The sequence below is a fragment of the Topomyia yanbarensis genome, chromosome 2 (genome assembly GCF_030247195.1).
Source record: "Topomyia yanbarensis strain Yona2022 chromosome 2, ASM3024719v1, whole genome shotgun sequence".
In the NCBI taxonomy this organism is placed as follows: Eukaryota; Metazoa; Arthropoda; class Insecta; order Diptera; family Culicidae; genus Topomyia; species Topomyia yanbarensis.
Genome location: NC_080671.1, coordinates 7470386 through 7541274, shown reverse-complemented (window position 1 = coordinate 7541274; position 70889 = coordinate 7470386). Strand labels below are relative to the sequence as shown.

Below are 70889 nucleotides of genomic sequence, written 5' to 3'. Positions count from 1 at the left end.
CAGTGCCAGTGAGTGTGGAGAAGGTTGTCATCCACTAAAAACTGTAGGTTGGAATGTTATTAACTAATAATCGTTGAATGTGATCAAATGTAAATAAACATACAAATTTCGCAAAATATGCTAATTATTTGTCTTACTGATTGAATTAATCGTCTTTGATAAAAAAAAAACTCAAACATTTTTAAATTCAAATAATTTTTGAACTTCTTGATTAAAAAAACAGCCAAGCTTGATGCTAATTCAAAACTAGTGCAGAATAGTTCAACTGCCACTGGTACCACCACGATGTCCAAATGATGAAGTACATATTAAAATGTATTCAACATTACTTGTAATTGCGGATCTAGATTTTTCTCTCTGATTATTTGACACGGCTTAAAGCGTTAGCATATCTGAGTTTTTAACACTTCTAATTTTAAACAATATGTAAAAATTAAGAATTTAATATAATTTTTATTTGTAGCATCTTGTTGACGCAACTTACTGCTGCGCGTTGAGATCCTTTTCCTTGGCGGTGATGCGTTAGCTGTATTGTTCGTTGGTTGTGTGCTAATTATAGTCGGATTGGTTGAATCTTTCTTAACAGTTTCTGCACAGGGTTTTCAGTGGTCTAGCGTATTAACGCAAAATTGGCACTTAGAAGTTTGTCCTGGGTACGTGATCAGTGATGTCTGATGAACTGTGACGGTTATGTATGAGGGAATTGGCTTCGTCACACGCATTCTCACCACACGAACACCGTTAGGAATGCCCGGGAAAAAGTTCATCCTTTTAGCATTGAAAATGCTTCACTCTACAATATGGGGCTGGGGCTAGGTGTAAAACTAAATTCTGATTACGAACAGCGTCACGAAAATGTGGCATAATTTTAAATTACTGTAGCGCTGTTAATTGTTGATGGATTTGCGTCCTGTATACACTAATCGATTCAGAGAAGTTCAACTAAAAATTTGTTGCAACTATAAATTGATATTTCAACTGTATTATAAAATCCGTATTATTGTAAAAACATTGGGAAAATGTAAGAAAATAGACAAAGTTTTCGCTTACGTTTTGTTAATTGTTGATGGATTTTCATAATTCGAACACCAATCGATTCTAAAAATTGCCTGTAAAAAATTGTTAACAAATTTATCTGTGTATATTATTAGCACATTAGTGAAAAGTCCTTAAATATGTAATAAATAGGGATAAACGTATACAATTTTCACAAATTTGCGTAAGACTTTCCCTAACACGGACCTCATTTCGACATTCATAAGCTTCCTACACATTCCATGGCTTGATAGAAAAGGAATGTTCTTGACCGAATTCCTTCATTCGGTTAGATTATCGCTTCTGTTGCTTGTAGGATAACTGTTAGATTTTTCATTTGACACGAGCTACAGAAGGAGAACGTTTATCTGTCCGCTGGAAGGATTTTGCTCGCAGTTCCAAATGACGATGGCGGAACGGAAGCGAGATGCCGAATTGCTGGTTCATACCGTTTATATTAGTCGTGCAGGCAATGCTCAAATCGCTCCATAGGATTTTGATCCGTAACCCAAAACACGGTTATTAGCAAACCGTCCTTATTATGAGTTGTGAAAGAGGCATGTTCGTCTGTGTGTATGCAGCAGAAACGAATCGCCGGTTAAGTTCGAATTGTTTTAAAGGCGTCCCAAAAATAGTCATTAGCAAACCCTCCTTAGTAGGACGAATATATAATGGAAAAAGAATTCAATTAGAAAATTTATTTAATTAATTTGTATTATTTTGTGCTTGGTAATTCTATTCCTTTACTAGAGAATCGTAGTATAAGCAAATATTCAAAATAATAATCCCCGATGATTTCTGCAAAACCTTTAAGAAAATTTGTTAATGTGGCAACCCTACCACTAAGCGAAAGTTACACCAAAAATAAGGATGAAAATATTTTTATTTATCGTACAAAAGGATAGTCTTCCATCTGCACCAAAAATTTGGTCAAAGAGATCGCCTGGTGTCACATAATGCTCATTTGATATGAGCTGCGAAAGTGGAATGTTCGTCTGTGTGTATGCAGTAGAAACGAATCGCCGGCAAAGTTCGATTTGTTTTAAAGCATTTTTGTCCCGCATCCCAAAAATCGTCCTTATTAGGACGAATATATAATGGAAAAAAAAATTATGCATGGTGTTCATTAAGAATGCTGCATTTTCAATGTGACTGCGGTCGTGTCTTGTACACAACACTTTAGCTTTTTTTCATAAAACATTTATTTGACACGGCATTTGTAAAAGCTTTTTTACGCCGGGGTTTCTTTTTTACATAACATCTTACAAAATTTCTTAAGACTATCACGTTACCCGATCAGAACGAAATAACAAAATTATAACAGATCACAATTTTTATAACATATTGTTTTATAAATTAGGTCTCGTTAGTAGTTAAAATAACAGAAATTTATAACAAGTAACAATGCGAAATATGGTTTAGAAATATTTCTGATATGTGTTTCTGATCGGGTATAATAAAATTCCACTTTCTAATGCTAACACTGAGGATAATCATCATTTTAAATATTTTTATTTCTATTTTATTTTCTTGAATTTCATTGTAAACCTATTGATAGTTTTTCTGTAGTCTTTTGTTTATTTTCTTTCCTTTATTTATATTGTTTGATCGAACTTAACTAACTGTGAAGATATCTAAATTGTTTGTGGGTTGCAAGGGAAAAAAACTAGGAACATAAATGTGATAATTATATTTGAATATTTATTGTTTTCAGGAAATGATAAATATGACTCATGTATGTAAGATCTCGTAAAGCGAGGATATCACGAACAGGAACATAGGGTGGTTTTCTTCTGGCTCGTAAGGAGTCTATTAATTGGGATCTGGCCACGATATTCAGTGCAAGACCAAACAACATGTTCAATGTCTTCGTAACCCTGTCCGCAAGCACATTTATTATCATCTGAGATCCCAATACGGCAGAGATGCGCATTAAAGTTCATCTTTGTATCGTGTGTAACAAAGTCTACTTCTTAGATTTTTTTGCAAATATCTTTTAATTGCGCTGTCAGGGGTACGTGGAACCAAATCATGGATGCGTACTTTCGATATATACAGGGACGCTATATTTAACATTGCCGCATTCAGCGGTATGCTGCATGTTGTTCCGCGAAACGAATGATACAGATTGGTTAGTGTTCTTGAACACAATCAGCACTCAATGTTTGATATTCACAAGGTTTTCACTAGTGCCTGATTGAGTTCCATCTGAAGTTTTAGCAACTTTACCACTTCCCGAATGACTGGTCTTACTGTACATTTTGAAAAATCTACAGCAACACAGTTCGATCGCCGCGGGCTGCTTTATGCTGGGCAACGACACTTATCACAATCACACGGTAGGTAAGCACGATATATTGTTATATTGTTTGTGCATCAGATATTGACCGATTTTTTGCTTTGCAAAGTAGACAAAGCGACACACGGGTAGGTAGTCTGTTTACCTTGACCAATTGAAGTGGCCTTGACTACATTGGCCGTCTATAACGTTTCTTGATGCCCCCGGAGAACTGCCAAGTTAATGTACACCTATTTCTCAGCGAATTCTTTACCGATTTTCACAAACTTGATTTCAAATGAAAGCATGATACTCCCATTGACTGCTATTGGATTTCATTCAATTATGACTTTTGGTTCCGGAGTAGCAGGTTGCCTATTGCGATCAGAAATCCCGGTATAGTCGTAATACCTGATAGGATAAAATCTATAGAAATAAACATCAAATAACTTCGATTTGCTTGCCTAGATCACTGATGGCGAATCATAGATTCTTGGATTACATTGTCCACTATTGATAATTCCGGAAGTCTCGGGTTCCGGGCATATTACAGAACTAAAGCCACTTCGGTGATAACTGAAGCAATTTTCACTAACCTGGACTCAATTGTAGGTATAATATGAAGATGGGTATTCCACCCCCACCCCATCCACCCCACTCCATCCTTTCACACACCTCCTCAACTCTCTCAACCCCCTGTCTCAGGCCAACCCCACGCCACAATTCCATTCATCCACCCGTATACTAAAATATGTTAACCATAGCCAGTTAATTAAGAAATGCACCATAAAATGGATTAAAAACAGATTTTTATCAAAGACTCTCGATTCAATCAGTAAAAATGGAGTTATCATATTTTGCGAAATTTGTGTGTTTTTTTACATTTTATCACATTCAACGACTATAAGTTAAAAGTATTCCAACCAACAGATCTGTATTCTAGTGGATAACAACCTTCTCCACACCCACTGGCACCGGTGCAACAAAAACCGATCCTGGAGTGGCAGCAATCTGCTTCGATACTGGAACGACCGTCTTAACCTGTCCCTGCTGGTATCCCCATCCATTAGCACCAGCACCGTAGTTTTCCCATGGAAGTCCCCAAGAGTTAATTTTGACTGGTGCTACCACTTTAGCCAGATTTTGATATCCCCATCCGGCTCCGTAGCTTTCCAACGGTAGACCCCACGAGTGGGCTTTATTTGCTTCGCCATAATATCCATTCCAGCCACCGTACAGAGATGCAGCTGGCCAAGCAGATGACCATGATTTTGCGTAAGGGTAGGAGGCAATTTGTGGAGTCACTTGCCAAGTTGATGGCCAGGATTTAGCGTATGGATAAGCAGCAAGGCTATGATCGTTCCAGCCATTCCAGGAGTTCCACCCAGTTGAGTGTGATGGCCAAGAACTGGATACGTAAGATCCTTGTGTGGCGGCAGCCATGATAGCGACGATGATTGCAATGAAACCCTAATTGATTCGAAAAAATAGTATTACATTAATTGAGCATAAAAGAATTCAATTAATCGTCACCTTCATCCTTGGGTTGAATCGACACACTGATCACTAGTAATACGATCGATTGGAGGACACAAAATGAACTGTGATTGTGACTGCCAAAATCTATTATATTTATACAATGCGGTTTAGATCGGTCAACTATCTACTTTTTGGCCAACGATCGCATTTCCTGATCGATTTCCGAAAGTGTGCTAGATACAACTGAACACCTTCGCGTCTTGAATTCAGGAAATTGTCAATTCATATTTTTTTTCAATTGCAATTTCCTGCGCAAAGCAGAAGTAAGAAAATTGGTTTTTCTTATTAAGAGACGTGACGATGAAACATTTGACATCAATTACATGAACTTTGGTGACTGAAAATAGTTTCCGGAAATCAACACGAGTATAAAACTAACGGTTTGCAGAAGCTACCGTTATAGTTCTTCTTCAAGCATTGAAACATCAACTAGATAACGCTTCAAACAATAGAAATGAAGGTACAAGTACCTACTAAATTAAATTAATGTCAATAAGTCAAAAAAGTCTATATTGTAATTTTATAGGTTTTCGTCGCTTTCCTGTTCGTAACCCTGGCCTTAGCTGCCCAAGGATCCTACATCCCAAATGCATGGCCATCGCAGTCTGTTGGATGGAACTCCTGGAATGGATGGAATAACCATGGTAATGTAGCTGCCTATCCATATGCTAAATCCTGGCCGACTGTTTTGCAAGCGGCTCCTCTGGCGCAAGGATGGAACGGATATTACGATGATGCCTCCAACTCGTGGGGTCTTCCATGGGGATCGTATGGAAATGGAGCTTCTTACGGCTGGGGACATCAACAGGAGCTCGTGAAAGCCGTTCTTCCGACTAAGGTAAACGCCTGGGGACTGCCATGGGAAACCTATGGATCAGGCGCATATGGATGGGGACATCAAAATCTCGTCAAGAACGTTGTTCCTGTGACGAAGCAAATTGCCGTTGTCCCGGAACCATCATATGTGGCTCCGCTAGCAGTGCAAAAGCCAATTCACTACTAAGTTCGATTACTTGTGAATAAACTATTTGTAAACTGAACCGAATTTTGCGTTTTGTTAAAATGTCTTTAGAATAGAAAACCTATCTCGATCTTTTAACTTTTTTAAATATTTAAAAAGCTTAAAACAAAATTTCGGCAGAAAAAAATCTTATGGGTCAATCAAAGGAGCGCCTTATTATCGTACACGTTCACGACTTGCCACAAAACCCCAAAAACCATTGTCTTATAATTTTTATGCAAATTTTTATTATATTTTTCATGAAGCTTGAATATTTTTAACATATTGTTTAAGCAAGTGATGTCAAGAATTTCTCTTCAGTTCACATTTTTCTTACACAGGAAAAATACGTTCTTAAATTATCAAAAAATTCGATTTTGTCAATTGAACAATTTACGAAAATCGTGACCAAGTTCCTGAAATTATGAATATTAAACTTCGTATTCATAGAACTATTTGTGATTTCAAAAAAACTAGTTCGCGCCAAAAACATAAATGGCATTACATTCCAATGTTTAGTTTGTTTACTCTGGTTGTTCCTTGGACATGTTTAGTTTTTGTTATGATTCTTGTTCTTAATTTATGGAAACACTGGTTTGTATAAAGTATTTCAACTAAAAGAACCAACATTTAAACGATGTGCGAGATTTCCATACTTTCGCATCACGTTACCGTGATATTTCATTCACTATCGGATTTTTCTGACGGTGTAGCACGTTTTATATTCACGATTTTTATAATTTATATTCACGTAATCATGATATTTAATTCACTAGTTTCGCATCGGATTTTCCTGGCAGAGCTGTGTGATTTATGTTCATGATTTCAGTGCCTTGGGTACGATTTCCGTAATTTCTATTCACGTTAGTCGTTTTAGTCACAAATAGCGTGATTTGTGTTCCTAATTTTAGGATCTTAGTCAGGATTTTTGCAATTTTTTTTTGAGTAGTGTGATTTTTGTTCATGATTTAAGAATTTTAGTCACGATTTTCACAATTTATATGCACGTTATCGCGATATTTCATTCACAAGATCACTTTGAAATTGTCCACGGGGAGTAATGTAACTCGTGTTCATGATACCAGCAGTTTTATCATGATATTCGTATTTTCTCTTCGTTTCATCGTGACATGCTATTTTCTAATTACTATCGGATTTGTTACTCGGTGTAACGTGATAATATGAACTGGAACATGACTGATTCGTGGTAACTTGTTTTGTGAACTATATCACAACCATGAATTGTGGCATGTATTTTGTATTTTGATGGAAAGGATTCATAAAACAAAATTCGAGTTTCTTCACGAGGAAAAAATATATTTTGATTTTGTGAACTAATTCACAACCATGAAAACCAGATCATGTTTAAGATGTACATAATAAATCATGACCCAATTCACGTCGTACAGTTGGACTCTAAATAATGTTCCTAAATGCATGAACAAAATCACGAGTCAACCTTTATGGTTTATGAATAGTGTTCATCAAGTTATCGATTTAGTAATGGCATGAGAGAAACCGTGTCTGACATTCACACAATAAAGTAATTATAACCCATGATTTTTGCTTATGGCCCTGTTTTCGAAATATAAAAACGTGATTGTTCCAAAACTCATGACATGATTCATAATTTTGGGAACAATTTTTTTCCGTGAGGAAAGAAGCTCTCCTCTAGATTGATGGGTTTGACGGTTTTCAAACATTATCAAGCATGTTTCGTGAATCAGTGTTAATGAATCTCTGACAGACAATTGCTTTAAGAAGGTTATTGCATTACACCGCGAGAGTGGCGCATCAAGAAAACCGAGGGGGTTTATGGGCTTTTTTTGAGTTTTTTCCCTTTCTCATATAGAAAGGACATGCAATAGACTGGTTCAATTTATGATTTTCAGCTTCACCAGGCTCTACTGATTCCTTTTATGGTCCTTAGTAATAGTGCAAATTTTGGCACGGATCGGTTGTGTCTACGGACCCTCCAAAAATTTCAATGTTTATATGGAAGTTTGTATGGAAAATCGGTTAACATTGAAAATAAATGCTTAAAAAATCACCTCATCAATCAATTAATCAGAACACTATTTTTCCTAAAGGTATTCATAGCATAACATGATTTTTATTCAACAGAATGCAATTGTCGTTAAAGGTAAATAAGTATCATTTACTGACATTTTGACGAGTTCAAGTAGTTTGATTGCAAGTTACATGCGATCTTTTATTCTAATCCATTAGTCTGTTTTTCTTGTACTTCTATTAGTGTGCTATTCCACTGTTCATGTATACCAAAAATAATATCGGTCAATTTATACAGTTCTAATTAATCTCTGTACCTTTTTTTCTTTATTCGGCATATCATGTTTCCTTTTAATATATCTTAAATTAGATTCATACTAACACTCACTAACACAACCAATTGCAAATTCTTTCATATACACTCACAATCTTTCCCATTCCAAACGTACAAATGCTTGTGGCCTTCGCGAAAACACAAACCTGGTCACAAACAGGAACATGCATTTGCCATTATCCACTCATACTTACGCCCACGATCTCGCCAACACTAAAACACACAATACTTTGCATAGAGCGTTCACAACACATTCATCGCAAAACATTCGTCTTGACGTACAAAAATGCAACCGTACACGACAACTTCGATCATAGTTAGTTAAGATCTCAAATCGAACCCAAAAGGATTTGTTCTCGCTTGATGTAGTCAAACTATTATGCAATCTTGCACCAAAAATTTTGGATCGCTCACTAAACAGAATATAAATCATACAATTAATTCAACAAAACAAAGAAACATACATTGTTGTCGAACCTTGGGCTCGATAACATTTTATTCTCTAAATTTGCGTTTAATTTAGTAAACGATAGTCTTCTGTACAGCGAGCGGAGCTTCCGGGATAACGGCAATTTGCTTCGTCACAGGTACAACGGTCTTAACGAGATTCTGATGTCCCCATCCATATGCGCCTGCTCCGTAGGTTTCCCATGGTAGTCCCCAGGCGTTCACCTTAGATGGAAGAATGGTTTTCACGAGTTCCTGTTGATGTCCCCAGCCGTAAGCTCCATTTCCATACGATCCCCATGGAAGACCCCACGAGCTGGCGGCATCATCGTAGTATCCATTCCATTCTTTCGCCAGAGGAGCCGCTTGTAAAATAGTAGGCCATGATTTAGTATATGGATAGGTAGCCACATTGCCGTGATTATTCCATCCGTTCCAGGAGTTCCATCCAACAGATTGCGATGGCCATGCGTTTGAGATGTAGGATCCTTGGGCAGCTAAGGCCAGGGTTACGATTAGGAAACCGACGAAAACCTATAAAATTGTAATGTAGACTTTTTGACACCAATTTAATTTAATATCTACTCGTACCTTCATTTCAGTGATTAGAAGCGTTAGCAAGTTGAAGTTTCAATGCTTGAAAAAGAACTATGACGATAGCTTCTGCAAAGCGTTAGTTTTATACTCGCATTGATTTCCGGAAAATATTTTTAGACACCACACCTCATGAAATTGTTGTCAATTGTTTCATCATGTCGTCTGTCAATATGAAACACCAACCGTCTTACTTCTCCTTTGTACAGGAAATTGTTATGAAAAATTCATCAATTGATGACTGCTTACGTTAACACAATCCATCCGGAAATGCGATTGTTCACTGTAGAAGTAAAAACAGAAAACCTCTCCAAATCGAATTGTATAAATATGTTCGATTTTGTCAGTAGCAATCACAGTTCATTTTAAGTCCCCTAATCTACAGTATAACTGGTTGCCAGCATATCAATTCAACCAAAGGATGAAGGTAATGATTAATTTAAAACTTTTGGTCTCGATTAGTGTAATACAATCTTCTCTTATCAATTAGGGTTTCGTCGCAATCATCGTCGCTATCCTGGCTGCCGCCACACAAGGATCTTACGTACCCAGTTCTTGGCCATCACACTCAGCTGGATGGAACTCCTGGAATGGCTGGAATGATCATAGCCTTGCTGCTTATCCATACGCTAAATCCTGGCAATCAAGTTGGCATGTGACTCCACAAATCGCCGCCTATCCTTACACCAAATCGTGGTCATCTGCTTGGCCAGCTGCATCTCTGTACAATGGCTGGAATGGATATTATGGCGTAGCGAATAAAGCCCACTCGTGGGGTCTACCGTTGGAAAGCTACGGAGCCGGATGGGGATATCAAAATCTGGCTAAAGTGGTAGCACCAGTCAAAATTAACTCTTGGGGACTTCCATGGGAAAACTACGGAGCTGGTGCTAATGGATGGGGATACCAGCATGGGCTGGTCAAGACGGTCGTACCAGTATCGAAGCAGATTGCTGCCACTCCAGGATCAGTTTATGTTGCACCAGTACCAGTGGGTGTGGAGAAAGTGGTAGTTCACTAGTAAGGTTAATTGAAGACAGAATTGAGGAGATAACTGCATAATAGAAACAGTTATGAATTGGTTGAATGATTCGAATTTTTATCATGTAGTTTTTATCATGTAGTGAATATCACATTGCCAGCAAAGATAGCCATGACATTATTTTCTTATTTTTTCCATTCATTTAGTTTAGTTTGCAAAACATTTTATTTAGTTTGTTTACCCATTTTATTTAATTAGTTTATTTTTTTCATTTTCATTTTAATAAATCTAATTTATTTTATTTTATTTACTCATTATATTAATTTTATTCATATAATCCATTCATTTCTCGTATAAAAGCATTAAATTGAGCTGACGAAATTTACCTTGAGGGTTAATTTTGAACGAAGTTGGATAAGTCAAAAGCAGATTGGGTTATTACATTTACGGGTTGGGTATTCGAATCATGAAAATGTTGGTAAAATCTAAGTCTGCGGGTTCGGGTTTTTAAGTTTCTAAATTTTCGAGTTAACGTTCATGGCAAATAAAACCCATAAATCTATTAGCCCCTCTCTCTCACTCCTGTCATCGTCGCTGGTGCTTTGATTTTCGCTGTTGAATGTTTGACGCTTTTTATGTTTTCGAATGACTCTGGTATAGCCGTCTACTTTCTTATTTCTTTATACTCTAGGCTAACTATTGCCGTGGGATACCGTGAAATATTGTTTGTCCGGTATTTATTCTTTGATCGGCTGTCACCAGATGTCGAAAGCTGTTTGATGGTATTAGTTGTACTAAATGAACATTCTTTGATTATTTTGGCGCATGGCTTACGGTGGTGTGCCGTCTGGCTATAGAACTGGCACATGGGCGTCTGCCCAGGGTATGTGTACTGAGTTCTTTGTATGTAATTAGCACCTTAAGGGGTTATATACTAAGTTGTGACGAAAAGTGAACTAAATACGTGATTTTTTCAAAAAGTTTTATGCAAATTTTATTAAAAAAGGAGAAAAACAGTTCATTGATATCATTATCGAAAACAAAACACAAGTTAAATGAATAAAAATATTCAAGGTTATCAGAGCTATGGCCCATCTCCGAAGCGTGTTTGGCAGAAGTTTGCGGTGAACGCTCTCCAAGCCGAACCGCTCAACTAAAATTCAAAATTTAAAAAGATTAATGAAGAAAAATGTTATGTGGTATACTTGAACGGATCGGTTTCCCAATAATTTTGTTTTTTTTTTCTTGCAAAAAACATGTTCATCAAAAAAATGAGTTTTGTTGTGTTCAAAATTTAAAACAAAAATTCATTGCAGAAAATCGAAAAATTTTTGATGAAAAAGGGACCGTTCAAGTACACGAGAATGCAAATACAAACAATTTAAAAAAAATTTGAAAATCGAATGAATAGTTTTTGAGATATCACGTTCACCGCAAGCTTCATTCCGAGATAATTGCGTTTAAAGTTTTGTGTTCACTTCATTCGTAGAAGTACCAGCGCGCTGCCAACGGTTATAATTTAAAATCTAATGCTCCGATCCGGATGAAATTTCGCACAGATATTTTCAAAAGTGTATACTTTCTGAATATTCACATATTTTTTTCGATTTTTTAGTTCTAACTTTGTATACAGGGTGTTTGGTTCATGGTAAAGAACCTCTCGAGGGATGATTGACTGTCATATTTAGAGAAAAAAATTGTTCTACACATGCCATGAAATCTCAACCGTTACTAAGTTATTGAACTTTTTGTGTTAAAAACTTAGTTGAATTAAAATAGCTCTAACTCAAAAAATATACTTTGTATTTCAAATCTTTTAGATCCATTGGATAGGTGGGAAAATTTTCCACTGACAAATGTCCTCAAATGTTTCAGCTAATGAGGTTAATCTTTTCACAGTAATTTATGTAAAATTTAACAATTTTGATCGATTTTTCGTTCACTTCACGAAAATCTTAATAGTTAACATCACTATTTTAATAATTTAAATTTTTAGTCTTGAAAAGTTGTATAATTTGTTCTTTGACATGATACACTTATCTTGTCTTATTTTCATGTGTTTGGGTTATTGAACTTGGATATTTTTATCTCATATTCACTAATACTAGCTCTTATTGAAAAAGTATGGCACTTATTGTACCTTTTCTTATTTTTATTCGAAAGCCAGGAAAATTTTGCAGAGAAAAATGAATTAATACCTTTCAGGTAAGTGAATTTAGTATTCTTTTAGAAGTTAATTAGTTTAAAGTTAGTGTTATTATTAGCATTTTCGTTATTTTCTTAAAATAGTAAATAATAAACTTCACCATCATTATCATGGAATTAATGCATCTCAGCAAGTTCTACAATTCTTCTTTTGACTCCATTCAATTGTCTCTTTTAATTTCGAAGCAAAATCATTTTTATCTTCTCGTTTCATATGCAAAAACAACGATTTAGAACCCACTGCATTTGTGATGAGGCCATCCTGTGTTAACTATAAAATTGCAGCGAAATGAAAAGCGATAGGGATCAAGTGTCAAATAACAAGTTGTAGAGAATATTAAGGGGCACCAAATGAACAATAGTGACGATAAATTTAGTTGATTAATAATTACAATAATTACAAAAATCACCAAAAAAACGAAACCTTTGAGTTATTTTACTAGTAAAAAGTCATGTAGTACACTTAACTAAAAGATATCTGTACATACATCGAAAGGAAATTTTCTCAGCTTTCCAATGAAGCCCTGATAATAGCGATATAAAGCATATTTTTTAGATTAGAGTCTTTTAAGAACTTGCAAGTCAATTACAGGAAAAGTTTAGAAGTCAAATTACAACAAAACGAGAAGAGATAGGAATATTATGTTGAAGAACAAATTATGAATCGTCCTCAAACCCAACTTTTGGATAATAGATATTGCTATAATCATAATTCATTATTTTGAGAAAATTAAAAAAAACCTCATCAAAAATACTAACTTTTAACTACTTTACAACTAAAAGGTAATTAAAACTAATTATCTGAAAGATATGAGAACGTTATTCAATAGAAAATTTTCTCACCTTTCCAATGGCACTAAAAGATTTAAAATATGAGGTATACTTTTTGAGTTAAAAGAGTTTTAAGATAAACAAGTTTTTTACACAAAAAGTTCAATAACTCTGTAACGATTGAGATTTGATGGTAAGTGTAGAACGATTTTTTGCTTCAAATATGACAGTAAATCACCCCTCGAGAGATTCTTACTCATGAACCACTGTATAACCCCTAAAGATGATCTGTCCTCGAAAGTCAAGTAAGACGGTATAGGCTGGTTCAGCCGCATTCGCACCACCCGAACACCGTTCTTCTATCGTACTTCGATATGAATCTTTTAATATAATCCGTGCTAGTAGGTGGGGCCAAATCGTATAGACGAATTTCCGTCAGATCAAGGTCCATATACACAGGGATCCTGCTGGCTCGGCTAAGGAGTCGAACGTTATTAGTACTCTTTGTCTTCTATGATGTTATTGTATGTGTGACATTTCTGTAAGCACAAGTTCCATTTTCACCTTGATCAACTATATTTTGTGATTCACTCAGCAGACAGTAGTTTTGATTTGAAATTTACGATATTTTCCTCAGAAAAAGGAAATTACAAACATCACTATTATTATCATGAAAACTATGCATCCCAACTAGTTCAATGATTCCTCCTTGACTCCATAACAGTATCCCTTTTTGTTTTGACGCCAAATCATTTTAAGGGGAAGATAAGGGTTTCAGCGAAAAAAAAAAGGATCTTTTGCGATTTTTTTTAGAAATTTGGGTGAAGCGAATTGATCGAAACTTTTGTGCATTATATTGCATCATTTCAATAACATTCTGAATTTTTTTCATGCAAAAATATTGACAAGCGACTCTGTGACGAAGTGTTTTGTAGAATCTCTGGAAAAAATACGATTTGCGGTGTTAACTGTCATTTTATCAAGAGTTATCCTCGACGTGGAAATGGTTGGACGTCTACACGTGTATTTCTAGCTATGCGTGACCGAAAATATTTGTTTTTTGCGCACAATGAATGTATAAATAACTCTTAATATTACGCAAAAATCCATTGTTACCTTGCCTTCAAAATCGTAAAACAAAATAACTGTCGACTTGAACACTTTACACCAGACGTTCCCCTTAATCACATAATCGCCTATGCAAAAACGACGATTTCAAACCCACTGCACTTGGGTTGACATCATGTTATGTTTACTATTAAATTATAGTGAAATAAAAATAGACAGCCCCAAAGAACCAAATATACATTATGTAAAGGGACATCAAATGAACAGTCACGATGATAAATTTTGTTTATTATTAATTGTAAAAATTACAAAGCTCCTCAAAAAACACTGCTTTCGAAATATTTTACTTATAAAAAGTAACTTAGTACTCTTAACTAAATGATATTTGTATTCAATTCGGAAGGAAATTTTCTCAGCTTTTCTACAAAATTTTGGAATAAGGATGTAAAGCATATTCTGTAGACTACAGTCTTTCAAGACCTTACAATTCGAATACAGAAAAAGTTTAATAATGAAATTACAAAGAAATTAGAAGAGATAGTAGTTTGACGATGTACATCAAATTGTGGGTAGTCTTGAAATGACAGTTTTGGATAATAGTTATTGTCAAGTCCATTATTCATTATTTTGAGAACATTAACAAAAAGCACATAAAAACCACTAATATTTGACTACTTCAGCACTAAAAAGTTACTTAATTCCATTAACTGAATGATATGAGAACTTTATATAGTAGCGAAGCTCTGATCTTTCAATTGGTCCTAAAAGAGTGGGAATATAAAATATACTTTTTGACTTAGAGGTATTATAAGACAAAAAGATTATTTTCAGAAAAGTTCAATAACTCTGTAACGATTTAAATTTGAGGGCATGTGTTTTATGATTTTCAAATATGATCACCCTTTTTGATGTTCTTAATCATGAACCAAACACCCTGTATGTTGCAACCATCTAAACAAAACAGTCTGCTCAGTTCAATAATATGACGCGTCATGACACACGCAAAATGGCACAAAAAATGGTATTCCAAGCAAAACTGGTCAGTGTTAAATCAGACCGGACAAAGTCGAAAAACATCAAAAAATGAGATAATGATGGCACTGGATAAGGAATTTGTTCAGCTATATTCCTCTTTTGCCAGATTTGAAATATGAGTCATTCCACGCGAAGTGATCAAAAAAAGATGCAAACTTGAAATCGACCTTCACGGATTTGAACCAAATTTGGACGGATTGTTCATCTAGGGCCAATATATAAAAACCCACATTTTTGTGTTAATTGAACTACCCCTCGGGTCATAGGAGCACCCCTAGAGTGACAAGGAAAAAATGATCGCTATCGGCCCACCCCTGAGTCGATTCCTAGTCCCACCAGGAGTACTTGCTCCAAATTTGAAGCAAATCGGATAAGTCTAGCTACCGGACCAACGTGCTCGAAGTTTGTATGGGATTTTTCGACATGGAGAAAACCCACTAGGGCGCATTTTCACCGCTGTATGCATTGCATTGTCACTGTAAGTGAAAATAAGAAAGATAATTTAATTGTCTTCAACTTTGTCGAAGAGTGCTAGTCAATCCGGCTTTGGTAAAAAAAGTTATTAAACTTTTAACGAAGTGATGTCTGAGTCAGTTTTGCATGGGGCTTAGCAGTGCATGGTTGTGTATCGGTACTCGATTCCCACAAACTATTAATTTTTGTGAGTTAATGGTTAGATTTAGCTGAATAGTATGTTCAGAAGAATTGTAGTATGTGATACGAGTTATGTTATGGTTGGAAAATTTTAGTTCTATCTGTGACCGCATAGAGGGCGCCAACACTAACTTTTCAACGGAGAGAGATAGAAATTAGATGTCTTCTACAAAGTTGTAGAACAGTCATTTCTCAGTAATTCTTCCGAACATCTCGATATTCTATCTCTCTTAGTTGACAAGTTAGTGTTGGCGCCCTCTATGCGGTAACAGGTGGAACTAAAATTTTCTAACCAAAATATAACTCGTATTATGTACTACAATTCTTCTGAACATCCTATTCAGCTAAATCTAACCATTAACTCACAAAAATTAATAGTTGGTGGGAATCGAGTACCGATACACAACCATGCACTGCTAGGCCCCATGCAAAACTGACTCAGACATCACTTCTTTAAAACTCTAATAAATTCTTTTAACAAAGCCGGATTGACTAGCAGTCTTCGACAAAGTTGTAGACAATTAAATTATCATCCTTGTTTTCACTTACAGTGATAATGTGATGCATACAATGCCACCTAGCGGCGAAAATGCGCGATAGTGGATTTTCTCCATGTAAACTGTCGAAAACTCCCATACAAACTTCGGGCACGTTGGTCCAGTAGCTAGACTTGTCCGATTTGCTTCAAATTTGGAGCAAGTACTCCTGGTGGGACTAGGAATCGACTCAGAGGTGGGCCGATTGAGTTTTCAAAAATTCATTATTTTCTAGGGCAGTCTAAGCACCCCTCGTTTTGACAAATTACCAAAATCCTTGATTTTCTTTTCTTGATCATATCTCCGGTTCCATTTACACTAGAATCAAACCGCAAGGTGGCTTTTGACGAAAATCATTCAAGAAGTCCAGACAAATATTAATTTTTGACGTCAGTGCTGCCAACTATGCGATTTTTCAGTTAAATATTAAAAGTTAATTTTTCACTCAGTACATATATTTTAATTTTAAAAATTCTTATTCCATCGTGTTCCCCAGACATTTTACACAAAAATCACTTACAATCTCAATATAATTTAAGCGCATCCTGACATACCCTGTTTTGAAGGGAAAAACTCGCATTTTCTCATATAAAATACCATTTTTACTAGCCAAAGTTGAGAAAATCTTCAATCGGTCATAAAAATCGACCCTGATCTGCAAGAAGCAAACCAAATACGTAGTTTTTCATCATTTCTCGTCTATTTCACGAAAAATCATGTTTGAACTCAGAATACTCAAGTTGGTTTTTTAGTGTTGGGCGCTTGCAATTTTATATGGGAAATTGCGATTTTTTCCCTTCAAAACGGCGTAACTCAGGATTCGCTCATATTATATTGAGATTATAAGTGTTTTTTCATAGAAAAATGTCTGAGGAACACGATAGCATTAGAATTTACAAAATTAAAATATATGTATTGAGAGAAAAATTAACTTTTAATATTTAACTAAAAAATCGCATAGTTGGCAGCACTGCCGCCAAAAAATAATATTTTTTCTAGACTCCTTGAATAATTTTCTTCAAAAGCCATCTTGCGGTTTGATTCTAGGGTAAACAGAACCGGAGATATGATCGAAAGAAAATCAAAGGTGATGGCAATTTGTCAAAACGGGGGGTGCTCCCATGACCCGAGGGGTGATTCAATTGGCACAAAAATTTGGGTTGTTATTTATTGGCCTTAGATGAACAATTTCTTCAAATTTGGTTCAAATCCGTGACGTTCGATTACACGTTCCTTGATCAGTTCATGGATCATGAATCGTATTTTAAGTCATAAATTAAGTGGAAACGACAGGCTATGACACTGACAACTTTGAAGCAGCACAGGAATGCCGGAAAATCGGAATCAATATGTCAAAAAAGACGGATTAGCTGTATAGACAAAAATACCATTTGTGCCTTAAAAGATGACATTTTCACACGTATGGTCTACGACAAGGGCTGGGAGACTCCAATTTTAATTTCTCAAATCACGCTTAGATTTCAATAAAAAAAACCGACATCATCCCCATGCTAAAACAAATTCGAGATGTTCGTCGCACACTGCGTGAATCCGAAGACAATGGTCCATTAAGTGTATAGTAAATGCACACTTTATAAATGAAACGAAGTACCATTGAGAGGAATTTTAAATTATATTTTTAAGATTTTTTTCAACTTTTGCAGTGGGAGGAATCACTACTATAAATTTTGTCAGCATTCAAGGAAAGGATTTGGAGCTAGAAAAAACTGATCACACGATTCCCTTATTTAATTTGATTCAAAAGCTGAGGTTTAAAATATTTCATATTTCAGTCAAACCTGCAGCCTCGAGTAGTTTAAAATCTCCCTCAAAAGATACAGAAAAATCAAAAAAAATTGGAAAGCGACCGGATGAAATTTTATGAGAATTTGTGGCTTTTACAGTCTAGAAATGAGAACGGCTGTTGTATACTGCCCGACGTTTCAGCCACTAACCCCAACTGCACAGTGCCGCAAACGTTCAATGTGTAAACTTATTTTTACCCAACAAGTCGAAGCTTATGAAGAAAATCTTTTAGACCCACACATCGTTGGCACGCGATGTTTTAACGAGAAACGATAACATGGACAAGCCTATAACCAGTGACCGAAACGTCGGGCAGTATAGAACAAGCGTTCTCATTTATATATCGTAAAAGCCGAAAATCCACATTAAAAAAAACTACTAAGGAAAAAAGTTGCAAAAATGAAATGTCAAACAAACTTTTGTAACGCTAATCCCAATCGACAAAGCAGCTTTCTTTTTAGTACTATACATATACTATAAACAAACACAAACAAACACTTAGTTGAATCACTATCTGAGTATTGATGTAGGTATATTTACAACGGTAAACAATATTTTTTTCGCTTTTGACAGTCACAGAACTTCGGGTTGACAGTTTCAAGCATGGCAGTTGTTCGTCTGTTCGGTTTCAGGGTGTGAACGTGAGTTGAGCATATTCCTGCTGTGATTTGATATGGATAGGGATGACGATCGGGCGATTTAGTTTTGGTATCTTAGAGAGTTCCTGGGGCTGGGGCCAGATTCAGCTGCTTCTGAGAGATGGCGTGTCCGGGCAGAGGAGCAACATGGACGGCACCACGGTTCGCAGTCACCGAGGTAGCTCCGGGAACAACTCCGGCATGGTGAGCAACCGAGGCCGCTGGAGCACCCCAGTGAGCGGCAGCTGGCCAAGCACCACCCCAATGACCGGCGGCAGCTGGCCACGCACCGTAAGCACCGGCGTATGGGTATGCTCCACCCCAGTGGGCAGCAGGCCACACTGGAGCGTTAGCCTGGACGACGGTAGCTCCCCATGGACCCCATGGACCAGCAGGCCAGCTAGCTTCCGAGGCGACGGCCAGGGCAAGAACAACGGCGGCAACGATGAACTGAAAGGATCAGACAGAACAAACGGTTAGTGTTATCACTTACACTGGAACTAGCTTTGATAAGCCAAACAAAGTACCTTCATTGTGAGGAGGTTTTGGTTGTTTTGTATTGTTGAGGTTTCGATGTTAGAACACCTGAACTGCTTATGTTCTAACTCAGGACCCGGCAGTGGCTTTTATACCGAAACACTATTCGGAACTCTTCCAGGCGGAGAACGTACCGATCTCTTAGTTTGGGTTAGAACAGCCGCGGCCACCAACTCCCTTCGACCGAAACGCGAAAGTATTGACCGGTAATAATAGTAATTGCCCATTTAGACACCAATTGCTGGTGTGGTGTGGAGCTGCAGCTGCATTCTATAGTATAAAACCGATACCGGCGACGAGCGGTCCCACCTGTTAACGCCTATCGCTGTGTGGGTTGGACCGAGAATCCTAGCATCAGCAACTTAAGAAGGGGTTATCATTAGATTGCATTGAGAGGAGGGGAGTAATTGAGCGGAATAGGGTGCTCCAGAGCTATTCATCTGCTGTGCACGGGAAGGTTGTAGTATATCGGTACTCATATAAGGATAGCCCTTTGCTACGTCAAGTTCGTATGACTAGGGATGTAAAGTGTGGTTATTTACTTAAAATCTGTCAAGCAATTTCAATTATCTCCAGTAAACGCTGTGTTATTCAGTAGAATATATGCGAAAGACGTATATGGAGTGTTCATTGTATTTATAATGTTTTGAGTGGCCTCTGGACCGAATATTTGAACATTATATTGTCATTTATCTTATTAACTACTGATCATCCCAAAATAAACCGCCGCCATAAAAGTGAAGGCGCGGCACCGAATGGCACGTGCCCTTGAAAAAAAACAGCGAGTAAAATAAACGAGATAGCAACTACCGGCCACTAAATACAACTCAATTAACAAATCTCAAACAGCGCACCAACATTGATTTGGGAAGGAAAATGTGAGCGGAATAGCCGTAGAGCTCCCAAGAGTTTTTTTGATCAGTGGGGTGATATAATTTAATTGTATTCATTCGTCGGTTCATAAACCCCGTCTGTTCATTGGGACATGGGGAACGCATTCGAGTGAGACGAACGTAGAGGGTGCACTGGAATTTAGAACGTTGATCAGAATATCTTTTGACGCCTATTCCCGTATATGGGGCGTCGCCAGAATCTGGAACGTGAGGAGCTCAATAAGGGGCCCTGATCATAAACCACTGCGGTTCGTGAGGAGCAAAGAGTCTATGTAGCTTTATTCTGGTTTTGTATTCCTTGTGATGCAGCTGTTTTGATTATTCAGGAATATTGAAATTGTTTAATGGGAAATAATTCTAAATGGAGCAAACGCTCTTAAATTATTACAATTCCAACAATTCTGAACTAAGTGGGGAAAAACCTGTGTCTATGTGGTTCATCAAATTTCCGCACGAGTTTTCCTTTTTTCATACGGTGTGAGGATTTGCGGCTGCTCGGGTTTTAGCCGAGGCACGAAAACCAAATCGAGTTTCGTTTACAGTATTGGTTTTGATTTTCGTTCACCGGGGCACAGGTATGGATTGAACTACGAAAATTATACATTCCGGTTGATACTTAACAGGTGAATTAATGGTGTGATTTTGAAATCCAAGATTGCGTACTCAAAGTACAAAATTTCCACGACGTGGGCCACTAAAACCACTAAACCTTTGATATTTTTTATGTGAGGGCACTATATATGATATTGACCATTTTGAATGTCAAAACGGCGTTATTTTCATAACAAGTTTTGAAATTTTTCCGTTCGACTTTTTCTTCTCAGTATCTGACACTTGCACGGAGAAAATATTGTTTCCAAAATTGTAAATAAAGTGCTATGAATTCTAGAACAATCACGTTTTGACGTTTCGAAAATGGTATACCTGAGAAAATCACCGCAAAAAAAATCAACTGCCGAAACATAGCAAACAACCCTCCCGCGTCGACCCAGACCGAGGACGTTCCGGGTCCTCCCGATGCAACCCCGGCGGCTGCTAACGCGGGCTCGGGTTTTGCCCAGGAAAGTTCTTCTAGACTAAATGCAATAGCAAACAATCGACTATCCCACAATCCTGCCAGCCAATACCTACCAGACGGCACTCGGCCGTCAATCATCGAAATTCTGAACTACAATCACTCGCCCGACACGCCAACCCGACCAAGAACACACAAAGAACTCAACATCTCGGATTCCACCCCCATTCGCCCACACCACAACAACATCAACCGTACCCCTGTCACCCGAGCCCTATTGCCGAAAGCTCGTGGCACCCAGTACGGTTCCACCACGGGAGCAGCGATACGAATGATCCGCAACAGAACATCTATGCCTGTTCCACTTGCTCGACAGCAGAATCAGCCGCGAACTTCAGCGTCCCCAAAGAAAGCAGCAGACCTCAATCCACCTACAACACAATCTGATCACCGTGCATCAAAAAGCCCGCCTCCTCGACTGTTACCGGCGCGGGGAACCCTCCCGGGTAAGTTCTCACCATCTTATAACTCACCAGATCCCAACTGCTGTCGCCTCTACCCTTCTACAAAAGCACAAACAGACCAAACGCTCGCTGAAAACAAAACCGCGGCGGTCCCCCGCCACCCGTTCTACCAACTTCGACAAGGCCAAACAGCAGACCGTCAAGGAATCGTGGTTCCAATCGTAGCTCTGACCCACCACCCGTAGGAATAAACTACACACTGGCCATTTAGTGGAACGCCAACGGCCTGAGAGCAAACCTAGGTGACCTCCATCATATGATTGCTCGATCTGCCTCGATATCCAAGAGACACACGTAAAAAATGGTACGGATCCATTAGCGTGCCTCGGGCATCGTTACACTTGGGATTCAGCTAAAAGGTCAAACATCTACCAGACAGTCGGCCTAGGAACCAGAGCTGACTTTCCGCCTGAGCTGGTAAAACTAGACACCAACTTGATCATGGTTACCAGAAAGATCAACTTTCCTGTAAAATGCACCTTGGCATCCATATACATCCCCCAGGAAATAAACAACTGCAGACTCCGTTCCTACTAATGGGTGACTGCAACGCCCATCACACAGCGTGGGGATAAAAAGGTGTTGCCATCGCGGCAACGCCATCATCGACGCAGTCGAAGACCACAATGCGGTGATGCTAAATGATGGAAGTGTAACCTTTCTCAGGGGCCGATCTACGATCGAGCAGATCGGCCCAACTACGAAGACAACGTTTCGGACGCCCTCGATCAAGACCGCAATTACTCGCCAGAGGAGCTCGTAGAAGTAATGACACAGGCCACAAAATCATGCATCCCGCGAACTAGCGGAGCACCACCAAACCGGTCAGTTCACTGGTGGAACCCAGAAGTAGCAAGCAAAGATAGACAAAAAGCTCATCGAGCTCTTAAAAATACCCTCACTGACCAAGCCATCTCGATAGCCAAGGAGGCCAGCTGCGATGCGTTCCTGGGCGGGATAAGTTCTGACTCGTCGACTGCGGAACTATAGAGAAGGGTAAATGCCCTAAGTGGAAAAGAAGACAAAACGGCTTTTCACTAACGCTCAACGGTACCACGATAGTTCAACCCTTCGAAATTGCAAACGAAATCGGGGACACCTCCCTCCCTTTCCTTCCTTTCTCAAAACGAAGAGGGCCACAGAAGCAACTCCTACAATCTTCACGCCAGATGCGAGTCAGAATTACAACATACCTTTCTTCGGTGTGGAACTAGCTACTGCGCTAAGTACAGCAAAGGGCAATTCTGCCGGACACGACGAAGTCGGTTATCCACTGTTAACACATCTACCTCCGGTTGCCAAGCGAGCGCTACTAGACGGATTCAACAGGATCTGCATCAATGGAGCATCCGCGGAAACCTTGGCTGCTTCATCAAACAATATTTCATTGACCGAAGCTTCAGGGTAGGTATTGGAGGAAACCAATCAGACCTATTTTGGAAGGCAAACGGGGTCCTCCAAGGCTCGGCGCTGGCAGTTATACTATTCCTAGTCAGCATGAACTCCCTCTGCGCTCCCAAAAGGCATATTCGTGTTTATCTACGCTGACGACGCAATTCTTGTGGTGCTCGGGAAATCGACCGGCCGCACTAAACTGAAGCTGCAGGCTGCCGTAAACGCCGTTGGCCGGTGGGCACAAAGCCCCGAAATGCACCATTTCACCACTGTTGCAACTTCCACCACATAGCCACCGGCCGGCAAGTCAAGCTCGCTGGAACGGTAATACCATATCGGAAAGAGTCAAAAATCTTCGACGTGACAATCGACCGTAAAATGACCTTCCTTCCGCGCTTTCGACGGGTTAAAAAGGATTGTGAAAGCAGGAAACGACTTGTCCGCACCATCAGCTGCGGTGGAATATGCAAATCGCACTCAACATCAGCCAGGCCCTCAAACACAGTCGTCTGTTCTATGGCCTTGAAATAACCAGTATTCATTGGGAGGGTTTAATCGATATACTCGCTAGATCGGCCTCAAATCTGCTGCCAAGCGCCTCCGCCGAAGCTGCCTGCGTTAAAGCCGGCGTCGTTCGCTGACGGTAGGCAGGAGCAGGAGCCGTTCTAAGACGAGCCATGGGGTTCCTAGAAAAAACATCGGGTGATGAATGCCATCTACTACAGACAGCTACGAGCATACGCACCATGCTTGCCGATGCCTCTCTTCCCACAGTCACACAGCTACATCGGGTCAACAACCACCCTGGCACGACCGCGGCCCAAGCATAGACATCAGTTTGGCTATATCCACCAGAGCAGGCTATCCTCCCCGTGCGGCTAGAGCCAAATTCCTCCAGATGATCGAACAAAAATACTCAAACCATCTGCACATCTACACCGACGGCTCGAAACTTAGCGAGGGGATGGGCGCGGGGGTAAGCGGAATCGGTGTGGACCGTGCCCATCGCCTAGCCTCCGTGTTCTGCGCAGATGCCGCCGCCATTGCCGTTACCAACAAACCCGAAGACACACCGACAGTGATTTTCTCCGATTCCCTCTCAGTCATGAAAGTGCTGGAATCAAGAGAGTCCAAGCACACCTACATACAAACCATACAACAATCATGTGACCCATTAAGTACCATATGCTGGGTACACGGACACAGCGGAATCCGCGGTAACGAGGAGGCTGGGCGCTTGGCCTCACTCGGTCGACACTCTCGTACTCTTTTTTCTAATGAGGTCATCCGACATCATCAGGGAATTCAAGGCAAAGACCTTTAACCAATTCATCATTAAGTGGAGGACATTTCGAGGCTACCCCCAGAAGGGAGACCTCGAAAGGTGGAAAAACCGCACAAACCGAGTAGAACAAAGAGCGCTTTCGCGCCTTCGCGTGGGTCATAGGTACTGGGGAGGTTCTTCCACTGCCCCTCCACTAACCGCAAATTACCACGCTACCCACCACCATCTTTCAGCATGTCCCCCGACACACCAAGACCGGGTGCAGGAGAGGCTCTCCGCGGCCCTGGCTAGCTGCTTTCATTCCGGAACTCAACACCTCAACGACCCAATAGCCAGCTGTGTAAATCAAGAAACATAAACTAAAATCTGTAAAATGCATTGTAACTATCTCCCTTCATAGGGCGTATGACCCTCTGCGGTTAAAGCCCAGTAAATAATAATATTAATAATAATAATTCATTCATTATTGGGTCATCTTACCTATATTGTAGTCACGGCCAACAAGACAAACATACACGTCAAAAAGCATTGCATAAGGTCCAGCAAAGACATTTCACCTAGAAAGCTGCGAAAAATCCGGGAAGGTAATGGATAAAAAGTTTCTTTCAGCACCATCCAAACATAACTGGGAGAGTACCAAACCTGTTTTCAGTCATCGAGCCGGAGTTTTGGAAGGTTCGACCTAAACCAAGGCCATCAAAGAGTACTTGTACTCATCACCTACTCTTTTATCAATTTGGCTTAGTTCGAATCTTCCAAAACTCCGGCTTCTAACAGTTACTGCAATTTAGGAGTCTTCTCGAATTAATAATACAGATAAGACAACAATCCGTACAGTATCCAAGTAAAGAGGTTTTTTTTAACTTTTATTTCTTTTTTTTTATTAATAGCCCGCCTCTTACCCCCACACCAAAAAGCTCACAAACGGAGCCCTCTGGTAGTGGACACATCAGTTCTCAGCGTATAAAAAAAGGTCAGCACAACAAAACAAAGTTACGAATCCCGGAAACGCTGAGAACAAAAAAAAACAATACGAGACCGACAAAACACAAAATTTGACAAGAAGCTACGGCGAGTACCCAGCAGAAAAGAATCCTTTTAAGGGTCCCATCGTAGCTTTGCAGGAAGCTCATAATAATTTAAATTTATTTATTACTTATTGCTAGAAAAAATGCATTTATCAATTGTTTTTATTAAAAAAATGTTAACCAATTATAGCTAAAGGAATAAGCTCGATTGGTGGTGAACGAAGTTTATATTAAAAATTCTCCTATTTTATTTTTTAAAATTAGTTTCAATTTTGCTTGGAAACGAGTGCGACATGTAATTTGCTTTAAATCAGCAGGAAGCTGGTTGAATAACTTAGGTCCGATGAAAGAAATGCGTCTTTGACCAAGGTTCGTGGATACTCTGGAGTATAATAAATGATTGGCTTGTCTAGTGCTGTGAGCTCGAATGCCTGTTGTAAATTCTAGATTATTATGAGCAATAGTATTATGCAAAGCATTGTGGATGTATATTATTGTTTGGTAGTTAGTCAACCCAAGCAAAGGTAAAATGTTATGGGCATTATTATTGTATAACAAAATAGTAGGGTACATAATTGGTTTTTTATAAATAATTTTAAGACATCTGTTCTGAAGTGTTTCTAGCTTTTTCAGATTCGAAATACTGGCACGGCCCCACACAGATACAAGGTAGTTCAGCAATGAGTGGATGTGCGCATAATAAACTTTTCTCTCTATAGATGTTATATGCTCAATCCAGGAGAGTGTGGGGTCTAAGTGAAGTCCTAAATATTTGAAGCAGTTAGTTTCCTGAATTACAGACTGTCCCATTCTTGGGTCTGGATGCACACCTATAGCTCTTCTAGATGAACGAAACAGCATATATTTAGTTTTTTATAGGTTCAAGGAAAGAAGGTTTTCGTTGAAATACGTCGTTAGTGTTTTTAAATCCGATTCAATGTCGCGTACAATATCCAGGCAGTTGTTGTTCGGGTAGAACAACGCTGTGTCATCCGCGAAAAGACGAGGAGTCCCTTTTAACCCGAGTCTACCTAGGTCATTGATATACAATAAAAATAACAGTGGCCCAATATTACTGCCTTGGGGCACTCCTATTTCTATTGGTCTATAAGAGCTACACGAGTCTCCAATAGATACGAATTGGTTCCTATACGACAGATAGCTACGAATAATATGATTTGCTACTCCCCTGATACCATAGCATTCTAACTTCTTAAGCAGGATTGAGTGATCCAGAGTATCGAATGCTTTTTTTAGGTTCAGAAAAAGGGCACCAACAATTCTTTTGCTATCAATTTGACTAATGATGGAGTCAATTAGTTCGGTTATTCTTATCTCGTTCGTAATCGGCGATGTCAAAACAACATTTCAATACGTGGTCAGACAATCTCAAAGTTACAAACTTATTTATTTTATGGAAAAAATGAAAACTTCAACTTGATAAAAACTTAGTATGATTTGAGTACAGAACCTGCTGAATCGATAACACAAACCAGCAATCATAACTCCCAAAACCACACAGGTTACAGGTTTACAGGTTACAGTGAAGAAAAAATATTGAATTAAATTTATAAAAAAAATAGAAGTGATATTGAATAAAAAAAACGCTTTTAATCCACCTAACAGTGTGATGAGACATTTCTTATAACTCTTATCACTCTTTTCGGATATTATATCGTTTGAGAACATTTAGAACTTGATGTTTCGCGATGTTTTTGATAACACATACTACATGGGATAGTGGCAGGACTCAGAGAATCGCTCAAATCAGCATAGGACAACATCAGTGCTAGAAATCTCAAACCAAATCAATGGTAAAGCGAAAAAATGTCCCATAAAATAGACATTCCAACGAATTATTGTTAATGCTCTGTTAATAAAATATCCAAATTGTGGTGGGAAAACTGAATTTTCCTAAAGGGGTTATTTATTTATCATTCGGATGTACGAAAAAAGCCTTATGTTTACATTTGTGAATATCGCCCTTTTCACAAAAAAGCGTTGAAATGAAATCGCAGCTCCTGATATCACGTTATCTCTGAAGTGCCTGCGTGCATAGTTCCAAATTTTACTTCGACATCGACTATTTCTAAAGGTGACTTCCCAGTAGTATCCTTGATTTGAATTATTACCGCTAATCCAAATATCAAAGAACAAATAAAAACCTCTCGAAAACGAACCGTTTGGGGAAATCATCATCATTACTGGAATTTTCATTTTCACGAAACTTTTCGATAGCCTTCCGTCACATGCGTTAATGCACTGGGTGCACAGTGCTCCGAAAATCTAGCGAAATCGTCTTAGGGCACCAGCGGGTCTAATTCAGAGCTATCTGCGCGGCGAGTTAAATCTGTAAAGAACACTAAAAATTATTTTCCATTCCATAATTTTCAGTTCAGCAATTCGAGAGATCGTACTCACCGCAAGCCATGAAAAATAGACTACGTTGTGAAGCGATGGTAACTCTTTATTAAAAAATCACGGTTAAATAAAAAATTAAACTATTAAAAAATTTCAAATAGTTTATAATTTTCACAAACTTATTAGGAAAAATTGTTTAATAAGCTTTCGTAATATTGTGTAGGACAAAAGCTGAAAATTTCAGTATTTTCTGTATCTGCAACATATAAACCCTTAAGTATACCAATTAATTGGTATACGAATTGGAATAGGTTCGCCAAATTTTGGAAGAAGTCTATAAAATAACCTCTTGAAAGCTACCTAAAAATTGTTGTAGTTCGATGCAATAAAAAAATCATATTTGGCAATACATATTTGGCTGATACAATTGGGGTGTCAATGTATTATAATAGATATTCAGCATTCGAAGAAGTTTCTTGTGAACGAGTGTAGAACGACTTTGTTTCTACTTACTTGAAGTCAGCGGCGTAGCCAGAAATTCGGTTTGGCGGGGGTTTGGTGAAAATCGATCTTACTGTCTAAACGGCATAATTCCGAAACCATAATTTTTGAAGTTTTAAAATTATGCAGAATTATTTTCCAGAAAACAGTAACAAGAGTGTCTTTAGCGAATTTGTTGCGACTTTATTGTAGTCCTGAATATTAACCTGAGAAAATTCACCATAAATACTTCTTGGACAATATACCGTCAAAATTGTTTTATCAAATGATGCTCTGTTTAACGTTTGTAAAACTCATCGAAGATACTAAACCTCCGAAATTGGCGGTTTCAAAATGATGTTATCTTGACCTTAAATTACTGTTTTTAAACATTTGACCTATACATACAATTGGTCATACAACAAAAATCAAATGCTCATCAAAATCGATCAGAACCTGCTAGAGTCGAATGGAAATCGTCATTTTTCATAAATTTCTCTCTACATTCGGAAAGTGTTATCCTCGTTATTAATCATATTACGTTTTCGTCTCAACTCGACGCATTCCCAAAATAAAAACCTGTTTTAATCCATCTAGTGGTGCAATTGTGCTTGTCTCATTTGTCCAGACTACGATTCCATGGCTGGTTATGTTCAATACAATGGTGGGAATGAATATTACATGTTCAGTACGATTTGCACATACATACAATGGATCGACAGCCACGATCTTGAGATACTATGTGATACTGAAACATCGCTTGAAACCAGCGGCGGATCATGGAGAAAGATCCGAGAGGTCCAGGTGCAGCCGAAAATGACGATTTTTAGAGTGATTGCATAACCTTTTTATGAGAAAGGCAAAAATGTACCAAAGTCCAAAGAAGTCAATTTTTGTCAAACATCTCAATGTTTCATGCATTTTAAAGTCATTTGGCATCAAAAATACAAATTTGATGTTGAAAATTTTTCCCCAAAACCTTCTCTTGGCTACGCCGTTGCTTGGAGTTATTTATTTCGCTTTTCATTTTCCGATATGTTTCAGATCGATCCGATGGTTATAAGTTAGAAAAATTGCAGTGAGAAGGTTCGCACAAATGAACATTTTTGTACTGATAAGGTATCAAGTTCCTTCCAGACAACTTGGAAGTGTTCGGTGATTATTTGTAGCGGTTGTAGATAGTAAAATGAAATACAAAATTCGTTTTATCGAAATAATGTTTAGCTTATTTCAATGGATTATTACTATATTGAACAATAAATGGGCGACAAAGAGTAATCCACAAACAACAAGCCATAACTTTTAAAGTATTCAAAATAGATATTTAAAGTCTTTAGTAAAGTTATTCGCAAAAGTAAGAGCTACAAATTTGCTGAAGACATCATTTCGATATAATCACTTCCAAGAAAATTTGTGAAAATATCTCACTCATAGGGGGATTAATCACCAAAAGCACAATTCCAGAAGAAAGGCCATATTACCTCCATTAAATTCTCCGAAGATACTATTGACCTAAAATAAGCCGTTTTGGCGTTAATAATAGATTATATGTTTTTGGTCATATTTCTGGCTATGGGAAATGATAAAAATCTTTCGTCCGCATTTAATGTTAAATATCTCTTTTGATAATAGTCCGATTTCTACAATCTATAGCTTGTTCGAAAGGTATTCGTTAAAGCTGTCCAAAAACATATAAATTGTTAATCTATATTGTTAATCTATAATGTTAATCTATATATTCGGCAGATAATTTCAAAAAACTGCAAAAAACGCCATTTTTACGCATTCAAACATTCATATCTTGGAAACTAAACATCAGAATCAAAAACAAATTAATAGCGTTCATACTGTTTTTTAGTTCTTTCATTTAAAATTGGTTTGGATAAGATCGGTTCAGCCATTGCTGAGAAACACGAATGAGAATTTGTCCGTTACATACACACACACACAGACACACACACACACACACAGACATTGTCCCAAATCGTCGAGCTAAGTCGATTGGTATATAAGACTCGGCCCTCCGGGCCTCGGAAAAAATCTTGAAAGTTTGAGCGAATTCTATACATTTCTTTTATAAGAAATGTAACAAGTTAAATAAGAATAGATTAAAACGAACAAGTAAAAAAACTTTTGATGAAGAACAATAAGAAAGAGACCTGCAATGTAAAAACCAAGGCAATCTAAAACTAATTATGTAAATGTAATGAATGAATCCACACATAGCAAAAACAGCCCATCCCAAGGTTATTTACCGTGGTTAAATGGAAATTATTTTCATCGAGGTTGCCTTAATTTACCTTATTCAAACCTTACCCTAAATTGATACGTTATTCATAAAAAAAAATCCAATAGATGTAGATGATTTTCCACATTTGTTGGATTCCTGCTAAATAATGGGCTGCGCGGTATTTGAAGCACCTGTGCACGGAATTTTAATCAGCGTAATAAATGATGCGTGAAATATGATACAATAACACATCTTTCATTTTTGCCATTTTTGTATAATTCTGTTTAAATTCTCCTGTTATTATAATTCATCACAGATACATGATAAAATTGCTAAGCAGTAGGACCAATTACATAACTCTATTAATTTTTTATTGATTTTTCATAACAAATTTAAGTTCACTTATGCCTTAGATACACGGAATTATGTGCCTGTACGATATATCATTGGTGCGTAAAAATCTGTAATTATGTTCCATCCATTTAAAGGTGGGACTTTGTCAGCACTCAGATTATTCTGAACACATTGTTCAATTACAGCAAACTTTTTTTGCACAAATGAAAATGTTTTTGAAAATCGACTTTTTGACCAGCAGGCCCCATGCGAAAAAACTTTGATAAAATTTTAATAATTTTCTCGGACGATTTTATATCGATTTGTAGTTTTCTACGTAGCTGTAGACAATGAAATTGTCCATCAGATTCTCACTTTCAGTAATATTTCAATGTCTATAGCGACACCTAGTGGCATAAATGTGAAACAGATTCATTGCAAAATCCAAGTTTTTTAGACGAAAAATCTTCAAAATAAGGTGCCCAGGCCCGTGCGCAAGGAGTTTTGAATTACTTTAAAAAATTGAAAAACTTCCTGTTCAGGAAAAAAATATACTGCAAACCGTTTTGACACATAAACTGTCATTTGAGTTCGGTCACTCTAGAAACAAGTCAATGAAGAAACTTTGTGTGGGTGGCTGCAAAGGGATGTAGTCGAGCTAAACGGCTTCTCTGAAGGATCGGTTCACGTTTCGATAAGATTCGATATAAGCAACAGTAGTCAGTAGACAGCAGCTGTCGGTCAGCGGGCTAGCAACGGCAGCTAAGGAGGAAAAACACGAAATTGGAGAAAATCGGAATATCGTTGTCTAGCGAAATTTTACCGCCAATGATTATTCCGTTGGAGTGGCAGCGAAATGGATCGCGAAAATGAGCATCGGTATAGGGTGAAATACCGCCGCCGAGAAGTTCTCAGCACCAGCTAGCAGATAAATACTAACAACTAGCACCAAAAAGGATAAGAATCCCGGCGAAGGTTGTTGTAAACAGATATAAATCCTTATGGTCGACACCTCCGGATCGGTTCATGTTTCAAAAGGTGACGATATTTGAAGCCGACCTGAGCAGGTCAGATATATCGCGAAGGTTGGACAGCAAGTAAGGAAAAGTGCTATGGATGAAAACATGACGATTAATACAAAACAAAATAAGCAAGAACATAATCCCTATTAAAGCAGTACTTAACGGTTGCCCTAGATGGATGTGGATTGCGAGATACAAGAGGTTTAGGTTTAGTCGGTTAGCTTAACAACTAATACAAACCAATCCGAATCCATCGCAAACCAGCAGGCAGCTCACAGTGGTCAGAAATGCCAAAAACGTGAACTTAATTCACTAGAGGCAAAAACATCGAATATATTCACAGGGGTGTCTTTGGAAAAATTGATCGAATGAATGTTTCCCACAATCTGATAAGAATAAAATTGTGGTATGGCTTACTATGACTGAACTAGAAAATTTAACTTTTATACTGACGAGGTAGAAAGTTGGTGTCTTCGACAAAGTTTTAGAAATGCTCATAATGAAGGATTTTGTTGAACAACTTGAACTTGTAGGACTTTTGGTTTTCAAATGAAAGAGAAAAGTCCATTCTATCACATGCTGAAATTTTAGAGATGCCGATTTTTTTTTCGAATGAACTTGTTCTAGCAAACACGGGGAAATTCAAACTTAATCTGGTGAGTCACATCTATCGATTGGCGCATCATATATTTTCTTAGCTGTGTCGTAGGTAATCGTGTGCGTAGCCGCAAGTCGCTGAACGGTGGTTGATGAAATAGCGGGTCCGAATAGCCCCTATAAGTAGTACGCTCATTATGCAAAAAAGTGGTGAGCGTCATGAAAATATCTGTGTTTTCATTTTATAAAATAGGAGCCTCAAGCTTTCCAAACCACTTACCTGTTATTTTTTCACTTTTATTTGTTGCTTTACGATTTTACCATTATAATGATTTTTTTTTGAGTATGGCAAAAACACGTTGTATCTCCTTTCTAAAAAAAAACAAATAATTAGATTCAGCTGTCAAAATTAGTGTTTTAGAATGGAAAGATTCTCGTCTACTATAGTCGAATACGAATTGTCACATTCTACTAACAGCTTCTCTGGAGGTAGACACGTGTCAACCGCATAAAGCCGTGGGTAATTTCTCGTGGGCTATTGCGTAGCGTCAACACTCTCTAATGTTAGAAATGGTAAAACCAATGTTGCTTCAGAATCTTCATCGCGACGAAGCACGGTGAATATGAATCACCTGCAATCGTCCCACATCGTTCTTTGCTGTTATATTCAACTTGCTGTTGATATTCATCCACGAATGAAGCCGACTGCCAATCCGTGTTTATCCGAATGCCTTATCCATACGTTCTTGCCTTGCTACTCATCGAACGACCGAATGAACTGCACGAGGAAGCTATGAAGTGAATGATGAATAAACGAATCAGCAAACCATTCCTCACCATAGCGATGATCGCTTACAACTATTGGCGAAGATGACTTCAATTTTATCTTCGCAGAATGATGGCTCGCGAAGAACTATATTTGTATTCTGATGCGTTGTACTGTTCGGAACAAGCCAATGTGCTACTGGTTCTTCAGTACAAAACTATGGGTTAAATTAACAGCTGAATCAAGGTAATATTTGTTAAATATAGTACAATATTAATAGAAGCCTTGTGTGTCAAGTATTCAAGGAAGATTGAACCCATGTTTGGTGATAAAACTCGGCATAAGCAAAACAAAATTCTTTTGGATGAAGTTTTGATTTTAATCTGCACATGGTGTTATATCACAATAATTTAACCTATTGCGTATGTTTTGCTAGTATCACGACGAAATCGCTTAATCAGCACGGTTGTTTAAAAATAAATTAGCTGTAGAATGAACAGTGTGTTGTGGGTGTAATATGGACAATACAAATATTACTTCTTGTTCCCCCATCGGGAAAGACTTGGCATAAAAAACGTGCTGTAATTATTTTACTCCATATTGTCGAGATCCTTAGATACCAACAAAAAATATAAAATGGTTGAATTTCGATTTTTTAATGCATTCCCTTCTAGGGATTAGTTATAATGATTACATTGCATGTGCACATCTCACGAATTCAACCAACTGCTAACTTTGTTAACTAGTGCTATAAAGATAGATTGATGTTTAAGATGAGATTTTTTGTGACGTGGTTAACATTAACAGTAGGTACCACAGTTTGATAAAAAATACATCATTTAACGCAAATTTATTAATTAGGGGTCATACACTAATTACGTAAGGACATATGAAGGGAGTGGGTGTTTCAAAATATCTTACCAATTCCCACCTGGGGGAGGGAAGGTTTGTCCTTTCTTAAGTAATATCATAAAACATGCATGAAAAATGAAATCGATAAGAAAAATATTCTTCTCATAAGAAAAGAAACTATTTCTTATTTGTGCCATGAACATTTTATATATCAAACAAAATGAGCACATACTGTACATCATGGTCATGGAAACGCAGACCTTAAATTGAAGTGTTTTGCAGCGACAAAATATGATTGTTAAATTAGTTATGGAATTTATTGTTGCCAACGTAAGGGGCGGCTTAATTGTCGATGGTTTTGGAGCAGTTACAGAAATTTCTTGACTCTTGGTGGTACATTGTTCTGATCGAGAACTGGAGTCACAATCTGCTTTACAAGTTAAGAAGTGTTAAGACCCTTCGTGTTGTTAGGCCAACATCCTTCTTTTCAAACTTTCGCTTCAAACCCGCAAGGTATATGAAAAATTTTCTGTCATGTGATTGTCAAAGAACTTGTTGGCCGTATAGTTCCAGAGTGTGAACTGTATTTTACTTCAAGAAAATTCGAAGATGGCCATGTCGGAACTATGCGTGCGATAAGCGTTATAGTTGGAACTCCGAACAAATTCACACCAGAAGAGGTAATCTTTTGAGTTCTACATCACAAAGAAATAGATTCAAAGGAAGTGGAATATAGCGAGGAAAAGTATGTGGAACAAATCGGAGTTTCTAAATATCTCCCAAAATTTATTCTGAAATTTCTACTGGGCGAGATTAAGATGCTAATGAAATTTCTGCAGATGATTATACACACACTTAGAAAAAATCGTATAAATTTACGTCTCCTGATCCTGACATATACGAGCATCAAAAATGACTTAGTTTTACGTTTGATTTTAATTTTACATGACATTGAATTTCGCAAATCATGTAATTTTACTCCACATATAGCGTTTGTTCTGAATGACAGTAAGTGTAATTTTATGTCATTGCGCATGGAAAATATGTTTCATGTAAAATTAAATGGAACACGGTGAAGTTTAATGTTCGGTCATTTCGTGAAATTTAAATTAACGTTTGTTAAATTGTGTCATGTTTGCAATTACGTCGATGATAAAATTTATAATTTTTTGGTGTGTAGTTAAATTTTGTCCTGAGTTCTCTTTTAATAATTCAATAAGTATCGTTTTCGCTATCGAATAATTTAATGAATTAACAATATGATTTTTAATTACACAAAGCATGATAAAATCTTATGTAGGGGGAGAGGGAGTTCACCAAAATCATACGAACTCTGGGGGGAGGGGAAGGTTGAATAGTTCTAAAAAAGCCTTACGTAATTAGTGTACGGCGGCCCCGAGCAGAATATTTTCTATGATGAAAGGATTTTTCATTTCAAACATTTATAATTACCTTAAGGGATCGAAACAAGTATAAAAATATTTAAAAAAAAATTAAAAACCAAATAGAATACGTTGTAGCCAAATGTAGAATCTTACGCTTAGTCAAGTCTCCCCATGTTCCCCTACTCTATCGTCGGAGCAATTAAATTTACGTACATTTTCGAAATATACTAGAAGTACCAAGTTCCAAGCAATCTTACATTTAAGATTCACCCACTTAAAATAAACAACTTGATCAAATTTAGTTACTCAAGCTTCAAGATAATCAACACATTTCTGATCAAAATTAGTCGATTAAAAAAAAAGCATTTCGTGGAACGCATTTTCACGCTAGACATTTTGAATTTATTTATGAAACTGTTATGAACACTTTTTCATTAAAAATATTTCTGTTTAATATTCCAGTAGCACTGATTATGGCAAGCAAAGCTTATTTCCGTTCAACTTCATAGTATGTCATGACTTGTAGAACACTTGAGCGATATTGGAAAATATTGATATTTTTAACGTCCATTTCTCATATTATTTAGGCGCTTCTCCATAAAAGAAATTTTGTTTAAAGGCAAAAGTTTTCGAAGAAAACTTTTGCCTTTAAAAATCTGGCCTAGAGGATTGATATGTCTTGACATATTGATTCCCTAGACTCTAGTTTGTTCCGTGAATAAATTATGAACACTTTTTATATAGGATTTTGAATGAATATTGCAACATTTAAAAAAAATTGTTTTGGCATTTTCAGGCCCTTTTTTTCTAAAAAGTCGTATATTCTTTATGGAAAAAATAGTTTTCACTTTCAGGCACTTTATTCGAAGATGACGAAGTTCTTATAACTTTCAAATGAAAATAGTTTAGTGGTTGGTGTCCTTAAACATCTCATGCGCTCTAAAATATTGTTTAATATGTCCAGGGATTACATTTATGTTAAATAATAATTACTAAATTTATCTAAAAACGGTTTTAAAGTGGCACAGCACTGTAGAATAAAAAAAAGTCGATTTTAAATTTATTAGTCAAAAATGGCTTTAGAATGTTAAAAATCATATCCCAAAACATGGAAGACGAAAACAATACATAAATATTCAGATTTTCAATTCTACCGCAATGCCTCTTATGTATATCTCGTGTGTACTGAAAACTTTAACCGCGTTTTTCTCGAAGCTACTTTTTTTGAGCTGGCCGCAAATGTATCTCGAACAAATGATTTTTGAACGCTTGGAAATTTTCACAGTATATTCAAAATTGATTTCTCCATCGACGTACGTAGGATTTTTTTATTGCTTAGCTTTTTTAATTAATTTTGTGTCGATTTTTATGACATGTTTGGCGTGCTCTACAGTGGTGTAGCCCCTTAATAGAATATATCCAAATTTTATTTCTTGATGTCATGTCCAGTGAGATATACATATTCAGCATTTTTTCTGTAATGCTTTGTTGTACAACTTTATTGAAAACATGCTAGATTTTGCTGAAATTAAAACCATATTAGCTGCTATTTAAGCTAAAGAATAGTCTTTCATGGTACAAAAACTTATGTTTACAAGCAACAATTTAAGTTTTATAGCACGCTACAAGTGCAATTTAAATGTTATGAGTGGCTATAAAAGTACGATAAAACCTCAATTGATACTAGGGTATAAGACTAACCGGTTCAGTTTTGGCAAACAGTTTAATATTTGCTAAGTTTGGTTGAAATCGGTTGAAACTTGTGGCTTGATTATACTTCTATAGATATAGAAATTATATTATATAAGAGTATTTCGTCTTACGATTGCTATTTGTGCCAAATGGTCCTAAGAAAATCATTAAACGTAGATTCAAGGAAACTATCACCCAGTGTTGATTTCATCATTAGAAAAAGTTATTTGAAGTACCAATAGTCTACTATGTAGATTCATAATTGTATTGATTCGGTTTTCGCCCGCGAGACATCCGCAGATTTACAAATGTAATTGATTTGTTTTGCTTTGCTTGTACGCAGCTTCCCGTTTCAAATCTGATAAAAACATCAGCAAATAATCATTATGTACTACTAATTGTTGTTTATAGCAAAAGTCATCCTATTCCGAACATAGCAAGCATTTCTGCACCACTTCAGTCATGAAGCTCTGACCCTTCCATCAATGAACAAGAAATTTGTTTTTCTTGGTCGCAATGCAGGAGGAATGAAGAACGAAGAATCCTTAGCGAAGAATGGCTAGTGGTGATTATCACCTAAGCCATTCGTGTGCCGATCCGAACGATGGGTGAAGATGAACATTGCATGAATGGCTAAATTCAACAAACAACGATGCGAACAAGCAGCGAACAGCAGTCATCAGATTCGGATGTTTTGTTTGTTTGTATTATTCGTTTTCGCTGATTCTGTGCTTCCGTGTGATGAACGGCGCAGCGTTATTCGAGGCATGGGTAAATGACACGACGAATATCGCATCGATGATGAACGAATGAACTAGTTCGGCGAAGAATATTTGCAACATTGGGTAAAACGACTTGAATGAATGATAGTTATTAACTTACACCTGACACCTATTTTCCCTTATTTCACACCTGTTCTTTTTCATACCCACGTAAGCGTATCCTTACAACACTTGATTAGGTAAGAACTAATTTTAAATTTCAATTAGAAGCATTTGAATACGTCACAATCAGTTATTATGTCAATTAGCGTCAATACCTGCCCAGTAATTAACTGCCATCTTAGTGCAACACTAAACTCCCTTCAAGCTACAACAAAAGCTACCCGCTTGCTACAATTCCCTTCTTAACGACAATGAGAAAGTCACCCACCTTCATCTCGGCCAAACAAGCTCCCTTTCGAACATACGCGTACAACAATTACCCACGTACGTCATGTTTCTTCTGTTGGCCGCCTTACACCGATCGCTCTGATGATGGCGGAAATTCTTGCAAAGGGGCGGGCGGTTAATATCGCGAAATCATAAAATTAGATAACAATCCATACCGCCGCTGTCGACCAGCGAAACCACCAGGTGCCTCAACCGCTACCAGCAACAGCAGCAAGGCGAACGCAAAAGTGAAAACAGAACCGGTACCCAATACAGAATCAAGAATCAACAATTCTAAACAACAGATACACACTCATAGGGGTTCATAAATATTCACAGCTTCAGCATTATCTGCAAAAAGGGATCGCGGGAGGCTGATCGGTGTTGGGTGGCAACGCTAAATGAGTGAACAATCGTGAAACGCAAATAAATCCGCATAGTTCGCGTAAAAGGGTTTCACTGCCTGTACGGGAAAGGGGTGTGTAGAACGCGATGCCCGACTGCTGCGTCCAACAGAGACCATAACATTGCAACCCATTTACCTTGACAATCGCTCTGATTCTTCAGCACTCGGGGTTGGAAGGCCTTTGTATGCAAATTGCAACTGACTGCACTACCAGTATAAGGTGATTATGGCATGGTGCCGGAGGTGAATTTGTCCTCCCACGGCAGTAGCCGGATAAAATATGTGTGCACGAGAAGGTTGTTAAATAAACACGTCACTGCGATGTATAATCAATCAAGCTGGCCGGTGGCGGCGGCACCGATTAGCGATTACTCATTAGTGAATCCGGTAATAAAAATACAAACATTGGAATACATGCAAATACGAGTTAAACATTACTTTGAAAACGATTTAAATAAACATTTATAATTAAAATTGGGCGTGCGGCGTGCGTTCAAGGGGGTTGGATACTTGTGGACTAGGATCGAGTAACCTGGAGTCTGAAATATTTATGAATCTGAACACGGGATTGTCTAAACGAATTACAATTCTAGGTTACATCCAAAAACGATTTATGGAAGAATGAACAAACTTGGAACAGTAATTACTTAAGCCTTGCAAATAAGGAACGTACACATTTTGAATTCAGTCAACGTTTTTATCAGGTTCCTGTGCTGCCACCAAATTTAGGGACCTCTGGTTGATAATATGATAAGGAAGTGGTATATTTTTCTGCCGAATTAACCTTACCCACCATAAGTGCAATCCACGAAAAAACGCCCCGAATCTCCAAGAAAGTTTTTAAGTAATATAAGACAATGAAACTTATCGAAAGATAGCAAATCAAGACCAATGCAATTTCATCAATTGATTTAGTTTAATAAAATTTATTGTACAATATTTACAATATTCACAAAAGGTTAGCCTTCTTCAAACGAGTGCTGTCATCCGATTCTCCCGATACCATAGCAGATGTATTACCAAGTTCCTGGTGCTGGAGCCAGATTCAGAGACTTCTGGTTGACGACATGACCTGGGAGTGGTGCCTTATGCACAGCTCCACGGTTGGCGGCAACATACGAAGCAGAATGCTCGACCGGAGCAACAGCAACAACAGCGGCGCGATGATGACCGTCCCACTGGTTATTCCAGTGAGCAGCACCATAAGTGACGGCAGCGGGAGCATAGTGAGAATCCCAGCTATTATAGGCCACGGCAGCAGGAACGTGATGAGCGTTCCAGTGATTGTAGGCCACAGCCACCGGAGCATGATTCCAGCTGTTGTGGGCGGCGTAGTTCCAACTATGGAGGTCATTTGACTGCACAACGCTCGGTCCATGGTGGGCAGCGTAGGTCACAACAGGAGCCGCAGCATATCCGTAATGACCGGCGTAGACCGCTGGGGCGTAGGAAGCTTCAGCAACGACGGCGAGAGCCATCATGACTACAGCTGCGATGCACTGTGCAATGAAATAGGCGATTTAATGGATCAGTTCATTTGATTAGCCATAAATTCTATTTTACCTTCATGATTGTTGCTTTGAAATATTGTATCCGACACTTGTGGATAAGTTGGAAGTCTTCGAGAGTATGGTTTCGGTCCACGAAAAATCACCATTTTATACTAATAGTATGAGTTTTTTTCAACAGCTCCTTTCGCCTAAATTTTTAGCCGGAAGCCACTGATAAATAAACCTTGCATTCACTTTTTAAACCAGAGAATTGCGCGATTGTTGCTGATATGGTAGAACAGGTTGTCTATTGAAAAGTGGCACTAAATATAAAGATCATTTTCTGTATTGAGGGTTTAAGAATGCTGAACACACACCTAGCTCATGATGTATATCTATCGTCATATTTACTGCTCATAGATATCAATTATGTTCCGTACAATCAATGAATTCGATGACACAGCGGAGAAGTCCGTGTTTATGAGTTGTTTAGCACACCGACACCCATAGTTGCAATTAAAAATTGCTTTGTAATTTTACGTAGATAATTTGAAAGCATGGTAATGATATTGTACGGTGATGAGCCTATTTTCATCCTATTTGAGAAGGTACCGTTAATTAATTGACCTATAATCGACCGAAGAATCCTAAAAAGAAAATGAGAAGATAAAACATTTGACGGCTATAATTATCTGTGAGTTTCAACCAGTTGCATAGCCAGAAATTTGGTTTGAGTTGGGGGTTTGATGAAGACATTCATGTAGCAGCATTAGAGATGGGTGGGTACGGGTATTTTTACCCGATACCCGACCCGAACCCGTACCCGTAGGAACCGGGGCGGGTTCGGGTTTTGTTATCACCGGGTACGGGTCGGGTCGGGTACATTAAAAAATAATTATTCCGGGTACGGGTCGGGTCGGGTTTTTTTCGAAAAATTGTACACTTACCCGTTCTTGAATGTTTGGATGACCTTTTCCTTCAAAATCAAAAAATGATAACTTATCCCCGTAGAAAAATATTAAAACAAACATAATTTTCCAGGAGCGTGTATCGAGTGAACGGGATTATCCGGGAGATTTTGAACTGGAAGTTCATCATTTAGAATATTTCGTTTGAAAAATTTTGCTGTTCAATAAAACAGGGAAACATTTATCGCTTTTTGTGAAGTTTCTCGAGCATTTTTGAAGTATTAATGTTGTAAATTTCCTTCATTCCACTATTCAAAAAGAAAAACAAGTACATGGGAAAGATATGTAGTGTATGACTTCTATCGATCTGTTCAAGGAAAATAGTCTAAATTAACCACCAAACATCAAAAATTGTAAGTTTTTTATGATTTTATTGGCAAAAATGTTTAGGGTTACTACAAAAGTTTATTTAAGAAGCAATGTTCACATGTATATGCTTACACGAGATTATTCCAATTGATCCAAAATATGCTAATAAATTGTACCTTCCTCAATTGCAAGATAACTCGCTAAATGTTTGGAATAAAATTGATGTTTGTTTAGATTTTTGGGAGAATTAATCTCATCGCACATTTACTAAAAGAGGTCTCATACACGCTCAAATATACCCCGATTTTACGGAAAGGTAGTATTGGAAAAAATGTCCTCACATCACGGATGTTATGAGACACTAAGTAAAAATAGGAACAATGTAATTTTCACCCAATCACACTTTCGGTCGAAAATAAGCTTTTCCACTTGAACGTTTTCGTATGTGTTGTATTGAATATTCCGGAAAGCCATACACAACGTCACAAAAAGCCTGCTTCGGCAACGTTCAAAAACTATGTTGAAAAAATCTTTTTCTAATCGTCTATTGCAGTGATTCTCAACCTGCGGTCCGCGGACCCCTAGGGGTCCGTGAAGTCGTTGCTAGTGGGTCCGCGAAGAAACATATATTCTCCGAGTGCAGATTGAAATTTCAAGTATTTCTCCTAAAAAACTGAAAACAACATATTGATAGCATACAAAATCGATGTTTATCCGCGGGGGTCCGCAGCGACCCAGGGTGATTTATAAGGGGTTCGTGGTACGAAAAAGATTGAAAACCGCTGGTCTATTGGCTCGACGCACAAGCTCAACCTTCTGGTATTCACGTGAATAGCTCCCAAAATGAGCAGCCGCTGATGCTCAAACGTGATTTTGCTGGAGATTTTAAAGGTGTTGTACTAGATACAATGATGCGAGTTTTAGAACAACAAAGTTTAACAAAGTCGTGGATGTTTTCAATATATTTGTAAAAAAAGATAATGAAAGAAAAATCATTCTCAACACGTGCTCATCGAATCCTGCGCACGCAATTAACCAGTGCGGACTGCGATTCTTTTCCTTGCTGGCGGGGCGTTTTCAGCATCCCTGATAATATCTGAGGTTCGTTTGGCCTAACCCTTCGAATACCTTTGTCGACCAAAACATGTCATCAATACATCATTGAATGTGAAATGATTCCGAGAATTAATGGCTGAAATATTTTATATAAAGGCTACTCTTAGGCTTTAAATTTATGTAAAGAGTTTCTCTGTCACATAAGATTTCAAAAGACTTTTTTCTGAATTGTTACCTAAAATGAATAATTTACAATAAATTACTTTTTTGACTTTGGTCGCTCTTAACCCCTTAAGTTGTTGATATTTAATCCGAACATGTTATACATTTTTGTTATTGGCACATCAAAACCTTTCGAATGGTGGGTCGATTATGTTGATTGAAAGTTTTATTCCTAAGACTACAGAAAGTTCCAAAAACACGTTTTTCAAAAAGCTCAAAAACAATTCTACGAAAAAAAATGGATATGATTTTCGCGTTCAGCGACCCAAAATTGACATTGAAAATGCCTTTTTTCTTAGCTTACTGCAATTACCAGAAAATTGGTAAACTAGTGTAATAGAAGAGCCCGGGCCTGTTTACGGAAGGCATAAGTTGGCAAAGTTCCTTTGGCTTCGTTTCTATTAGACATCTCTCGTTTTTTACCACAAATTATGTAAAATATGTTTTCATATGAGGAATTCCACGAAGATCCGTCCGAAAATCTTTAAAATCGTGACCGAGCATCTTAGATTCCAATGAAACTGTACACGTTTCACCGTCATGCAAGACTAAATATTTTCCACAGGTAATAAGATTATTTTGACTCAAGAGCAACTTTTCAAAAGGGCGTAAACGTTTCTACGTGCATGAATTTCAAAATTTTTTTGTTCGATTACTGTATTTTATACAGCAAAACTATCTGAGAACGAGTTACAGGGAATGAATACTTCTGTCTGAAAAAAATATACACTGAAAAAAATGTGTCATTTTTCCAAAAAAAAAAAATTTATGATAAAAATTTAAATTGCGAAAAAAACCCATTTTTTTAAATTTTGTATATTTTGTTACCAAAAACCTAAATAGAAAAGAAACATTTTGAATGTGATTGCATGATGGAGAAAAAATCGGTAAAAAAGTTTTCCTAACAATAACTTCGTACATGTTTTTAAATTTCATACTAATAGACATACAAAATTGTAATTCTATTACAGAATATAATTCTAAGCACCATTTAAAATCAAAATGCATTTAATAAAAATCTTCCAAAATGCGATAGTTTTCGAGATATTTGAAATTTTGCTCCTTCAAAAACAATTAATTCGTGTAATTATGCTCTTTTTAAAAGTTATTCACGTTACCCCATCAAAAAATGTCAAAAATTTAATGTTTATCGTTTTAAAGACGCTTTTACGTACTTATTTAGTGTATTTGGATCCTGGAGAAGCTTTCAATAAAAAAGTTTTCCTAACAACAACTTTTGACATTTTTTTATAATTCTTACTATTTGCAGTCAAAAATACAATTTTCTTTTTGAAGACGATTCTAAACGCCATTTTAAATCGAAATGCTCTTAACAAAAATTTTCTAAAATATAGTAGTTAGTCGCGTTTCTCCATCAACAATAATAGGTTTTTCAAAAGGCCCGTAAACTTTCGTGCAACTTTCTCTTTGACATCTAGGCGATATTGTGAAACATTTTAAAGTTACACGAAAACAACCAACATATGATTCAGCTATATAGTTTAATCAACAGACCCTATGGTTTGAAAATTTTGAAATTCACACACGTAGAAACGTTTACGCCCTTTTGAAAAATTACTCTTGTATCAAAATATTCCAATTGCCAGAGAATATCATGGAGATTCATACAGCGAACACACCTGCAAAGTTTCGTTCGAATCGACGATGGTCATATTTTGCGGTCGGCCGGTTTCTCATGGAATCCCTCATATGTTGCAATTCATTTTATTTTGTAAAAATCATGGGTGACAGTATTCAAACGTAATAAACGAATTTCCTTAATGTTGTGGAATTTGTGTTATTTCCGGTGAGTTTTATTCTATTACGTGAATGATAATATTTTTCAATAATGCACAATCTACTTAAATAAAAGAGATAAAAAATGAAAATTCCGCCAACTAGCACCGGGCTTCCCTAATCTTTCGAATCAAATAGGTTAAATTAATTTATTGAAAATCGGGTTCGGGTCGGACACGGTTTTTAATTTATTTTAATTTGGATGCGGGTCGGATTTGGGTCGGGTTCGGGTCGGGTACGGGTCGGGTACGGGTCGGGTACGGGTCGGGTTCGGGTTCGGATTCGGATTTTTTTTACCGGCCCGGGTACGGGTCGGGTTCGGGTTTTATATTTTTATAAAATCCGGGTACGGGTCGGGTAAGCTTACAAAAATAATATTCGGGTTCGGGTCGGGTCTGGGTACGAAAAAATCCATACCCGCCCATCTCTAAGCAGCATATCGAGATATAAATGAATATGCTATATTTCTCCTTAGTGAAGAAAAATTTAGGTGAAAACTATTCTTTGTGCACTACGGAGAAAATTGTTTAACACAAGACGCAAAGACGCAAAGACGAAAAGACTAAAAAACGAAAAGACGGAAAGACGGAAAGACGGAAAGACGAAAAGACGAAAAAAAAACGAAACAAAATAGTCATGAGTAAATAATTCACATTAATGAACAACAATAATTTGGGTTATGTTTTGATAAGCTTTAAGCTGGTTCGACTATCAACAACAATTAGCTTTCGCAACTCATGAAAACTCACAGTGTTTCTGGAAATGTTAAGTATTGAGCTACGAATGCTACGTTCGCGACGGTACTCTGTTTCAGGGACTCGTCAGAGTACATGGAAAATTCTCTCTTTCTTTTAATAAGGATGATCGAAGTAGACGATGGCCGAGAAAAATCGTGCAAATTTTACACGCGTCAAATTTGTGTTCGGAATATTCAAATAAATAAAATAAAAAGTGATAAATGGCTAATTTCTAATCTAGCTGCCAGATGAACTCAGGTTAGTGTCGCTGGACGCAATTGTTGAGGCTTTCTGGAAGCCAGACCTGAGGTGTCCGGTAATCAATAGTGACAGGGCTTGATGAAAACGTGCAAAGGAGTAATCGGAATAAGGTTGAACTAGATCAGCTGGTGCACTGCGGACTATGCGTGGGAGACCAGGTATTTGCAGTCCTGTTGACTGCAATTACACTCGTGATAATTGGTCGGAGCTAATTTGGACGTGGTAAGAGAAAGTATGATTGAATGGTGATACAAGGTAAGAGATGGGAGAAGGGACCAATGAAACCGAAGAAAATGTGACCTGTCTTTGAAACTAAACGATTCTGATTGGACGGATAAACGGTGTAATAACCATAGTATGTTCTTTTAATGACTATGCCTTAGCGTTGACCTTACATACCAATCAATACCCGGGAGAATTTGACTCCTCTTTGCATAGTTTTGTTTGCATTGCTTGAAGTTTAGAATTCCAGCGTTATGAGAGCTGTTGATTGACTATCTTAAATGTAATAGAAAATACAAACGTATGCTACTTATAGATATATTGTTAAACCATTAATGCCCAAAATTAAATTCAGATTTCTACTTACAAAATTAAATTCAGATTTCTACTTAGTAGCTGTTAATAATTAATATTTTTTATCTTTCGTGTTTGTGTGTTTGTTTGTTTGAGGAATCACTACTCATTAGCCAGGGCAGGGCTCAATGCTTCTGTCCCATCCCAGGAACCTAGGACCAAAGGAGTGACATTAACCTTCTTAGCAAAGTCACTCCCAACGATTTATCAAACCCCCATCAAATTGAAACGGTTGTGTACGGTTGTCCACGTTTCTTCCTTATTCAAGGTTCAATATGATCCGTTGATTAAATTATTCATTGAACGAATAACTTGATTGCCGTATAATTTTGAAGCATCTTTATTTTGTACGCTGCACAGTTGGCCTGGCCGCTTTAATGCTTGTGTCATATTCAATATGTGCCACAAACATTAATAATGATAAGAAAAATTGAGGACGAACGTCCGCAATTTTCCAGGATCCCTACATGTATAGGCTGTGTATGTGTAGACTAGACTAGACTAGACTACAATTATTACGAGTTGAGAACACAAAACCTATAGCTAAATTAGTTATGAAACTTGCGTTTCGACTTCATCTCATCAGAATCCGACACTAACTTAGGCGCCGAATTGATGCTAGCTCGAAAAAACGGAAATACTATTTGTGTTTCTGGGCAAATCCCTAGTCTTTTTAATATTTGGGAATTCTTTTAAGCCAGTCCTCTTAAATATATCTTATAATATCTGTAAGCTTCAGAGACTCTTCAGAGACCTTGAATGCAATGTGACTGTATTGATTAATTACCGCTGAAGAGATTTATCAAATACAGTAATTTCAGAATAACATGTTGTAAAGGGACTCTACTACTATATTTCGATACTTTTAATATGTGGGATATTCATGTCTTTGACAAAGTTGTTTGAAATAGTATTTTCGTAAACTTTGCTGGAGACATTAAGTCTCGACCCAAATTTGCTTGAAGAGTAAATTCTCTATAATTACTTCTAGGAGAATTAACCGCCAACATTATTTTATCAGCAGTTTAACATTTTTAAATTCTTCAATGTTACTTACCATCGAAATTGGGCAGTTTCGAATGAATGTGATCGTAACCGTTAAAAATTTATCGAGCATTGATTTTACTTTTCTTCATTATTCAAGCTCACAACTTTACAACGAGTCCTAGTACCTAGTACACAAAATGTTAGGGGGCAATTAAGTTTCGGGAAGATATTTCGGCGGAGAGAGGGGGGTGAAGTCCTACATCGGTGTATCAGTGACAGGGGAGAGAGGATGGACAAAGCTGGCAGGGGGAGAAAGGTATCAACTTTAACTTATTTCCGGCGTCGGGAATCAACGGTATGGATTGCAGACTCGGCCGGTCTTCGTAAAGATGCATTATTTATTGGAACGATTTCGTAGTACGGCTCAGATGCGAATCGGCAACACACCGCGTTGCGCGTGTGATGTTGGGCTGTAGGTCTCGTGTTGTTGGGTCATTCGACAGAGATGTTTTTGTGTCGTCTTGGAGTCGCATCAAACCATCGTTGGTGCACGGTACAAGCGGAAGAGGGCACTTCTGAGATTGATAAGAAAAAAAATTGGGGCAGTTAAATCTGAAAATTGATGGTTTTAGGAAGGTGTATACGAGGGACATATAGAGAATATAGCGGCTTGCTAGTACATCTCGAACCGGGACATTCGGTGATCTTCCTCGGGCTCGAAGGGAATCGAAGTTGTCCAAGGTATCTTGCAATGGTCCTTGCAGATCAACGGCAGGTCCCAAACCTGTACTAGAGACCACACCGTCATCTGCAAGCTGCCTCAGCGTGCTGGAATTGACAAGACATTCGTCAATGTCATTCACGTAAAAGACATGAGACGTGAGCCCTGGGGAAGACACATGTAGCAAATTCGTGATGTCGATAAATCACCATGCGAAAAATGCATTTTCAGACAGCAAGTTTAGCAGAAAGTTGTTTAAAGTCGGCGAAAGATCATGCTGGTGCAGCTTCTCAGAAAGAATTTTGATAGAAACTGAATCAAAAGCCCTCTTTAGATATAATTAGGATAACTGATGCTATCTGCTATTTTCTAGCTAAGCCATTTGAATTTCTGTTGAGAGCAACGCAAGACAATTGTTCATCCTTTTGCCTTTGCGGAAATCAAATTGTATCATTTTCTCGAACAACTTTCGGATACAGGACAGCACCGAAATCGGTAGATACGAGTTGTGGTCAAAGGCTGATTTTCCTGGTTTTTGGATGGCGATGACCTTCACTTGCCTCCAGGTATGAGGGACAATATTACCATCAAGAAACTTATTAAATAAATTCAACAAGTCTCTTGGCAGAGTCTGACAGATTTTTGAACAAGTTAAATTTGATCCTGTCTTGCCCTGGGGCTTTAATGTTACATGATAAGAGAGCAAGAGAGAACTCCATCATCGAAAACGGTGTAGATCTTCTGTCCCGGGAGGAATCCGGACAAACCTTCTTGGCAAAATCAAATATCCAACGGCAAAATTGAATATTCCACGCTCTCGTTAGTACTGTTTCGGTCTCACACGGCGGCGTTCTCCGCGTACATATCTGAGCACTCTTTGTCCCAGCATGGATTGGGAGGACACCCGCGAGAGTTCGCGTCTGGTACGCGTTTAGTCTGAGCTTGAATCGCGGTATTGAGAATCAAGCCAGCCAAGAACCCATACTATTCCGCCAGTGGAAGCTTTTGTGTGCAGTCAATTTTTGTGGATATCGCGGATGCCTAGCTCTTCTAACCAATATTTCGTGCGAGAAACATGTACGAAATATTTATTGTATTCGGTGGCCCTGGCGACAACTTCAGTGCCTGGTGTCGTAAGGAGGTCGATTCGATTGAAAGAATAGCACTTTTTGTTCCCCAAAAGTACTCCTCCGTAAGAGTCATCTCGATCCAAGCGAATAATATTAAAATCGAGGAAATGTAGGTCTATTTCTGAAGCCATGTCTCGCATAGTTCAAATGCATCACATTTCAAACTAATTAGTAAGATTTTACAGGAATAGATTTTCGGGATAATGCTTCGGAAATTCCACTGTAGAACAGTGACCTCGTTCGATGGATCAGTCATAGAAGGATACAATCACTGAAAGGTCCCTCCTTTCGCAGTGAACTGCATCAAGAATGTTTTTACTGCGGGGAAAAAGCTTATTAAGATATTTAGTGGTGTAAAAATTCGGTCCATACGGTTTTGATGTTCCTAGAAGTGCTGGGAACTCCTTTTCTGAGATACTGAGACCGGAAGCGACTTGCTTCGGTTTTGCACCAGTACTTCCTTGAGTAGATATTTTAGGGGGGGGGGGGCAAGAAGAGAAACCTTCTGTCCTTTACGACGAGGCTTGGGAGAGGAAATGTTCCTCCTCTTTCTATTGCTTCTAGGCACAGCAGAAGATGTTCCCTCCTGGGGTTCATCAGAGTCGCCTTCGTCAGTAGACAACTTGGTATAGATGTTCGTAGAGACCGGCGTAGTAGCTATCTTAAGCATTTCTGCAAAAGATCACTTGGAGCGTCCCTAAAGGGAACGCTGGCGATTCTCCTCGCGCTGTTTGTATACGGGACATGCCGGGAGATCCTGTGGGTTTCCCCCACAGTAGAGACATTTTCGACATCTCTTCCACAGGAATCATCTGCACTCACCGCATTTCCCACAACGGGTCCTATTGCTACAATGAGAGGCTGTGTGTCCCAATTGTTTGCAATTAGTATAGTTCAGGACCCGCGGCACAAAGAGGAAGACGAACCTTGTCAAAGAGGAGGTAATTGGGTAGAGCAGAACCGGTGAAAGTCACCCGATAAGAGTCTGAGTTGACGTATATTTTTCTCCTGTCAGCTGTGACTGATGCTGACTGCAAACGTTTGCACTCCAATATCTTCCCTGGCTTAAGCATGGGGTCAGCCAGTCCCATATTTTAGCAGGTCCTCGCAATTCAGACTCGAATCGGAAACGACCCCACTGACTTCAACCCTGCTAGCTGGAATATACACCATGTACTCCTTCGTAAAGGGCTCGTAGCCAGCAATATCGTTTGCCTGAGTTGAACTGTTAACCACCACCCGAAGCTTATCAGGGCGAGATTTTCGATATTTCTGTCACGGCCGAATACCGTTCCGTCAGAAGTCGAGAAATCTGCAACAGATTCAAACACTTTTTTGTCTTTGGCCCGGAAGAAGATCACGAAGGGCCCGATGGCCGAGCTTGGATATACTTTGAGCCAGGGAGCCGATTTTGTTTCGACGTCCATCTCACCTTGAGCTGAACCGCCGTCAGGGGAAGTCATTTTTGCACTGGCCTATTTCCCAGTGCACATTAGTAGGAGAGCCAAGAAGGGGAAACGTAAAATATTACTTATCTTGTGTATGTAACGGTATCCAGACGGCTTACTAGAAGAACACTGCTTCACTGGTCACTGGCCGGTTAATGGTACTCAGAAACAGGAACACAAAAGAAGGGAGAAAATACTGAAACCTCGACGGAGAATTAGGAAATTAGGAAACTCTACACGACGCTGCTAACGAAACACCGGTGCTCCGTCATTGATGATGAGTTCTACATTATAGCGAAGAGGAAGAAGCTGTCGAAATGCGTTTCGAAGTACCTGATACGGCAAGCCATTTGCACTTGTGTGCAAACATAGTGCGCCATGACTGACCAAAGGCACCATGAACAGTGAGATTTGCAAAACTGAGTGGCTCCTAAAACAGCTTTTGCCATTCTTGAACCAGAACGATCGAAAACCGTTGTTTAATCTGATTTGGCGTCACGCTACTACTCCAAAACAGTACAGGAGTAATATGCGGCTAATTCGGTGGATTTTGAGCCGAAAGACATGAACCTACCAAACTGTCCTGAACTCCGTGCGATCGAAACCTATCTGGCCACAATGAAGCGTGAACTTTGGAAGACCAAAGAAGTGGCGAAGGACGAAAAGGAAATTACGAGGAAGTATAAACGTCGAGGCGTTAACGATCCTTACATAAGCTACTATAAGTGTTGCAAATTTTAACAGAGATGATAGTTTTCCTGACAGACACTGCTCCAACCAACGGCTTCAACTCAATAGGCTGTTAAAAGAAACAAAATGAAAACAGGCCCAATACCACTAAACAAACTATACTGATATTTGGGGGTGTGTCCAGCGACGGTCATATCGTGCCATCTAATTTAGAATTGCTAATTGCGGAAATCGAATAGACTACTACTGGTTATTTTGGGCAAACAACCACTAAAAGAAACTTTGACCGTCAAACTAGACAAGACAGACAAGTATATATGATCGAAAGTTGTTTAACCCATTCATTCCCAACTTTTTTCAGCACACATAGGTTTCCTAAACTTTTTTTATTTGATAAAAAATGTGCTTTTTTCGCTGTGCTAGAAGCGGTTCAACTTCAACCTTCCGATGCTCAAATCAATTCTTCAAAAAAATACAACAGTCCAATGACATAGAAAAGGTCTACTTAAAATTGGCAAATACTTTACTGTCTATATATACGGTGCTCTATAAATAACATAAATTATGATTAATTGAAATTCGTTTTGGGGCGTTGTATAATTGCAGGCATTTTTGTATTTTTATAAATGTCATAAAAGTTTCATTTGATTTAAATTTAGTTGTTATTCCAATGTTAAAACAGGCTAAGGGCCGATTTCTTCACCTTCGCTTAACTTTTAAATCAGATTCACCAGTACGTTTAAACCGGGTTTAAGCGCTAAGCGAGGGTGAAGAAATCGGCCCAAAATCAATTATACTCGGGGTCCAAATGAGTTGAATGCTCCATTTCCGCACATCTCATAAAGAACCCGTCGTGGCGATCGGTATTTAGATATTGTCGTATTCATGTTGTTACGCAATTTACAACCTAGAATAGTTTTGTTCGCGTCACCGCCTGACAACCATAATGATTAATCTGAAAAGAGAATGTACGAAATAGCCGTCTAATTATTGGCGAACCGATCTGCAAAAAGAGCCGAATAAGTTAGTATAAATTGCTGATTTTTCGCGAAACACAATCATAGCTTGAATAGCATTCAATCAGCTCATAAGTGCCAAAACAAAATTTCAAAGCAACAATCATGAAGGTAAAATAGAATTATTGCTGATCAAACGAACTGATCCATTAAATCAGCTATTTCATTGCACAGTGCATCGCAGCTGTAGTCATGATGGCTCTCGCCGTCGTTGCTGAAGCTTCCTACGCCCCGGCGGTCTACGCCGGTCATTACGGATATGCTGCAGCTCCTGTTGTGACCTACGCTGCCCACCATGGACCGAGCGTTGTGCAGTCAAATGACCTCCATAGTTGGAACTACGCCGCCCACAACAGCTGGGATCATGCTCCAGTGGCTGTGGCCTACAATCACTGGAATGCTCATCACGTTCCTGCTGCCGTGGCCTATAATAGCTGGGATTCTCACTATGCTCCCGCTGCCGTCACTTATGGTGCTGCTCACTGGAATAACCAGTGGGACGGTCACCATCGCGCCGCTGTTGTTGCTGTTGCTCCGGTCGAGCATTCTGCTTCGTATGTTGCCGCCAACCGTGGAGCTGTGCATAAGGCACCACTCCCAGGTCATGTCGTCAACCAGAAGTCTCTGAATCTGGCTCCAGCACCAGGAACCTGGTAATATATCTGCTATGGTATTAGGAGAATCGGATGACAGCATTCGCTTGAAGAAGGCCAACCTTTTGTGAATATTGTAAATATTCAGACTTAGGCTAAATAAATTCAATTTTGATGATGTTACTTTGATTTTGTTTTGCTACCTTTCGACAAGTTTGATTTTCATTGGGTAATAAAAAAATTTCTTGGAGATTCAGGGCGTTTTTCGGCGATTTCACTTAAGGTGGAGGGGTGGTTAAGGTTATTTCTGAAAAAAAGATACCTGTTTTACAAAATGGTTAGGGCGATACAGGGAGTATTACTATATAGATGCTATTTCCACATTATAATTCAATAATTGAACAATTCTTTCTCAAAAATTTTATGCAAAATATTGAACATTGAGCGAGTCACAGTGAATCTCCGAAGACGCCTCGGCGAAAACAAATTTAGGAGAATATTGTTCAAATATTGAATTATTGTAAGGAAATCGACTGAATAGACTAAAACTCTCTGCATCGCAAAAAAAAATCTACGCTTTATTCACACTGGTCCAGGTAACAGTTAGTGTCCAGTGCAACCATAGCTGCAATGTAATTTACATTGCAGCTATGGTTACATTATGTAAACTCACTCTCAGACAGAATCCAATAAACATAACGAATTACACTTGAATCTCTCAGTTGTACTAAACGGTGCCTCTTTTCAATCTATCAATAATTCCTTGCTATTTCTTATTTCAACATTGTTTCTTACATGGAAATAGAAAAAGAATCCGTTTAAAATAAAATGTGGTAGCTGGCAGATATCCGTGAAGATTCTAGCAACATCTCAACATTTTCAAAATGATAAAGTCAGAGTTCTGCTATAATTGTGCCTGCTATGGCGGACAGTCACACACTTGTTGTCCTTTGTTTAAATTTCGCAATGTGTACGTTTTACGGCAGTTAATAATCACAAAGACACAATTTAATTTAGTTTTACAAGTGGTTAGAAGTACGAAGTCTATATTTCTAGGTATTAACTAGTCATGATTTTATTATAACATTTAAAAATAGAGAACATTGTAACAACAAATCGACCCGGTTCCAGCTGTGGAACAAACTTTGGACACTTTCTATATCGATGAACCGATGATTAACAGAGCTTCTTCTTAAATCGTCTTTAATTCCGGTACCCGGTGGTTTACCTCCGTTACTTCTGAAAAGGCACATTGACGTTTTGGTAACTCCACTTCTTTGGAGCATCTTTTGCCAGTGGCATTTTTCCATCCTGTTTATAATCCGCGAACATATTTTCATAAAAAATAAGCTAGATATCAATAACTATCGCGAGACAACTCCATTGAGCGCTGTCTCGAGCTGGTGATTATGGAACTACTTCATGCTGTATTTAATCGACAATCAACAACTTCGTGCTCAAAATGATATTACCTCCACCGACTTATCCGCTGCTTTTGATGCAATGTATCACAGTACAACAAACACAAGTACAACGATCTCCGAATATTTCGTCTTATTCGCTCAATTGAGTATTTCTTCAACAACAGCTTGAAACCTTCGCAGATTTTGGTGTTGCATGAATCGCGAATGTGTCCAAATCCGAAAAAGTGTTCGGCGATCGAATTCTCACGAAAGATATTCTGCAGAATTCTGCAAGAATGTCTGCTGAAAGTTTTTATGATTGCAGATAACGGGAGAAGGGTCTTTTCGACTGTTCTGGGATTGTACTCGCCTGATTCATTCACACCAAGACAACCAAAATAAGCCGATGTATTAATAGCCGTGTTTAAGTCGTATTGGTTTTAATTATCGTGTCCGTTGGTTTTCCTAAGCTGGCCCGCGAGTGCCAGCCTAAGAGATGGTGGATGATTTTCAAGTAGTGCTTATTATTTACATACGAAAATCGGCCCTTGCCAATTTGCATACGGTATCAGAATAATAATCAGGTTCCTATGGCAACCAAACAAAATTGAGTATAACAACAAAACTTTATATGAAAATATGTCAAACTAGCAATATAGAATACAGTAATGTTTCGATTATATCACTATGCGTTTATATCAATACTCGTTTATATCACCCTCGAATATATCACAGTTTTATCTCGATTATATCACGCTTTTTGAAAAACAGATAAGGCACACTACGTTTTGATTCAATTAAGCCACATTTTGTGTCCTGGAACGATTAGGGTTTTTTTTTTACAATTGATTTGCTTATTTACATATAGGGTAATTGGCCTATTATTAGGTTTCGGACTATTTCGTTAAGGGTTTATATATGATGAGGTCGGTCTAAAAGTCGAACTTTTTTATTCTTTTATCTTAAAGTATAGATTCTTAAGAAAGAATCTGAAATTTTTATAGATGTAAGTAGTAGAAGCAAAGTTAGAGCGCTGTTTATCTTGTTCCTTTAAGTGAAGACAGGGCGTGGCGCGAAACGTTAAACGTGAATAATCTCGAAATCATGTTTTACCAAGACGTTGATGCAATGACTAGGATTGCCGAAATATTCTTCGACCGATTTCAATATTAGTTTGAAATTCTTCGTAACTTATTTGCCGTGTCCTTAAGGGACCGTCTGAAGGACCATTTGGAGTAGTAGGTCAACAAATCGACTTCTTTTTTAAATTGTTAGTTATCCGCAAGAAAATCTAACAAAATAATGAGAAAAACAAATTACGCAAGATATGGTAGGTATGCCTAGATATGCATTTTCTCTTGAATCGATGTGAATACTTTTCTTTTGAAAGGACAACATCAACAATTGGAGATGGGACTATTTCTATGGATGTTGAAACAACGAGAACTGAATCGTAAACTCTTCGAATACACTGATTTTAATAGTCAAGATATTTGTCCAAAACCTGAATGTTGCAGATTCCTTTGTTTAGTTTTGGGTGGTTCAACTATTTTAAGAAACGGTATGTGCTACGTAAGGTGAAGCTGTGTGGGGAAAAATTATCCACTGATGCCATACCATTTTACCCAATGCGTTGAACAAAGATGGCAGACGCTGCCAACGGCTTCAAATGGGTAGTGTGATTATAGAAGCATGGCAAAAATAGGCCAATTACCCTACTATGATTTATTCTTTTGACTAACTTGACCTTTTCATTACTTTTTGTTTATAGAAATACATGGATTAATGCTTGAATGTAATTTTTTGGTTTGTTTTGAATATATCACGCTTCAAATATATCACGCTAAAATACAGACCGACCGTGATATAATCGAAACATTACTGTAGTCCATTTTTGCAAGACCTTTTCGCCATATTTGATGACGCTTGTATACTTTTAAAAGAGAGATGAATCCTTTCAGGGCCGGCGAAACACTTTTTTCTTGAGTGGGTAGTAAGATACGAAGTGATTTCTACTCGAAATGACAAAAGTTTAGACATGGTTTATGTAAGTGAAAGTGAAAAGTTCCGGATCATATATGTTGACTATTTGGAAATACCCTTTGTTAACGGGCTGTCTGACCGACAGCTCAGCGAGAATGTGTTTTATGATCACTGATGCTACAAATGTTCCATAGCTAAGTGCTAATTACTCTATTATTTTAAATTTCGTTGCAGTAATTTTGTGTTTCCTCCGATACAACCTTCTTTGCGCGGGGTCTGAAACCCACATGAAGGCATCTCCGACAACAGACAGCCCCTCTGGCCTATTGGAGGTCAATTTGAATATTTCTTCGATGGCAACAAAACGCCAATAGATCTCCTTTTCGATATACATAAATTATATTCATCTAATACAACAAGGTCTACTTCGGGACCGAAGATAACCCATTTAACAACATCGATATATCGCGTAAACTAACTAAACAACACTCGGCCATGTACGAAGAAGTATCTTGTCTACGTACCCGCCTGGAATGTAGAGATTGATGGTGTAGTCTTCGACAGGGGCCTTGATTGCGAAATATGGGACTGACTCCTTCCAGAACCCTTTGCTTCAGTCAGTAAAAATTCTGGTTTGCAAGCTATTGCGTTCAGCAAAAAGTATACGGAGTATAAGAACTTATTTTCAATCAGTCTCATGTTGAGACTTTCTTCCAAACTTTGTTCTTTTGAACGGGGCTCGCCAACCTGTTCACCTTTTTGTGACTCAGGGCATGCCGTCATGCTTTTTGTCATTCAGGGCATGCGCGTCATTGCGAACAATTGAGGGTCAAGTTAATCCTCGGTACCAGATATTGAAGTTGTCGGTTGTCAAATCCGAATCAAAGGCAGACATTGTTCCCCTATACATCGCATCTCAGCTGGGTCGAGAAGTCTTCAACTCCCACGGTATGCCATAGGGTTGTCTTCACGTTGATAACCGATCTATCTTACTGCTAGATATTCACGACAATATGATATGACTACTCCACCACCACGGCCAAGCGCGTTGGATTTATCATTGTACTCGACCTCAATTAGTGTGCCTATTGATTGGAACAACTACGCGTCCACTATATCCAAAGCAATCGAATCAAAACAAGAAATTCCTCCGGTGGAAGCATACAAGGTTTTAACTGGCTTGATTATCGACACTGCGATTAAAAGTCACTTCGTGGTGGGTAGAGAGCACTGAGAATTGTACGCGATAAGGTCTTTTTGAATGTCGGATCTCCGATTTTTTTCAAATATTCGCAACGTTGAAAACGCAAATGAAAAACTTAATAAATATTGAAAACGTGGTTATTGGCACCGGTTTGTCGACAAATTAACGAGAGAAATAATGTTTCATCTGGTGGCTACGTTGTCTTAGTTTTTCAGTATTTTTTGTCAGAGGACCCTCGAAAATTTGCAAATTTCGTGGAACAATGGAAGTTTAGGAATCCCAAAGGAACAAACAAGTCTTGGTTAAAGAGAATGGATAAGGTTCGTGTCTTCATTCGGATGATATCTCGGGTCATGTCCAGTAATTATACGTTGGATGAGCATTTCCAGTGTAGTGGGGTCGTAGGAGTGATCTCTGCGCTTATGGTGACGGTTATCGCAACATTGAACATGTTGTCTGGACGTGTGCCTAGTTCCCTAGCGCCAGATCTCTGTTAAACGACTCCTTTCGGCCTCGTTCCAGTCCGAGATATACTAGCTATCCTTGATCTCCCTATATTTCTGTCATGTACAGATTTTCAAAAACGATTGATAGGCAAATTTAGTTATCTCTTCTCATTTGGTTGATATGCTAATAGCTACCTGTAAATCTGGTCCCAAAAGAGTTCCTAGCGGATCCAAGGAGGGCAGTCGGCAATTCGGTTCATGATGTCCTGCAGTATTCTTCCGTTTACCAAAAAGCTGAAAGTTTAATTTCTTCATTGTTGTTCGCTCTCTGTACACTTTCCCTGTTGTGGTCTCTGCTACTCTGATGTTGAAATCAATTCTTCTTGTGGTTATCTTTTGCCTAATAGTTTTTCTCCTTGTTTCAATAGTTAATCAAATAATAGTTCGTGCTAAAAAATAACAAACTGTATATCTGGTCATTGAAAATATTTCTAACTGCATCCTTCAGTATGAAAAAACGCATGTGCATTTGTTTTCTGCATATCGATCTGAATACCTTGTTTTAAAATATAGATGTGTCAAAATATATTCCCCTTAGGGCCAATTTCTTCACACTCGCTTAGCGCTTAAGCCAGGTTAAAACGTACTGGTGAACCTGGTTTAAAAGTTAAGCGAGGGTGAAGAAATCGGCGCTTAGTATTATTAAAAAAATAAGTTTAAATTTTAAATAAATCCTAATTATTATGTCATATTTTCAAGAAATTTTAATTGTAAGCCAAAAGGAATTTGTATCTCAATAAAAAAATTAAATTATTGTGATTCGAGACTATCAGACGCATACATTTTATGCGCAAGACAAATATGCGGTTAATTTCAGGTTTTAGTTTGTTCCAAATTTTCGAGTGGGTATTTCCCCTCTCGGTTATTTTCGAGTGGGTAGTACTACCCATACTACCCACGGTATCCGCCGGCCCTGAATCCTTTGACACACATCACACTTGAGCCGCTAGTTGGAGCATGCGTGTGGTGTACTTGAATAGCAGCAGCTCACCCTTACGAAGACGCATGTTTAAGGCTTGGTGACTCGTACGGCGTTTTCGTTTTTTCCTGGTGCTACACCGGTGTAGTGCAAAAAAGAGACTACACCGGTGTAGTGCACAGTCAAAAACGAAAACGACATTAGGTAAAACTTTTGCCCTATACATTGATGCATTGGTATGGGAACGCATGTTTGCTTTAGGACTTTGAGTATTTTTGGCGGAAAAATGAAAAGACATACGAATTTCTGCTTTTGTTCTTTTATTCGTTATTTATCAATAATTAGAAAATGATTTTTTTTCGAAAGTTTAAAATGGCGACTTCAAAACGGTGAATCTTCTCGGCCTCTGTGCACGAAGCATCGTCCTACTTCATCAAGTGCAGGGCCTCTGGTAGTAAACCGAAATGATACATTGATATAATTTTTTGAATAGATAAAATTCCCAATAAAAAAAAAGCCAGTGGCAACTATCTTGTCACCTTTTCGTTTCGTTCAAAACGCAGGAATATGAAGTGAAAGGGTTCCAATCTTATGAAATCTATTTGTTAGGAGTCTGGCAACTCTTCTTATTACTTTTTATTGTGATACAGTGAAAAGTGTCAGATTGGTGAATAGTTTTTTGAAAAAAAATACAGCGATTTACTTTTGGACAATAAAATTAGCACGATTTTTAAAAAAATACTCTAGACCCTATAAGTTGGTTATGCAAATTTGTAAAAACAACTATTTTTAATCCGAAAATTTGGTTTATGAGTGGTAAAAATTGCAAAGAAAAAATTAAAATGAATAAATGAACTTCTGTAATCTGTGGTCTCATTTTTCGACTTATCCTCAGAATCCAGGGGTTATTTTAGATTTACAATATTGGTATGTTTGGATGAATTATTCAAAAGCCTTAGCTCAATTTTACGGACGTAGGCAGTTAAGTAACAAGGTGTAGTGAGTGGGGGGGGGGGGTGGAGTTGCTCTTCAACATATAGAAATTCGAACTGAAATAACTGAAATATTGTCGAGTTGGAATGTTCAGATGAATTATTTTAAAACAGTTGCACGTTGTCCTATGCATAACAGTTACGATGAAACGTAATATACTGTATCCCTCTGCATTGACTTATATCAACAGAAGTAAAGTTACAGACTGAATCAACGGATGTCGAGCTAATATGTCAGAGAATTGCATCGATTATATTTCAGTTTACTACACACTATGATTTGATAGGATGCTCTTTTCGGTGCTGTTCGAACACCTAAAGCAAAAATTGCTGCTGAACTGGGTCTCTGGTGGATTGCGCAAATATTTTAAAATAATTCATCTGAATATTCCAATTCGACAAAATTTCAGTTATTTCAGTTCGAATTTCTATATGTCGAAGAGCAAATCCCCCCCCCCCCCCCCTCACTACGCCCTATTCTTCCACTACCTACGTCCATGAAATTGAGCTAAGGCTTTTGAATAATTCATCCAAACATACAAATGTGGTAAATCTAAAATATATGATGTTATTTTGGTATGCTATATGAAATATCGTTGGAACACCGCAATGTTGGCTATAAAAATGATTTTTGGCATTTAATTCGATCTATCGAACTTTGAACAGCTATAACTTGTTTTAGAGACACTCTAACGCCATACATCCTTCGGCAAAGTTGTTCAGCATATCCTGAACTACACTTCTATCTAATTTTTAACATACTGCAAGAAGAATTGTAGTCTGTAGAATTGAATATGCAAAAAAGAAGTTTTTTCCCATACTAATTTCCATACAAATTTCAAATACAATGCGCTACGCAGGGTCAAAACCAATCGACCCCAAATTTTGCACAGCTATTTGGGACCCCAAATGGAGCCAAAAAAGTGCTGTGCTGAAAAAAATGATCATTTTTCCCTACCCTAGTGTGTATGTATATGTATGTCAAATAATGACACTCGATTTTCTCAGAGATGGCTGAACCGATTTGCACAAATGAGCGGTATAACGCTCCCATAAGACGCTATTAAATTGAACCGATCGGACTTCCAGTTCCAGAGTTACAGGTTGAAGAGTGCGGTCACAGCAAATTCCCATATAAACTGGTAACCCTATGATGTCCGAATGATGTAATACATATTCAAATGGGTTCAACATTACTTGGATTTCGGGTCTAGATCAGTAAAGACCAATCAAAGTGGCTTTGACAACATTGGCCACCTATGACGGTTCTTGATGCCCCCAGGGAACTCGCTACGTTCCTGAGCTAATGTCACACCTATTTTCCAGCAAACCCTCAACCGATTTTCACAAGCTTAATTTCAAATGAAATATATTAAAAGATCCCATTGACTGCTTTTGAATTTCATTCAGTTCTGATTTTTGGTTCTGGAGTTACAGAGTGGTTGCTGTGGTCACATAGGAATTTCTCATATAAACTGGTGCAATTGTAATACCTCATAGGTTTAAAATCTATTTAAATGAACATCAAATTACTTCGATTCGCAAGCCTAGATCACTGATGGCGAATCAAAGATTATTTGAATATATTGTTCACCATCGATAATTCCGGAAGTCCCGGGTTCGGGACATATTTCAGATCTAAAGCCACTTCGGTAATCACTGTAACTAACTAACCGAGCATCACGTTGGACTAGAGGTTTACTCAGTAACACGAAATTCGTTTAGAAGTACCTGATATAGCAGGCCATATGCACTTGTGGCTAATACGGTGGATTTGGCGCCAAACCTATTTGGCCAAGATAAAAGTCGAAAAGACAAAAAGTGTGCGAAAGATGAAAAGGAAATTGCGAGTAAGTGGAAAAAACTATATGAAACGTACGGAAACGGCTGTACATGCTTTGCTGGAGAGCATCAATCGCAAATATCGAGCATTTTACTCAAACTCATTCTAAAAATTAACCGGAATTTATAAGAAATACATAGAAATACTGAACTACTGTAAAACTTTTGTTTCATTCCGATAACTATAGCCAATTTGATTCGCGAATCAAATTGGCTATAGCCGCAATAATTAGCGTCTTACACTTTATAGCACCTCTATCTCGTAAAGGTAGAAAACGCAATACAAATGTATGTATGCGTACATTCACTGAGGCGTGATGTGTTGTAACTATCTTCAGAATTTTAACAGATTTATTAATTTTCCTAACGACATCAACTCGATAGACTGATAATGGAAACAGAGTGAAAATGGACTCAAAACCACTCAACAAATAAAAGTGATAAATAAAAAATATTTGGGGGTGTGTCGAGCGAAGGTCATATCGTGTCATCTAATTTAGGATTGCTAATTGCGGAAACCGAAACAACTACTGAAAGAAACTTAGACCGTCAAACTAGACAAGACTGACAAATATGTATAATCGGTAGTTGTTTAACCCTTTCACGCCTTTCACTTTTTCCAGTGCACATAAAGTTCCAAAAAATGTTTTGATTGACACTGATGGGGTCAAAAAACACGAAAAACCTATCTAGATCAAGATAGGTGCTTCTCTTGGAGTGCTAGAATCCGATAAATTTTTACCTTCCGATGTTCAATACAATAGTCCAAATTGCATGAAAAAGGTATAATTAAAATCGACAAAATACTTTAATTTGAAGCACATCTGGTGCCCTGATAATATAATAAATTTTAATTAATTTTAAAGCGTTTTGGGAAAAGATTGCTTTTAATTTCACGAAAATTTCATTTACAATTACAATTCGAATTACAGACACAGTACCATTGCATATAAACGAAATTTTACTCGAGGTCTGAATGGGTTGAATGCTCCATTTCCGCACACCTCATAAAAAACCCGTCATGGCTATCGGTATTTAGATATTGTCGCATCTATATTGTTACGCAATTTACAAACCTAGAATAGTTTTGTTCACGTCACCGTCTGACAACCATAATGATTAATCTAAAAAGAGAACGTACGAAACAGCCGTCTGATTACTTGCGAACCGATCTGCAAAAAGAGCCGAAAAAGTTAGTATAAATTGCTGATTTTACGCGAAACACAATCATAGCTTGAATAGCATTCAACAAATTCACAAGTGCTAAAACTAAATTTCAAAGCAACAATCATGAAGGTTAAAATTGAATTATTGCTGATCAAATGGACTGATCCCTATTAATTCGCTCATTTTTTTGCACAGTGCATCGCAGCTGTAGTCATGGTGGCTCTCGCCGTCGTTGCTGAAGCATCCTACGCCCCGGCGGTCTATGCTGGTCATCACGGATATGCTGCGGCTCCTGTTGTGACCTACGCCAACAGTTGGGATCATGCTCCAGTGGCTGTGGCCTACAATCACTGGAATGCTCATCACGTTCCAGCTGCCGTTGCCTACAGCAGCTGGGATTCTCACTATGCTCCCGCTGCCGTAGCCTATGGTGCTGCTCACTGGAATAACCAGTGGGACGGTCATCATCGCGCCGCCGTTGTTGCCGTTGCTCCGGTCGAACATTCTGCTTCGTATGTTGCCGCCAACCGTGGAGCTGTGCATAAGGCACCACTTCCAGGTCATGTCGTCAACCAGAAGTCTCTGAATCTGGCTCCAGCACCAGGGACCTGGTAATTCAGCTGCTATGGTATCGGCAGCACTCGTTTGAAGAAGGTTAACCTTTTGTGAATATTGAACAATAAATGTCAAAAAGCTAATTAATTTAATTTTTGTTGCTGTAACTTATTCCGTTATTATACTTAGTATTACACGAATGACAATTATTATTATATTATCAAATCATGAAATCATCTTTCGTGATTTTTTTCTGCTTATTGTGCTAGACTTCAGGCAAGCATGTTGCCAGGCTTTGCTTCTGTAGATTCATGTACTTTGTATTCTAATGACATGACATGAGCGTCCAAATAGTTACTGAAAATTGTATGAAGAGTTTTTACAGAAAACAATTCCAAAACAGATTTACAATGGAAACTTAAAGTTCTAAAAATGTCACACTCGCTACAAAAAAAACTATCATTTTTATGTGATTTTAGTTTTTGAGTGCTACAATAATGAATACTATTCAAATAATGAAAATTCCAATGGAACATATCATTCCTGGAGGTTACTAGTACATCCAGGGTATTTAGTAGCATGGCTCGTCAAATCGTCACTGTTGTACTTCCAAGTAGCAATCAAGGTTTTATTATGCTCTTGAAGCCCTTCTTAAAACTTAGAGTGCACTTGTAGTGTGCTATAAAACTATAATTGTTACTTGGGCTATCTTAACGCCATTTTGGGGAAAACCAAGTTAGATATGGGCAAGGATGCAAAATGCCTACCTTTTCTGCGGCTGTAATTTTTCTGCCTACATTCTCATTTCTCTCTCGACGCTGCTGTCGTTCGCTATTGTAGGACGCCCAGCGCTGTACGGCAGTCTGTAAGCAAAGCAGTAACATGACAAAGAAATACTGCCCCCAGTACAGCCACCAGACGCGAGCGGTACAGCTTCTTTTTTCCTTATTTTACACTTTTTAATATTTTTAATCTATTCAATGTTTTCAATCACAAACGACGACAATAAATGCGGTTCGTTTACGCCACGACTGGCATCAACGTTTTCGTGTGCGGGCCTCTCCCTTTGACTACGCAGAGAAAAGTGTACAAAGCGAGAGAACAAACTTTACTACGCCACACTCTCACCGAGCAGTCGGAGAACAGCAGCAAAACAAAAATATATTCTACTGCTCTACGGGAAAATGTACTCGGTTTGGCTACCGTTCTGGCAAGAGCTGTAGTGATGCGTCGCTGTACGGCTTGGGCAAATGTAAATATACCGAAAAAAAAATGAAGTTTACCAGTACCTTTGGCATTCCTGGATATGAGTCATTCCACGCGAAGTGGTCAAAAAAGATGTAAAATTGAAATCGACCTTCACGGATTTAAACCAAATTTGGAAGATTTGTTCATCTAGGGCCAATATGCAAAAACCCAACCCCATGTGATTTTTTCAGTTAAGAACAAATTTTATATTACATTTTTCCTGAACAAGAAAATATTCATAGTCCTGAGAAACTGCAAACCCTGCTCAAACCCTGCTTTCCTCTGAAGATGAGGGGCTATTCCTTCGAAACGTTGCACTAAGGAGAGTCATGTCACCAACTTCAATTTAATTCAATTCTATATTGAGCGTTTGTTTATAATATAGTTTAGGAAATCCTTGGGTATTTCAAACTGTGTAATATGTTTGTTTAAAGACGAAAATGTCGAAAAGAGCTTTCCCACGTACTTTTTTTATACTTACCATATCTTTACTGAATTTTGAGTAAAACATATATTTTAATACAGCATGTATACCTGTTTTTGCATATTCATTGCATTGGAATGCCCTTTTATGAAAAATAAATGATAAAATTCCCAAAATATGCACAAATTAGAACCAGGAAAAATGGCGCCCAAAGACCGGATCAACAATAAGACCTCTTTGGCAATCGACGTTTACTATAAGCCGATCAAAGCTAAAATGTATTTTAAATGTTCACTGTTAGCAAATAAGTTTTACTTGTTTTAACAATGTTAGGTTTAAATTTAGAAATAGGCAAATTTTACTCAATAGTTTTACTCACATTTAGTGTTTCTTTAGTCTGATTTTCTCCTCCTCACTACTTCTCCGTACTATCCAAATTTTAACCGTAGTATAAGTTTTATTCTCCGTTCCGAACGAAGCTGATTTTAACCGTAGTATAAGTTTTATTCTCCGTTCCGAACTTTCCGATGCGAGTTGTGCCTATAGAATTCTTGTTTGTATATAATATCCGAAATTTACATTCTATTTACTTACGTACTAATTAATCGCCTTTGTTTTTACTGGTATGACCGCTGACAATCAACGTTCAGCAAATTAATTTTAATTAGTCTTTCCTATCACTCGCTTTAATCTAACCTCCTTTACTTTTATTATTTACCTTTTTCCGTCCACTGACAACTAAATCATTCTATCACTCTCTATCTCACTCATCTATATCGTTTGACGTCTTCCTTTCCTTCTGTCAACACACCCTTGTGGCGCATATTTATCTCTTCGCAGCGGCACCCATCTTATTGCAGCGGCATGGCAGTGTTCCCAACGTATTCCCCGACCCGTAACCCTGATCCGAAGGTATCATTCGGTTCAGAGTTATCATCGTCTAATTCCAACACGGCCAAGTTTGCTGCCGCTCGTCTGTACCGCTTGGTCCTGGTACGGACCCATGCTTGCCGTATACGACCATCGCTCGACACTATAGGTTCCTCCACTATGCCGCGGACCCAGCATTTCCGATTGTTGCCTTCGACGATGTACACCAAATCGCCTGCTTTCAACGGTTTCGTTTCGCCAAACCACCTGGTTCGTTGGTTTATTGATGGAACATATTCCCTGATCCAGCGCTGCCACAACTCACTAGCTAACTGCTGCGTTCGTTTGTACGTATCACGAAGTGCTTCAGCCGGATACGGTGGTGGACTCGTTACGTTTCGTTGCTTAGATGGAGGACCTCACAAAAAATGGTTTGGGGTCAACGCATCCACTTCTTCTGAGTCTTGTGACACGTATGTTAGCGGACGTGAATTTATTATGTCCTCTGCTTCTACGATGGACGTCTGAAGAATCTCGTCCGTAAGCCGTCTTCCGTCGTTAATTGCTCTCAATATCTCTTTCACCGATCGTACCAGACGCTCCCATACGCCACCCATATGGGGTGCCGCGGGTGGGTTGAATGTCCACCTCGTTCTCGCGTTTGTGTATTGTTCAGCGCAATCAAACTCAATTCCTTTGAGCTGTGCCAACAACTCTTTGCTAGCCCCTTGGAAATTGGTCCCGTTATCCGAGAGGAACTCAATCGGCCAATCTCGTCGCCCGATGAAACGACTTATCGCCATCAAACAGGATTGTGTTGTTAGCCCGTGCGCCACCTCTAAATGCACCGCTCGAGTTACTAAACAGGTGAACAATGCGATCCAACGTTTTTCATTCCGGCGTCCAACAGCCACTTCAAAGGGTCCCATGTAGTCAACTCCCACAAAGCTGAAAGGGCGAAGATGTGGGGTAAGTCGTTGCAGCGGCAACGGAGCTTCTCGCGGAACACGAGGCCGATTGCGATGAACCTTACACCATATACAAGCCGACGATACTTTCTTCACGACTGCGTCCACGTGAACCACATAAAACAGCTGCTTCAGTTTGTTTTTAACCATGAGTCTGTATCCATGTCCACATTCTTCGTGCAGGTTTAGGACGATCATGTAGGTAATTCTGTTGTTATCCGGAAGAATTATAGGAAATCGCAGATCAAATGGTAGTTCATCTGCTCGCTCGCAACGGCCTTCCATGCGAATCATGCCTGCTTCGTCGATCAACGGTGTCAGCTTGCTCAATGGACTAGATTTTTCAACTGCTAACCATTGGTTTACTGGACGATCTTTATTTCGTTTCAGCACCTTTAGTTCATCAACGAAACTCTCCGCCGGTAGCCCCTTGACCTTTTGTCTACAGTTCGAGATGAAACGGAATACGGACGCCATGGTACGAACAAGCACCGTCCACTTAGATATGCGCGAAGGATCGATGAGAACTGCTTGCACCTTCACATCGTGCAACAAGAGATGAATGCGTAATTCTTCGGTTGTATTAGCCGGAGGTAGTCCCTTCTTTGGCCACTCCTGCTTGTTCGTGTACAGGAATTCCATCCCCTGGACCCACGCGCTATCAGCGTGCATATCCGGATCTTTACCCCATTTAGTTAGTTGGTCCGCTACGTTAAGTCTAGTTGGTATCCACCGCCAGTCGGTCAATTTTGTCAGGCTAAGAATTTCGCCAATTCTAAAGCCAACAAACTGTTTGTATCTGCACTGGTCAGACCGAATCCAGGACAACACAACGCTCGCATCAATCCAGAACACCACTTTTCCAATACCAAAGTTGTGGTTATCGATAACTGTTTTCGACAATCGTGCTCCAAGAACTGCTGCCAGTAGCTCTAGACGCGGTATTGATGTCTGCTTCAGTGGAGCCACCTTGGAACGGCTCATAACTAGGGCGCACCTTACCTCGTCTCGTACGATCGCTCGAAAGTACGCCACACAGCCGTATGCCTTTTCGCTGGCATCAGCGAATATATGTAACTCCAGATCGTCTATTTCGTTCGATTTGGCATTTCCGAAATAACTTCGAGGCAGCTTGAAGGACCCTATGTTTCGCATCATATTTATCCAACGTCGCCATTTATCATGCGACTCCTTATCAATTTTGGAATCCCAGTCGCAGCCGGTTCTCCAGAGATCTTGGATCAGCATCTTCCCGCGTACAGTTAGGGGACCGATGAATCCCATTGGATCAAATTGTGCCATAACGAAACTGAGGACTATTCGTTTCGTTGGACATTCTCCTTCTTCCAGTACCTTCGTGAAATTTGCATTTGACACAGTAGCAAACGAAAAGATATCTTCAGCTGGCTCCCAAACAATACCCAGCACACGCTCGTACTCTGTGCCTTTGTCTCGATTGAAATGCACTGCTCCGTTCGAGCTACGATCACCAAGCTCTTCTAGAAGCTTTACCGAGTTCGACACCCAGTTTCTGATGTGGAAGCCGCCTTGTGCATGTATATACTTCACTTCTTTAGCCCGTTGTATTACTTCTTCTACTGTGTCTACACTGTCGTAGTAATCATCTACATAGTGTTTCTTAACAATAGCTGCTGCTGCCTCCGGGTACTTTTCCATAAAATGTTCCGCGTTTAGATTTTTTACAAACTGCGCGGAGCAGGGCGAGCACGTGGAACCGAAGGTAGCAACGTCCATAACGTAGACCTGTGGCATTTCCCCTTGGTCAGGCCTAAACAAGAATCGTTGCGCTTGCTTGTCCTCGTCTTTGATTCGAATCTGGTGGTACATTTCCTGTATATCTCCTCCAAACGCGATTGGACGCTCTCGAAAGTGGCAAATGACCCGTGGAAGGGGTATCAACATATCCGGCCCTTTCAATAACTCCGAGTTCAAAGAAATTCCTCCGACCGAAGCGGCTGCGTCCCACACCAGTCGCACTTTTCCTGGCTTGCGCGGGTTCAACACCACGTTAACTGGTAAATACCAGACTGCCGAGTTTGGTGTGTTTGTAATTTCTGCGTTGGTTATTTTGTGTGCGTATCCTTTCGCCAGATAGTCGCTTATCTGCTGACACACAATCTGCTTCAATACTGGATCCTTCTCCAGCTTTCGTTCCAGTGCTTTCATTCTTCGCAATGCCATTGAGTAGCTGTCAGGGAATCGCCGAACGTCATCTCGCCACAGTAGCCCTGTTTCGAACTGTTCGCCTACACGCTTAGTCGTCGCTTGCAGGATTGCCTTTGCTCGTTGCTCCTCCTTCGGCTCCGGTATGGCGAATGATGTAACACCCACATCGTCCAAAACGTACTGGTTCCGCATCAAGTCATGAAGCTTCTGATTACTAACCGATGCAACTGTGTGTAAATTTAGAAAGGTGCTAGCGCTAGGCTTCCGCTTCTCTGGTCCGTACACCGTCCATCCAACCTTTGACCGCACGGCGATCGGCTCATTCTGTTTACCGACTCGTGACTCCAGCGGCGCAAATAGATGTAGGTTATCCAACCCGATTAGAATTGTCGCTTGTCCTCCGAGAAGATCCTTTACCGGCAATCCCGCTAAATGCGGATAGTGCTTCGCTACATCTGCAAACCGCATATCTTGTTTAGGAAGCAAGAGCTCGGAAACAGTGCGAACATTCTCTAACGGAACCTTTTCCTTTGATCCTTTCACCGACAGCAATAAGTCGACTTTCCGGGAACCATTCTCGAAACGGTTGATGTCACCTGTCCAGGTTACGATCAGCGGCTCAAGCTCGCCTTCCACTTTCAGTATCTGCGCGATTGCCTCATCCATTAATGTGGTGGACGAACCCTCGTCCATAAACGCTAGTGTTTCGTAACGTTTCTTTCCATAGTGCAACGTCACCGGCGCCATGCGAAATATGACTGAACGATCTGCATCTCTGTGTGCATTACATTCCACCCTCTGTAGCTGTACGGATTCTTCAACGCGATGTAGAAGTGTATGATGATTCCCCTTGCAATTCTTCACCGTACATCGAACCTTAGAGCCACAGGGATTGTCACCGTGCCTATTGAGGCAAATGCCACACAACTTCTGTTTATCTACTGCTTTCAACCGCTCCACGATATTCATCTTCCGAAAATCGTCGCAGAACCTGATCCGATGATCTGTTCGCTTGCAAATCCAACAAGCTTTGCTAACCCTTTCCAATTGCACTCCCTCTTCTCGTTTCGATGCCGAATCATGAACGTGTACAAACTCCTTCTTCCTGGCTGGTTTAACCTTGGAGTATCGCGCTACGTCATTTACTGTCGACGAATATGCTGCTGCTTCGGAAGCGACATCACCAATATCTGTTATGTAATCCGTGAACAGTCGCAGTGGTGTTCCTTTCTTGCCGCGCTTGTATTCTATCCATTTCATTTGATATTCTGGGGGCAGTTTTTCGGCGAGCTGCTGCACCAGAAGCGGATTACGAAGATGATCGCGAAGCCGAGCTGCTTCTAGATGGTCGCAGAGCTGTTTGACCGTTATACCAAACCTAACGAAGGTTTTTAGATCTACCGTTGTTGGCGGTGGAGCGTTCTTGACCTTATTAAGCAGCATTTTTAGCAACTTCTCCGGCTGGCCAAATAATCTGCGAAGATCCCGAATAACTTCCGGCACGGAATCAGGAAGTATCAGCATGCTTCTCACGGCGTTGAGCGCTTCTCCTCCCAAGCTATTCAGCAAACGATCCAGGTTCTCAATGTTTGAGTAACCACAAGCCCTGGTTGTGTTTTCAAAACTGCTAATAAACAGTGGCCATGTTTCCGGATCTCCGTTGAACTTCGGTAGATTTCCGGATACCACCTTCCTCGTGGCAATCTGCTCTCGGGTTAGCCGAAATACTTGCCCTT

The 70889-nt window shown here is 38.8% G+C and overlaps 4 protein-coding genes across 4 annotated transcripts; 2 read left to right on the top strand and 2 right to left on the bottom strand.

Annotated features, from left to right (window-relative positions):
* Positions 1-18792: 18792 nt before the first annotated feature.
* LOC131683060 (adult cuticle protein 1-like) lies at positions 18793-19594 on the bottom strand. Its single transcript, XM_058964881.1, has 2 exons — positions 19460-19594; positions 18793-19382 (listed from the first exon to the last, which is right to left on the bottom strand). Exons 1-2 carry the CDS (start codon positions 19463-19465, stop codon positions 19008-19010), a joined length of 381 nt encoding a protein of 126 aa, XP_058820864.1. The 5' UTR covers positions 19466-19594; the 3' UTR covers positions 18793-19007.
* Positions 19595-39794: 20200 nt separating this feature from the next.
* LOC131685900 (adult cuticle protein 1-like) lies at positions 39795-40500 on the bottom strand. Its single transcript, XM_058969921.1, has 2 exons — positions 40448-40500; positions 39795-40383 (listed from the first exon to the last, which is right to left on the bottom strand). The coding sequence occupies exons 1-2, from the start codon at positions 40451-40453 to the stop codon at positions 39901-39903; spliced, it is 489 nt and encodes a 162-aa protein (XP_058825904.1). The 5' UTR covers positions 40454-40500; the 3' UTR covers positions 39795-39900.
* An 11848-nt stretch (positions 40501-52348) lies between these two features.
* On the top strand, positions 52349-53036 carry LOC131685899 (adult cuticle protein 1-like). The gene is made up of 2 exons (XM_058969920.1): positions 52349-52403; positions 52467-53036. The coding sequence occupies exons 1-2, from the start codon at positions 52398-52400 to the stop codon at positions 52947-52949; spliced, it is 489 nt and encodes a 162-aa protein (XP_058825903.1). The 5' UTR covers positions 52349-52397; the 3' UTR covers positions 52950-53036.
* Positions 53037-62927: 9891 nt separating this feature from the next.
* On the top strand, positions 62928-63590 carry LOC131685905 (adult cuticle protein 1-like). The gene is made up of 2 exons (XM_058969927.1): positions 62928-63030; positions 63097-63590. Exons 1-2 carry the CDS (start codon positions 63025-63027, stop codon positions 63514-63516), a joined length of 426 nt encoding a protein of 141 aa, XP_058825910.1. The 5' UTR covers positions 62928-63024; the 3' UTR covers positions 63517-63590.
* Positions 63591-70889: the final 7299 nt, after the last annotated feature.